The sequence below is a fragment of the Macrobrachium nipponense genome, chromosome 28 (assembly GCF_015104395.2).
Source record: "Macrobrachium nipponense isolate FS-2020 chromosome 28, ASM1510439v2, whole genome shotgun sequence".
NCBI lineage: Eukaryota > Metazoa > Arthropoda > Malacostraca > Decapoda > Palaemonidae > Macrobrachium > Macrobrachium nipponense.
In genome coordinates, this window is record NC_087217.1 from 18,523,928 (window position 1) to 18,596,016 (window position 72,089).

The following is a 72,089-nucleotide window of genomic DNA, read 5'->3' on the forward strand; positions in this document are numbered from 1 at the left end:
TTGCAAAACCACTGTAGCCATCTTGCTGTGTACAATCTCACTGTCCCTGGTGAGAAAGATGTCCGTGTCATGATAGCATTTGTGTGAAGACTGACAGAGAAACGAGTTGTGGGGACTGTCCCCCATGGTACCAAGGAATTTAGTGCAAGTTCTGTGATGAACCATAAAAGATGGCCAAAGAGGAACCTCCCGACGGTGGTCTACATCATAGTCACCGATTTGTTAGGGAAAAGTGATGACAACTTTTGGAACAATTTTATTGAGATATTAAAGCTCTTGGTATACAATTGACATCCATAAAGGCACTATTACAGCAATGGCAGAACAACATATTTGAGGTATGTGTGCTTAGTAAAACTGTGCACATTAATTTATGGTGGCCGGTAATAAAGTCACAAGGGAAAAAAATTTGCAATATTTCTTAGGGGTCATTATTTCAATGAAATTGACAGTCTTTAGTTTATGCTTGTACGGAAATCCCTAATGGGCTTGTAATAAACAGCTGCAAAAGTGGATACATACCGAGTTTGAAAAATAAATCCCTAACGGGCTGGTACTCAACAGCCGCAAAAGTGGATACATAGATACATACCGGGTTAAAACCCTCTGGGGTCACTATGTAGGAAAGATTATTGCGACTTTTTTTTTTCTGTGAAATTTTTTCCTGTAACATTTTAACCTGGATTCACACTAGATATGACCCATCTCATTTGCAATTACGCTTAGCCAACGGCCAATATACTAGATGAATAGATAACATGACGTTCATTTTGAAGATGTCTAGTAGATCACTCCATGATATGAAAAGCAGAATTATAAAGAGAACTAAGTTAACCCATTAGTATGACTGGAAGTATGATATATATATATATATATATATATATATATAATATATCCCCCCCCCCCTATATATATATATATATATATATATATATATATATATATATCTATATTATATTAAAAATTATTTTAAAAAAAAACGTATATATATCATCTATATCATATATATATATATATATCTATTTATATATATATGTATATATATATATATAAGATATATATATATATTATATGTTTATGCTAAGGCATAACAAGAGATCCGTGTGATTTAGTATAATCGAAAATCAATATGAAAATAACAATCAGAAGATCCGTAACTTTATATATATATATATATATATATATATATATATATATATATATATATATATATGTGTGTGTGTGTTTGTGTGTGGTGTGTTGTGTTGTGTGTGTTGTGTGGTGTGTTGTGTGGTGTGTGTGTGCAATTTGTGCTGGTTAAAACTTAGGCCGTAGACATTTATAGCGAAGTTACCTATTAAAATCCCATTTTCTGTATTCTCCCTTCATAAAGGAGAGAATGATAAGGTGCAACGCGGGAACTTTACAAAGTACAATTCCAGTCTCTGCAAGCTTCTAGAACGGACTGGACTGTGAATGAAATTTGGGGAGCCCTTAATCCTATGTATATTCAAGTGTGGATGCAACGAAAAAAGCAAAAAGTGTCAGTGATTGACTGATCTTTATATCTGTTTGAAAGTCCTAATTTTCCTCCCTACGACTCCATAACAGTGGCGTCATTGTAGAAGAAAAGCTTTGACCCCACAACAGAAAATAAACAAGGACTCAAACGTAGCTGATAATAATCAGTTCGATTACCTAAATGAGAAGAAAATGAAATGATTAGCTACTTACTGTGGCATATTACCTTTGGTACATTTTTTGAGATTTGTCGTAAAAGGCTACTTGCTATGCTTTTTGATAAACTTATTGTACTTATTGAAAGTTTGGTGAATGGAACTTTTTAATCGAAGTATCATGACATTTTCTATAGAGAAGTGTCTATTAAAATTTGTATATTCTACGTAAGAGCTAGTCTGCGGTGTAAGTCATGTCGAAAATGGAATTCTACAAAAACAAAAACTAGGCTTTTAAGATCGGTTACAATCTCAAGGCAAATCTCTTCTATGTCATTGCTCATTTTAAATCCCAGACAGCTTAATGTACGTCTTCGTAAATGCTGTTTACATTAACCATTAACCTGAAAACGAAAATTGCTTCAGGTTTTGGCCCGGAAAATGGACAATTTCTTGGTTGGTTTTTTAGACCATTTCTTTGGGTAATAAACTTACGCTGTTTCACATTATTATATCTCATTCTCGTGTTTTTAAGTGTTTTTTTTTTATTCACCTGCTCATAAAATTATCAAATTACCATATTAGTTGACTCACCATTTTAATTTATTTCATTTATTTTGGGGATGGTGATCTGAATATTTTCAGAATGGCATTCACGGAAGTTTCACTTCCATATATGAGTATCGACTGAAAACTTAGTCTAGACACATAGCCAATGGAAAAGCTGGTTTAAAAATCCTTTCAGCCAATAAAAGAAGCCAAGATAAATGTTTCATTACGTAAACATCGAGGTGGAAGGTTCTGATTGGCTAAGGGAATTTCAGAAGAGTTTTCGCTAAATTTTCAAGACCCAGAACGTCTCGAGACGCGGTTGTGTCTACACCTATGAGAAGGACGTGTTTAAATGTTGGAATTTCAAAGGTAATTTTTCATTTGTGTTTACCTGGTGGTTTGGTTAGTAAATGGCTCAGGTGTTATTCATCGTGCTTTGTTTTCGTAACTCTTGTGTGAATAACAGCAAGGTGTTTTTTGGATAGATCAGTTGACCCAAATTGTATAGACAATTGGTAGTGTAGTTTTACGGTGGATTTTAATGACCACGTTCAAGCTTTCTAAGCTGGTTGTCTAAGGAACACTTTTGCCTCAAATTAAAATCTTTCGTAAGCTAGTAAGAGTTATCTGCTATGTTTTAATTCACGATGCAATTTCTAGATGTGCAATGAAACTCGTTCAAATCCTGTGTATTTTCTTGAAATTAAGGTCATGGAATACCTTGCTTAAAAATCTCGTGGAATTTCTTTTTGGTATAAATCTGTCGTACCTCTCTGGATGTTGAAGCAAATTTCACAAGTTTCGGTTGATGCAGTTTTATTGGAAGGAACGAAATTTTATTTGAAAATGGTTAGCGAGGTCTTGTTAATGTTTTTCATTGCTGTATCAGGCTATCCTAGCACAGGTTTTATTTATAATATAGCTTCTTTGAAAGCCAGCCCGAGTTTCTCGGTACTACCGGTCGTACTGAAGTGAGCTTCAATTTGCTGAGGTGGAAGGCAAAGTTAGCATAGCTACCTAGTATTTCCTGGTAGCTTTGACCTAGAGTGAAAATTTTCATAAATGCAGATGAAATAATTTCAGTGATCATATATGCGTACCGTATCTTTGATAACCTTTTAGCGAAAAAGCGTAGTATTAACATGACGGGTTGACTTCCACCCCATCCCCCGCCATCCACAACCCCCACGACGTGATCTGCTAAGCTAAGTGATGGGTGCTTGATTTGCACATTTAGCTACCCTCCACCACCGCCATATTCCTGAGTGTAGCTGAAAGGCAGATTTTCCTAAATTTATTGGTTCTGAAAAGCTTTCCAATTTTTCTACATTTTTTGCCATTGAGTCTGGTTACAGCTGAGTAGTTTTTCCAATATATAGTTATAAAATGTTAAACATGAATATGAAAAAAATCGCTTAATTGTGTAAGGTGCAATTTTTTTTTTTTGGGGGGTGGGTTTCTCAACTCTTCCCATTATAGCTAGCTATTATTGTAGTTTATATTATTCAGTAGACTGTGAACACCTGATGTTTAAATTGAATCTGTATTTAGTGGCTTCCAATAAGCGGTTGCGTTAATGCGGGTCGTGTTGTCAGTCATCTTGCCCGCAGGTCTGTTTAAATTCCGAAGATAAAAATACTGAGAGTTATATTCTACTTTCAGTGCAGGTCCGTACTTTTTTTTATTGAACTTTGAGCACTGAGTCTGCATTTATCAGCGCCAGACACTTTTGAACAGAGGTTGTGTATTAAGCACTACCTTTAAGGGCAGAGGGGTGCATATAAGTCTGATAAGCTAAAAGGGCAAGGTATCTGTTTTCCACCCTTGATAGCAGAATGTGCATATGCTCCGGCCAACCTTTGACAGTTATTCAGGCCTACATGTGACAGTTATTCAGGCCGACCTTTGACGGGCAGGGTCAGTTTATTCCAACTATCTTTGAGGGTAAGGTAAGTTTTTCAGTAAGCTTTTGATGTTATGTGTTTATTACTTATACCCTTTGAGGGCCAAGGTCAATGTTTATTCAAGTCATCCATTGAAGACTTGGGTAGATCTATATCACTATTCCGCGGCGGCCTAGACTGTGGTAGTTGCTGTTTTTCTATGCAGGGACAAGAATTTTAAGTAATATTTATTCGGACGACAGTAATTAACCCCCAGGGGCCAGTACTAAACATGGTGAAATACATTGGACTCCCCAATCTAGTGGATGTTGTATTCGCGGATACGTTCCTTGCAGTCCGTGCGGAACTATTCTTTAGAATTACCAAGACTTATATTCCAGCCATCCTTTGAGGACTTGCTCTTGTTTTTATCCAAGCAACCTTTCTGGGCCAGGTTTATTCATTCCGTCCAGCCTTTTGAGGGCTTGTTCATGCATTACACCCAACCTTTCAAGGGCATGTTTGAGTGCTCTGTGTTTTAGGGGAAGGTGTGAAAGCTTTTAAAGGCCTGGTGTGTATTCTAACCAATCTTGGGGTAAAGATGGTATATCTGTTTAACAACCTACAGTTGTGGGCAGGGTATGCAATTACTCAAAACTAACCATTGAAAGACATGTTGCATTAATTCCAAGCAATCTTTGATGGTTGGGTCTACGTTAATTCCAGTTGTTATGGTTCAGGTCTTCAATAATTCAAGCAAACCTTTGAGGGTGGATCTGGATTTATTCCAGCTAACCTCTGAGGATGGATCTGCTTCAGTTCCAGCCAAATCTTAGATGATGGATTGCATTAATTCTAGCAAGTTTTGGAATGACTGGTCTTCATAAATTCCAGTTAAGTTTAGGTTAGGTCTGCATTAATGCCAGCCAACATCTGAGGAGGCAGACCTTTATCCATAACAGCTGACCTGAGATCAAGGTCTGGTTATATTCACCCACTGTTCAGGGGCTGGGTCGACATTTACAACCAACCAGCCAAAGTACTAACCTTTCAAGGGCAGGTCTGTTTTATTCCAGCCTGTCTTTTGAGAGTTGAGTTCGCATTAGTTCCTGGTAAGCTTTGTGGGATGGTCTCCAATTTTTCCAGCCTATTTTAGATGGCGAGCCGAGGTGAGTTTTTTCCAGACTACCTTTATTGATGGAAGGGTTTGTTCATCCATTTAGCTTTCCGCGTACATTTTTTTTTTTTTTTATCTTCAAGAGGTGAAATATTTTATGAGAATTTTAAAGATTCGTAATTTTACGATAACCACTTCTACCGTAGTTCTGACAAAAGGATATTTTGTTTTCCATCCTTGATCTGCAAGAGTTCTTTGCAAATGGTTATTTCTATTTAAGTGTTTAATTTTGTTAGTTCTACATAAAGTTAATAAAAGGTGACAATCATAATAGGGTATAAATTTCATGGAAATTCAGATTTATTCTTTAACGATAGTTCAGGGTACTTTATGACTGAGGAAGTATTCTGGCTTATGTTTTGGTTACAAGGAGAATTTAGTTTCGAATCGGACAGAACTGGCGCGCGAGATCGAGTAGAGAAAGCTTCAGCCTTGAACATTCAATAATAGGTCTTGGATTAGGAGTAATTTAGGTTGTAAACCTTTTACTGCTGAAAACATGCTGTTTATGTAGACTGATTAAAGCGTATTTAGAGATGACTACTGTCAAATTGGAATGCGGCCTTTCATGTGTAAATAGGTCCATTTGCAGCTTGTCTTAGAATAGAGTACTTATGAAGATTGATTTAGTACCTGATTTACATTTCTATATAAAATTGAGTGTTTAAAGTTGGAGAAGTTTAATACACAAGTAAAATGTGTGTTTTTTTTTTCTAATTATTAGATTATATAAGGACTGAGACAAAAGCAGCCTTTCTGTAAGTCTCTAAAAATATAAGGTTAACTGTCTTAAGATCAATGCAGTAGATTGACGGCATATGTTGAAAGCATTTTGAACAAAACAATGTTTCAATTACAATGACTATGATGAAGTAAACGATTTAGTATTCTTACCCCTCAGAACGGAAGTTTAAAATCCGTGTATTTTGTTTCAGATTCTCAAACTAGAATGAAACTATGGCTGTGAAAACGCCGTGGAAAAGGAGAGAAAGAATGTCATATGAATGAGCCATATGAGGATGCTACCGTTCACACCTACTGAGTATCTGTAGTTTTTTTTTTTTACTACACTTGCGTGGATTTTCATGAAAATTATAATCTGGTTTTAATAATTAGCTATGTTATTCATAATTCTTTCAAAGCTTAATACTCGTATGTAAAGTATTATTTAACTTATTATTCTACCCTAACTTTGAAATAATTTTACGTCTAAAAGCTTTCCTTATTTAATTAGTTTGCTAGCCAACTTTCGTTTTTATACCAGCTTACTTTTTTCATGCAAATAAGGTTAATTTATAATTAGCTTTTCATAGTTAATCATAATCTTAAACATCATATTCCAATAACTAACATCTTTAAATTCTTTCAGTTAAAGTATTGCATGCTGTAACTTATGGCCCATGCATTAATTAAGCAGCTCAGCCAATACCGCATGATTTTCAATTTCAAGAAAAGTTTGACAGGACTTCTTCTGACAGGAACTCTCAAACTCGACGAAGGTAAGCAATTATTTGACTGTAATTATTTCAGCTAGTTTGTAAACTTTTTAAGTAATCGTATTGCTGATAGCTCTGAAGTAAACTGATAAGGTTCAGTTACTCGTATGGCAAATATTGGAGTTTTAGTCGAAGATAATTCATTTAAACTTAGTGGTTCTAGTTTAATGACTTATCTTAATGCTCTCAGTCTTAACTGTCTCGTAGTTTTGACATTTGTCATATCCATGGCATTTTGTGTTGGCTGGTTTAATTTTGGTTAAGGTTAGTTTCTTACATTAATGGAGAAGCGAAGACATTTCAAATTATCAGCTTTTAATTTTCAAAGCAATCCTGTTTGCAGTGAATTTTTTTTCCTAACTGGCGCTTTTTTTTCTTTTCTTTTTTTAGGTGACAGGGGCACCACCTCTGCTCATTTATTTTACTGCATTTTTCACCTTAAATTCATATACATTGAGCAAAGTATTTTTATAATACGAAAATTTAGGCTTAGTTATGTGAAATATGATTTTGATTTTAAAAATTAATCATCCATTAGTAACTAAAGTACCAAAAAATGGGGTTTTTCATGCAAGTCTTCAAATAGTGCAACTGTCCCCAGTTCACAAGCTTTATAAACTCGACGTTACGCCGCGTTTGATGTTGAAATCCTTTGACTCAGTCACGTAATTCAGTTCGGAAATGCTAATTTTTTTATATTTCTAAATTTTATAAATCAGCCAAGAACTATCTTCCTCTTTAACCAAATTGACCTGCGTCAGATAGTAAATATTCCTGCAGAATTTCCCCCTCATGAGTTACTTACATGTTCATTATAGGATTTCGGTAATTTTATGAACATTCAGAATTACGTGAATGTTAGTTTTAACATCAGTATCCTGATTTTGTAGCCGAGTTGGTGTCAAATAAGTGGAAACTAATTTCTCGTGAAATGCCCCTCTTCTGTTTAGAGGTGGTTCTTCCTGCTTCTCTCGTCCAGAGGCAACTTTCCCGCTTTTGTTCGGGTCCAAACTTTCACGCTTCTCTCGTCCAGATGAAAACTTTCACGCTTCTTTGTTCAGGTGCAAACTTTCCTGCTTCTCTTGTTCAGGTGCAAACTTTCCCGCTTCTCTTGTTCAGGTGCAAACTTTACAAAAACCCGCTTCGCTGTTTCAGGTTGCAAACTTTCCCGCTTCTCTTGTTCAGGTGCAAACTTTCCCGCTTCTCTTGTTCAGGTGCAAACTTTCCCGCTTCTTTTGTTCAGGTGCAAACTTTCCCGCTTCTCTTGTTCAGGTGCAAACTTTCCCGCTTCTCTTGTTCAGGTGCAAACTTTCCCGCTTCTTTTGTCAGGCAAACTTTCCCGCTTCTTTGTTCAGGGTCAAACTTTCCCGCTTCTGTTCCAGGTGCAAACTCTCCGCTTCTTTTCGTTCAGGTGCAAACTTTCCGCTTCTTCTTGTTTCAGGTGCAAACTTTCCCGCTTCTTTTGTTCAGGTGCAAACTTTCCCGCTTCTTTTGTTCAGGTGCAAACTTTCCCGCTTCTCTTGTTCAGGTGCAAACTTTCCCGCTTCTCTTGTTCAGGTGCAAACTTTCCCGCTTCTCTTGTTCAGGTGCAAACTTTCCCGCTTCTTTTGGTCAGGTCAAACTTTCCCGCTGTTCTTGTTCAGGTGCAAACTTTCCCGCTTCTCTTGTTCAGGTGCAAACTTTCCCGCTTCTCTTTTTCAGGCAAACTTTCCGCTCTTTTGGTTCGTCAAACTTTCCCGCTGTTCTTGTTCAGGTGCAAACTTTCCCACTTCTTTTGGTCAGGTGCAAACTTTCCCGCTGTTCTTGTTCAGGTGCAAACTTTCCCATCTTCTTTTGTTCAGGTGCAAACTTTACCACTTCTGTTGTTCAGATGAAAACTTTTAACACTTTTGGTCAGGTGCAAACTTTACCACTTTTGTTCAGGTGAAAACTTTAACGCTTTTGTTCAGGTGCAAACTTTACCACTTCTTTTGTTCAGATGAAAACTGTTAACACTTTTGGTCAGGTGCAAACTTTACCACTTTTGTTCAGGTGAAAACTTTAACGCTTTTGTTCAGGTGCAAACTTTACCACTTCTTTTGTTCAGATGAAAACTGTTAACACTTTTGGTCAGGTGCAAACTTTATCACTTTTGTTCAGGTGAAACTTTCACGTTTCTTTTGTTCAGGAGAAACTTTCACGCTTCTGTCCAGACCCAGTCTTTTACGCTTCCCAGATGCAGTCTTCTATGCTTCTGTATTCAAAAGCATACTTGTCATTTTCAGAAGCAGATTTTTTTTCCACGCTGCTTAATTCTTGATGGGCTTTGCGCTGGCCTAAAACTGTAGGATAATTTGTGAACTTAAAGCAGTTATAAAAATAATCTAGAAATAAATACACGAAGCTCTTCATACCTCAACTATTCTCAACTGGTTATGCATGTTATTCTGTGTGTAATTTCATATTTTTGATGAAAACTCTCTCTCTCTCTCTCTCTCTCTCTCTCTCAATTTCGCTGGCACCCCATAACCTATTTGGTTATCAAAATATGAAATATGATTTTCGAGGCAACAGTTCAGTGTTTTTAGTTGCCGCTGACTTCATTAGCAAAACCTTATTGTTCCTGTTTAAGGACAGTGAATCTTGAAATTCATTTGAATAGTGCTTATAAATTTTTCATTTATTAGTCGTCTTTTAATCTGCTGCATTATCCTTGCTTGCGTCACCAATAGGCTTTTGTAATTCATAAATTTGAAAGCATTCAAATTACTATTTGCAGTAACACAACTGCATTAAAATAATTCAACACAAATGAGCTTAGTGCTTAAGAATACTAATTTAAGTCCAATAATCAACAGGAACTCTCTGGGTCAGCACTCCAGTATTAAATATAGCAAGTGATTCACTACCAAAGCAAAACAATCAGATGTTATCCTCGAAAAAAGATTTTCCACAGATGAAGGAGTAACTTAGAAATGTAAGCTGATTACTGGTTGTTTATATTGGGAGTGTCCCCAAACTTTGTGTTTTCTCGACTTTGATTTTATTTGCCATTGCAGAAGAATTAGCTCAATTTTAACGATTTTAAAGGAAGATTAGCTAACGTATTACTCGTGGTGTTTTTGTTACTATGATGCATTGTAGTGGCGAGAAACTGGTGCACCATTTTAATTTATTTTGGCTGTGGCTAATTTTGCGGAGAAACAGTGGATAAGGTTCAGACGTTTCCCGCTTCTGACGTCACATCGAACAAAGTTCGTCGGGCAAAGCTCTACCGTGTGGACGGGCCTTTTAAGGTTACATACCCTTGGAAGGTGGGACAGAAGGTGCTTATAGCCTAGATAGAAAAAAAATAAAATCAGCTTCCATGATTTGCTTCAGACAGTAGAAGTTAAGATAGGAAAGCTTATCTATGAGAAACTGCTACTTTCTAGGAATTTTCGCTTGAATGTGAAACCGGTCATTTATATAAGCGGATTTCAATCTAGTTAATATTTGAACTCCATTTTCACTCGAGGATATACTGATGCAAGTTAGGAATACAATTCTTATCAAACCCTTCCGAGGGTCAAAAATGTATATAGTAACTGATTGAATTGTCAACTTTTTAGCCTTGGAGGACAGTAACCCAGATTGTCGTTAATGATTCTATAGTTTAAAATCAGTTTGTACCAATTTAATGATCAGACATTTTGTCGGGATTTTCTTCGACTTTTATTATATGATTCGTGCCCGGATGTTCTGGGCCGATGACAAGGCCTTGAGGAGGCGCGCACTCTAAAACTCGTAGGGTGAGATACAATAAAATTTGGTCAACAAAACAGTTTTATTACGAAAAAATAAACATTTAAATACATTAACAGTACACCGAAACTAAAGTTCCTAGCAGAATTCCACAGTACACGCAGTTTCTTACTGCACTCACCAATTTAATTCAAGTAACTTGAAAATTCTCATGGACTTTTTATGTGGTAGCACATAGGGTCTTTGATGTCACGTGCTTGTAAAGCACTAATTCTACAACTGGACGAAAAATCTGCACAATACGAGACCCATTGACTCAGTATCACAAACAAATAACATTTCTTGCACCGGCAGCTTTCGTTTGCTACATAAATCGAGTCCCCTCATCGCCGGGATGGCACATATACACGTGGATAAAGTTAACTTACTGTTACGACGGAATTCGACTTAGCATGGCGATGGCTGGGAGTCGGAGAATTGAGACACACACAAATTTCACGGTACTTACACGGTTCAGGTTCTGGGCAGGAATGAAGCGTCGCTTCGCCCTTCTTCAAAAGAAACTTACGCTTTCCCGCGTGAACTACAGAATCCTTGTAATTCAGGCGGGAATCATCGTTTATTTCGACATTACGGATATCACTAAATCTATTTTACTCTTGAATGTGAAATATGACAGTTACGTTATCATTTAAGATCAAGGAATTGACTTAAAGTTCTGGCTGAAGGCCGTAATCTGCAAATTCTTGAATGGCTACGGAGTCCTTGGCTCCAAATCTCTACATAGATAATTTATCTCGTACTCGTGATTAGCAAATTATATTTATTAATGAAAATTCATAACGTCTTCTTTACTATAAGACGCGCTCCTTCCCCGCCATGCATTTAGGAATTGCGTCTTAAACTGTCGTGTATTGGACAGCTTTCTGTTCAATGAATCGCCCGCGAGATCCCTCAGTCTTGCCCCAATTTAACGCAACACTTGTGAAGTTAAATGGCGGGGATTTCGAATGATCAGTTCGAAATTCACGACATACTCCACACACGAAGTATGGGGTGTTGAAATGTTGGACATTCAGGAAAGCTGAGCTCGGGGGGGGAGTAACCACTCCTACACTACTCAGTCAGGCTCGCTGCGTAGCGCTCCACAGCGACTCTTACAGAGTACACAAAAAAACATGACATGTCAAAGAAATTATACATCAACATTACACCCGGGGTAATCAATGTCATATACAAATAAAACATCAATGGCAGAAGATACATAAATAAATACCCATACACAATGGCAGATATATACATAAATGTACCCATACACATAAGGTAGACATGAATCAGCACAGAAACTTAATAGGCAATGGGCCTGCAATAAGATGAAAAGCATAAATGTAAATTTACGATCAAGGAAACATGAATATACTCTCATAAGGTATTCTGCCTTCACTCAATCAATGGCATGAAAAAGGAAACAGTCATGTATGTACAACTTTGTATGCAACAAGCATAGACTTTAGGCACTCGCCTCAAAATGCAATACAGCATGCAAGAGAAACTTCTATATTAAGCTCTTCATCTTCAATAATCTTCATGCAACACGCATGTTATTCTAGGCTACTCGCCTTCGATAATCAACAAGCATTAATCGGATAGACAGGCCACTTGCCTTTAAGGAAACAGATTACCACTGATTTAGAATGTACTCTTTCACGGGACACATGCCCTCAAAACGCTTTCACTTCTCTACAACTACTCATATACATTTTTCGTAATTTACTTTGAGGGTGGGGGCTACCTCTGCACAATGCTCGACTTGTTTGCACAAGAGGGGGCTCCCACTTCCTTACGCTAACCCGACGCACTTCCATCCTCTGAGGATTCAACTCACCTACACTTACTTGGGTCCACCCTCCCTGCCTACCAGAATAAGGGACCTTCCTGTTTTCTTTCACTGTTTCTAGCTATAACTTATAAATATTCGCTTTCCATTAAGCGCTTCATCAACTCGCGCTGCTTAGCAGCAGCCTTTCTCAAAGGGAGTGCAGAACGTTTTGGTCTGCCTAACTGAACGTCAACGTCACTACCACTCGATACCTCAGTATCATTCACTTCAGCACTCTCACTTACCGTATTGGTATCGCTCGATTCGTTACCAATATCGTCAGCGTCTTTGTCACTCAAGATCTTGGTGGCTGGTTGTTCGGATGTTGCAGCCAGTGCCATCCCTTGGTCGTCCCCAGACGTCACAACATTTCCTGGAACACCTACTGCTGGGCTGTACGCTCCCTCGTCTCGGAACTCTTCATTGCTGTCATCGTCACACACCATCACGCCGTTCGTCTCCAACGCCATCATCGTCATCTGAGGGGGCAAGTTCCAGGGGAACCAAGGGGCTGACAGCACGCAGGGACTCAACATCTTCGAACAATACCTTGGCCGAGCGCACAACGCCATCGTCGTCCGGGTATGTCTCCATGATGCGTCCAAGGGGCCACGTTGCCCGCTTTTGATTTTCTTGCTTTACTAACACGATGTCTCCGGGGTGCAGCTTGGTGGGTTCCCCAGACTGACAATTGTGTCGGGCTCTTAGGGCACTCAGGTACTCCTTCCTCCACCTCTCTCGGAAGGCTTTCAAAGTGTTTGTTAGTTTACGATATCGATCTCGTAGCCTCCGGGAGGTGAAGGTAGCATTAAGGTCATCTGGCAAAACAGGTGCCATTAAGTTAATTAAGTGACCTCACACTAAATGAGAGGGGGTAAGGACCTCGTCCTCGCACTTGTCACCGCTATACATCAACGGCCTATTATTCACTACCGCCTCCGCCTCTTTCACTAGAGTTAATACGTGGGCCTCCGGGAGATACTTTCTCCCGAGGGCTATCTGAAGAGCACGTTTTGTGACACCAATCAGACGCTCGAAAAAACCGCCTTTCCACAGCACACGGGGTGTTTGAAATCGCCATTCTACGCCAGTCCTCCTCAGGAACTGCTGGACTTCATCCTCTTCATAAAGTCCCTGAAGGAGGTTGCTGGCCATCTTGAACGTTTGGTGGTTATCAGAAGTGATTATGGTCAGGGCTCCATGCGTAGCACTGAATCTTCGAAGAGCTAGAACAAATTCCTCCGCATCCAAGGAGGGGCTGAAATCTAAATACACGGCCCTGGTGGCCATGCATGTCACGAGGAGGATATAGCCTGGTCGCGTTTCGGTTTGTATGGCTGTGGTGTGGTCCACGCCGACTGCGGCAAATGGTTTCTGCAAGGTGATCCTTTCCTTCGGCAGGGGGGGTGGTGGTGGTTGTCTCATCAGCGGTTGGAATGCTAGCAAGCATTCTGGACACTTCCGTACAACTTGCTTAGCAATTGACCTCAGGCCCGGCGTCCAGCATTTCTGTCGAAAAATCGCCATTAGCGTATTGACATTACAATGGAGGTGCAAACAATGCAAATACTTTAAGTATGCTCTGACTAAGTGTCTCTTAGCAGGAAAAAGAATTAAATGATTCATCTCTTCAATTTGGGACACTCGTCCCCTAGTGCAAATCAATTTGTCTACTATTATTAGACTTAATTGCCTCACAAAATTCAATATCTCACGAGGGGGTCTGACCTCACCCTCCAAATATGCATACACAGTAGGTAAATAGAATTTTTGTTCTAATAAGACAAGAACTCGAAAAGGATCCCTTTTCACTTTTGCAAACTATAACACTAATCTGGTTACTCTAATCAAAATTCGGAACTCAACCTCCCTGAGTAGTAGTCCCCATATCCCTCCTGGGGAAATAGACCTTGTTTCTTCCCTCAGTTCCTGCACCGCCGCTACCTCGGTTCTGATATTTGTTAGATCTTCCTCTTTGAAGGGAACAGGCTCTCCTGGGATTCCCAAGAACTCTGGACCCTGGCGCCAAAGGGGATTCTGCTGCAATTGCTGGATTGTTGCGCCCCTAGACAAGACATCAGCAGGATTCTGTTTGCTGGGCACATACTTCAATCTGAAATCACAAATCTGGCGGAGAAAAACAACTTCCGCCACACGGTTAGATATAAAGATATTTTTGTTGTCCTTGGCATCCGGGGATGCCACCCATGCTAATGCAACTTTGCTATCTGACCAGATACTAATCTCTTGCGGCTCTATTAGCCCTTTAATCGTTTTCGCTAGCCTACAACCTAGCAGCAAAGCTAAAAGTTCTAATTTAGGGATGGTGATTTTGAGCATCCCTTTCGGAGTGATTCTCATTTTGCTGGTGAGTAATCTTACGTTACTTTCTTTATCTCTGACATACGCTACAGCACCGTATGCCCTACTACTGGCATCGGTGAATATGTGGAGTTCGGATCTTCTGACTCCTGCTGCTCTCGGAAATGTTAACTCACAGACTGATTTCAACTCTACTAGCAGTTCTCGCGCTTCTTTAGCCTTTTCCTTACATAACACGTCATCCCATCCAATCTCTTGTTCCCAAAGTTGTTGGAGAAACAGTTTTCCCCTAACAAATAAAGGACTGACTAGACCTAGCGGATCGTAAATTGATACTAGCAAAGATAGTACCCTACGCTTCGTAGGTACCCATCCCTCCCCCAATTCACGAATCCTCTCACTCTCTTTCACACACAGACGGTCGACGTCTCCAGCCCATCTCAGCCCGAGCACGCTCACATTCACAGGTTCTTTCCACTCTCTCTCGCTATCGAAGGCTATACTGTTTGTTGCCCACCCTTCTAACAGCATTCTGGCCCTATCCAAAATTGCGTGGACAGATTCTTGTTCCTTTTTCATCTCATCCAAACTTTCAAAGGTACTGACATAGTTATCAACATAAAAGGACTTGTTTAATTCAGGTCTCCCTTCTAACTTAAAATGATGACTCAACACTTGTTGTAACAAAAAGGGAGGGCTAGCGTGATGCCGCAACACCACGACTCTGAAAGCGAAGGTCAGCGCTCGACCTGCTACCTCTCGCCACAGGAATCTTTTATATTTGGCATCACGGGGATCTAATAGTACTCTATGAAATGCTTTGCTTATGTCTGCAAGCATGGCGTATTTACTCATTCGAAACTTTAGAAGCAAATTATAGGCCAACTCTACTAAATTAGGCCCAGGTAACAGGCATTCATTTAAGGATTTATTATTCTTAGCTTTGGATGAGGCATTGAATACGATTCTAAGGGGGGTCGTGCGGCTATCCTTTTTAATGCCGAAATGCGGCATGTAGTATCCTTCTATTTTTGGATCTTTTACTTCATATATAAATCCTGCCTCCAGGTATTTGTCGATCCCTCCCTGATATTGATTATAGTATTCCTTGTCTTTCTGAAATTTGGTTTGCAGCGAATCCAGCTGTGCTACAGCATTTCTAAAGTTTGTTTCTGGCCTACCTTCTGAACGGAACGGCAAGCTAACCTGATATCCTTCAGGCTTCTTCGTTACACTCTGCAAAACCTTTCGCATGGCTTCCGCTTTGCGGACAGTGTACTACTCGGATGGGGCGATGCCTAAGGTATCTAAACGCCACCATTCATCAACATCAAATGCAATTGGTTCGCTCGCGACCCTACATACCCTGAGTGTTCTCACATGATCTATCTTGTGACCTTCTAATAGCCACTGTGGCACTCTCCCATATGGCGACATGCCATTATGGGTCAGAAATAGACTTATCCCCTCTATGCATTATTTAAGGTTCTTTTGCAGTGTCCCTTCGGCCCCTAGCTGCGATCCATTTCGTTACTTTTACTGTTTATCTGTTCATTATCTTTCTTCCATCTTACTAACCACCCTTTCCTCATAATTGTTGCATGCACAACTGCGAGGGTTTCCTCCTTAGTGGCGTGATCGGTATGGTCTTGACCTGCCACCTCGGTGGCCGCGAGTTAGATTCTCGGGCAATCCATTGAGGGGTTAGAGATGGGCATTTCTGGTGATAGAAGTTCACTCTCGACATGGTTCGAAAGTCACGTAAAGCCGTTGGTCCCGTAACTGAATAACCACTGGTTCCATGGAACGTAAAAACACCTTACAAACAAACAAACAAAACCTACGCCTTTAAAACCTCATTTACTCTTAATTTCATTTTCAGCCCTTATTGTCCTCACAGGTCGCAGCGCGTGGCCTTTTGCCGAAATTCTATGGTTCAGTCCAATAAGGTTACCTTTCCTTCTTCCAATGATTCTACCGATTTTGAGTCTTGCATCACTCAGATCCATTTTGATATTAGAAAATCTTAAAAGTTGACAGAGCTCATTCTCGCTTAAAATTGAACTCCTAGAAAATTATTATTTTTTTTTTTACTTCAAACTGAATCTGTATCATAAGATAGCTGTGAAAAGTACATTTTTTTTTCCATCAAGCTTGAATTCTCCATTATAAGGCAACCGTTTAAGTTAAAGGTTATTTTTTTTTCTATTTTTACCTCAAGCCTAGAATTCCCATAAACTTCGCCTAAAAGTTAACGGTTTTAATTCTCAGTCAGAGCGAAGACGAACAGCATTACCTGACAGTTTTTCTACCAAGCAAAAGTTAGTTTGGATTATATTTCATAGATTTCCAGTGAGTTCCCTAATGCTATTCTCCTTGCATTTTGATACATTTTTATGTATATGTTAATTTGTTGTTATTTTCCTTTATGATAAGTGAGATCTCTTCTTTCTGTATTTTTCTTTACCTCCTCTTGCTTCCTAATGCGCGCTATATTCTTTGGAAGCTTGAATTTCGAGCCAGTGGCCCCTTTGGCGCCTTATTCCTTATGAATGAAGTTCATCTTATGAATAATAATAATAATAATAATAATAATAATAATAATAATAATAATAATAATAATATTTGTTATTGCTACTCAGAGCTGATAGGCGAATATACTACCTCCACCCCCACCCCTCGCTCTGTCTCTGCAAAATAATAATATACTATTTGTTATTGCTCGCAAAGCTGATAGGCGAATGTACATTTCTACTGCTTCAAACTTTTCCATTTTAGTAATCATACGTAGTATACACGGGTGACCAAAAATGTTTACACTTTAATTTTCCTACTTTACCAATAAATTCTTGGTTTATCAGTTGATTTGCTCTTAGCTTGTCAGTCTCAGGGTTAATTTCCCTTCCGCAATACACATTTGATGTTATCCAGTTACTTTGGTCGTAAAATTGGTCCAGCTGCTTTCTTTTGCCTCCTCGCCTTTTGTCATTACTCATTGTCTTAAGCCACATGGATCTTTAGTCCTTTACCTCTTGGCCAAGTTCACCACTTGTAACAACCTTTGCAGCCTTTTCTTTGATTCAGCTATCAGAAAAAGAAATAGACGGGCAGATATGAATAGCATGCAGAGAAAATAAAAGAAAAACTGTGAGGATCCATGCACTCAGAAGTGCGGTAGGAAAAGGGAAATAGTACATTTTATAGGTAATCAAAGCTGATGAATTGGCGCCATTGGAGGCTTCAAGTATGAGAGTATATAACATGGCTATTATAATACGAGTACAAGTAGCGAGAACTATCGTAGTGACACCGCAAAACCCAACAATGAGAAGAGAGTTATGGCCCTAAGATCATAAAAACAGTCAAGGCTCCTGAATGAGGAAATCAATGGGTGAGATGGTACGAGCCATTGGGAACTGGGCTGTCGAGTGGACCGTGCAATGGGATTACCAAAGAAAACGGGTGTTGTATACAGCCGAGAGGGGTTGAAAGAAGTCTACTTGCGGGGGGAGTAGTAGGCTATACTTTTTTTTTTTTTTTTTATCCTGTCCATCCGCCTATGGTGGTTGCGCATGGTAACACTGCATCCCGGGCTTTAAATAGGTACGCTATGTCTAAGTTTTGGGTAAATAAAAGGTTATCTGGGTCTACATTTGCAACTGAAAAGTGTTTTAATAATTTACTGTATGCGAATTACACCGTTAATATTCGAAACAGGATATTATTTAAAGCCAGGGACGCAGTGTTACCATGCGCATACACCACAGGCGGATGGATAGATGGAAAAAAACAGAGTATAGGTCCAAGGAAGGGAAGAGTATATCTATCATTTTAGTACTACTGGGAAGGCTGCCAGAGCAATTGAAGAGCTATGGCATCATGTAAAAATTGCATATGAAAGGGCTCTTATGAAAAGTAAAATACTAAGATCTAGAAAACGTGTTTATTAGGGGTAAATGAGATATTAGATAGGAAGCTTTTATTGAAATCCAAGGGCAACAATTAGGTAAAATGAATAAAATTGAAAAGGTTGCGTGTACAAGTTGGGCGAATGCTGTCGTGTCAAGATTAAATTCCATTGTATTACAGTAAGGGAAGCAGAAGATTGTGGTTTTAAGTATTGCTGGTTAGAAAATGACCGTTATGCCATTATTCTTTTTCTGATAGCTGAATCAAAGAAAAGGCTGCAAAGGTTGTTACAAGTGGTGAACTTGGCCAAGAGGTAAAGGACTAAAGATCCATGTGGCTTAAGACAATGAGTAATGACAAAAGGCGAGGAGGCAAAAGAAAGCAGCTGGACCAATTTTACGACCAAAGTAACTGGATAACATCAAATGTGTATTGCGGAAGGGAAATTAACCCTGAGACTGACAAGCTAAGAGCAAATCAACTGATAAACCAAGAATTTATTGGTAAAGTAGGAAAATTAAAGTGTAAACATTTTTGGTCACCCGTGTATACTACGTATGATTACTAAAATGGAAAAGTTTGAAGCAGTAGAAATGTACATTCGCCTATCAGCTTTGCGAGCAATAACAAATAGTATATTATTATTTTGCAGAGACAGAGCGAGGGGTGGGGGTGGAGGTAGTATATTCGCCTATCAGCTCTGAGTAGCAATAACAAATATTATTATTATTATTATTATTATTATTATTATTATTATTATTATTATTCATAAGATGAACTTCATTCATAAGGAATAAGGCGCCAAAGGGGCCACTGGCTCGAAATTCAAGCTTCCAAAGAATATAGCGCGCATTAGGAAGCAAGAGGAGGTAAAGAAAAATACAGAAAGAAGAGATCTCACTTATCATAAAGGAAAAATAAAACAACAAATTAACATATACATAAAAATGTATCAAAATGCAAGGAGAATAGCATTAGGGAACTCACTGGAAATCTATGAAATATAATCCAAACTAACTTTTGCTTGGTAGAAAAACTGTCAGGTAATGCTGTTCGTCTTCGCTCTGACTGAGAATTAAAACCGTTAACTTTTAGGCGAAGTTTATGGGAATTCTAGGCTTGAGGTAAAAATTGAAAAAAAAAATAACCTTTAACTTAAACGGTTGCCTTATAATGGAGAATTCAAGCTTGATGGAAAAAAAAATGTACTTTTCACAGCTATCTTATGATACAGATTCAGTTTGAAGTAAAAAAAAAAATAATAATTTTCTAGGAGTTCAATTTTAAGCGAGAATGAGCTCTGTCAACTTTTAAGATTTTCTAATATCAAAATGGATCTGAGTGATGCAAGACTCAAAATCGGTAGAATCATTGGAAGAAGGAAAGGTAACCTTATTGGACTGAACCATAGAATTTCGGCAAAAGGCCACGCGCTGCGACCTGTGAGGACAATAAGGGCTGAAAATGAAATTAAGAGTAAATGAGGTTTTAAAGGCGTAGGTTTTGTTTGTTTGTTTGTAAGGTGTTTTTACGTTCCATGGAACCAGTGGTTATTCAGTTACGGGAACCAACAACGGCTTTTACGTGACTTTCGAACCATGTCGAGAGAACTTCTATCACCAGAAATGCCCATCTCTAACCCTCAATGGATTGCCCGAGAATCTAACTCGCGGCCACCGAGGTGGCAGGTCGAGACCATACCGATCACGCCACTAAGGAGGAAACCCTCGCAGTTGTGCATGCAACAATTATGAGGAAAGGGTGGTTAGTAAGATGGAAGAAAGATAATGAACAGATAAACAGTAAAAGTAACGAAATGGATCGCAGCTAGGGGCCGAAGGGACACTGCAAAAGAACCTTAAATAATGCATAGAGGGGATAAGTCTATTTCTGACCCATAATGGCATGTCGCCATATGGGAGAGTGCCACAGTGGCTATTAGAAGGTCACAAGATAGATCATGTGAGAACACTCAGGGTATGTAGGGTCGCGAGCGAACCAATTGCATTTGATGTTGATGAATGGTGGCGTTTAGATACCTTAGGCATCGCCCCATCCGAGTAGTACACTGTCCGCAAAGCGGAAGCCATGCGAAAGGTTTTGCAGAGTGTAACGAAGAAGCCTGAAGGATATCAGGTTAGCTTGCCGTTCCGTTCAGAAGGTAGGCCAGAAACAAACTTTAGAAATGCTGTAGCACAGCTGGATTCGCTGCAAACCAAATTTCAGAAAGACAAGGAATACTATAATCAATATCAGGGAGGGATCGACAAATACCTGGAGGCAGGATTTATATATGAAGTAAAAGATCCAAAAATAGAAGGATACTACATGCCGCATTTCGGCATTAAAAAGGATAGCCGCACGACCCCCCCTTAGAATCGTATTCAACGCCTCATCCAAAGCTAAGAATAATAAATCCTTAAATGAATGCCTGTTACCTGGGCCTAATTTAGTAGAGTTGGCCTATAATTTGCTTCTAAAGTTTCGAATGAGTAAATACGCCATGCTTGCAGACATAAGCAAAGCATTTCATAGAGTACTATTAGATCCCCGTGATGCCAAATATAAAAGATTCCTGTGGCGAGAGGTAGCAGGTCGAGCGCTGACCTTCGCTTTCAGAGTCGTGGTGTTCGGCATCACGGCTAGTCCCTTTTTGTTACAACAAGTGTTGAGTCATCAATTTAAGTTAGAAGGAAGACCTGAATTAAGCAAGTCCTTTTATGTTGATAACTATGTCAGTACCTTTGAAAGTTTGGATGAGATGAAAAAGGAACAAGAATCTGTCCCACGCAATTTTGGATAGGGCCAGAATGCTGTTAGAAGGGTGGGCAACAAACAGTATAGCCTTCGATAGCGAGAGAGAGCTGGAAAGAACCTGTGAATGTGAGCGGGCTCGGGCTGAGATGGGCTGGAGACGTCGACCGTCTGTGTGTGAAAGAGAGTGAGAGGATTCGTGAATTGGGGGAGGGATGGGTACCTACGAAGCGTAGGGTACTATCTTTGCTAGTATCAATTTACGATCCGCTAGGTCTAGTCAGTCCTTTATTTGTTAGGGGAAAACTGTTTCTCCAACAACTTTGGGAACAAGAGATTGGATGGGATGACGTGTTATGTAAGGAAAAGGCTAAAGAAGCGCGAGAACTGCTAGTAGAGTTGAAATCAGTCTGTGAGTTAACATTTCCGAGAGCAGCAGGAGTCAGAAGATCCGAACTCCACATATTCACCGATGCCAGTAGTAGGGCATACGGTGCTGTAGCGTATGTCAGAGATAAAGAAAGTAACGTAAGATTACTCGCCAGCAAAATGAGAATCACTCTGAAAGGGATGCTCAAAATCACCATCCCTAAATTAGAACTTTTAGCTTTGCTGCTAGGTTTTAGGCTAGCGAAAACGATTAAAGGGCTAATAGAGCCGCAAGAGATTAGTATCTGGTCAGATAGCAAGTTGCATTAGCATGGGTGGCATCCCGGATGCCAAGGACAACAAAAATATCTTTATATCTAACCGTGTGGCAGAAGTTGTTTTTCTCCGCAAGATTTGTGATTTCAGATTGAAGTATGTGCCCAGCAAACAGAATCCTGCTGATGTCTTGTCTAGGGGCGCAACAATCCAGCAATTGCAGCAGAATCCCCTTTGGCGCCAGGGTCCAGAGTTCTTGGGAATCCCAGGAGAGCCTGTTCCCTTCAAAGAGGAAGATCTAACAAATATCAGAACCGTGGTGGTAGCGGCGGTGCAGGAACTGAGGGAAGAAACAAGGTCTATTTCCCAGGAGGGATATGGGGACTACTACTCAGGGAGGTTGAGTTCCGAATTTTGATTAGAGTAAACCAGAATTAGTGTTATAGTTTGCAAAAGTGAAAAGGGATCCTTTTCGAGTTCTTGTCTTATTAGAACAAAAATTCTATTTACCTACTGTGTATGCATATTTGGAGGGTGAGGTCAGACCCTCTCGTGAGATATTGAATTTTGTGAGGCAATTAAGTCTAATAATAGTAGACAAATTGATTTGCACTAGGGGACGAGTGTCCCAAATTGAAGAGATGAATCATTTAATTCTTTTTACCGCTAAGAGACACTTAGTCAGAGCATACTTAAAGTTATTTGCATTGTTTGCACCTCCATTGTAATGTCAATACGCTAATGGCGATTTTTCGACAGAAATGGGACGCCGGGCCTGAGGTCAATTGCTAAGCAAGTTGTACGGAAGTGTCCAGAATGCTTGCTAGCATTCCAACCGCTGATGAGACAACCACCACCACCCCCCCTGCCGAAGGAAAGGATCACCTTGCAGAAACCATTTGCCGCAGTCGGCGTGGCCACACCACAGCCATACAAACCGAAACGCGACCAGGCTATATCCTCCTCGTGACATGCATGGCCACCAGGGCCGTGTATTTAGATTTCAGCCCCTCCTTGGATGCGGAGGAATTTGTTCTGCTACTTCGAAGATTCAGTGCTACGCATGGAGCCCTGACCATAATCACTTCTGATAACCACCAAACGTTCAAGATGGCCAGCAACCTCCTTCAGGGACTTTATGAAGAGGATGAAGTCCAGCAGTTCCTGAGGAGGACTGGCGTAGAATGGCGATTTCAAACACCCCGTGCGCTGTGGAAAGGCGGTTTTTTCGAGCGTCTGATTGGTGTCACAAAACGTGCTCTTCAGATAGCCCTCGGGAGAAAAAAGTATCTCCCGGAGGCGGCCCACGTATTAACACTCTAGTGAAAGAGGCGGAGGCGGTAGTGAATAATAGGCCCGTTGATGTATAGCGGTGACAAGTGCGAGGACGAGGTCCTTACCCCCTCTCATTTAGTGTGAGGTCACTTAATTAACTTAATGGCACCTGTTTTGCCAGATGACCTTAATGCTACCTTCACCTCCCGGAGGCTACGAGATCGATATCGTAAACTAACAAACACTTTGAAAGCCTTCCGAGAGAGGTGGAGGAAGGAGTACCTGGAGTGCCCTAAGAGCCCGACACAATTGTCGTCTGGGGAACCCACCAAGCTGCACCCCGGAGACATCGTGTTTGTAAAGCAAAGAAAATCAAAAGCGGGCAACGTGGCCCCTTGGACGCATCATGGAGACATACCCGGACGACGATGCTTTGTTGCGCTCGGCCAAGGTATTGTTCGAAGATGTTGAGTCCCCTGCGTGCTGTCAGCCCCTTTGGTTCCTTCCCCTGGAACTTGCCCCCTCAGATGACGATGATGGCGTTGGAGACGAACGGCGTGATGGTGTGTGACGATGACAGCAATGAAGAGTTCCGAGACGAGGGAGCGTACAGCCCAGCAGTAGGTGTTCCAGGAAATGTTGTGACGTCTGGGGACGACCAAGGGATGGCACTGGCTGCAACATCCGAACAACCAGCCACCAAGATCTTGAGTGACAAAGACGCTGACGATATTGGTAACGAATCGAGCGATACCAATACGGTAAGTGAGAGTGCTGAAGTGAATGATACTGAGGTATTGAGTGGTAGTGACGTTGACGTTCAGTTAGGCAGACCAAGACGTTCTGCACGCCCTTTGAGAAAGGCTGCTGCTAAGCAGCGCGAGTTGATGAAGCGCTTAATGGAAAGCGAATATTTATAAGTTATAGCTAGAAACAGTGAAAGAAAACAGGAAGGTCCCTTATTCTGGTAGGCAGGGAGGGTGGACCCAAGTAAGTGTAGGTGAGTTGAATCCTCATAGGAATGGGAAAGGTGCGTCGGGTTAGCGTAAGGAAGTGGGAGCCCCCTCTTGTGCAAACAAGTCGAGCATTGTGCAGAGGTAGCCCCCACCCTCAAAGTAAATTACGAAAAATGTATATGAGTAGTTGTAGAGAAGTGAAAGCGTTTTGAGGGCATGTGTCCCGTGAAAGAGTACATTCTAAATCAGTGGTAATCTGTTTCCTTAAAGGCAAGTGGCCTGTCTATCCGATTAATGCTTGTTGATTATCGAAGGCGAGTAGCCTAGAATAACATGCGTGTTGCATGAAGATTATTGAAGATGAAGAGCTTAATATAGAAGTTTCTCTTGCATGCTGTATTGCATTTTGAGGCGAGTGCCTAAAGTCTATGCTTGTTGCATACAAAGTTGTACATACATGACTGTTTCCTTTTTCATGCCATTGATTGAGTGAAGGCAGAATACCTTATGAGAGTATATTCATGTTTCCTTGATCGTAAATTTACATTTATGCTTTTCATCTTATTGCAGGCCCATTGCCTATTAAGTTTCTGTGCTGATTCATGTCTACCTTATGTGTATGGGTACATTTATGTATATATCTGCCATTGATGTTTTATTTGTATATGACATTGATTACCCCGGGTGTAATGTTGATGTATAATTTCTTTGACATGTCATGTTTTTTTGTGTACTCTGTAAGAGTCGCTGTGGAGCGCTACGCAGCGAGCCTGACTGAGTAGTGTAGGAGTGGTTACTCCCCCCCCCGAGCTCAGTCTTTCCTGAATTGTCCAACATTTCAACACCCCATACTTCGGGTGTGGAGTATGTCGTGAATTTCGAACTGATCATTCGAAATCCCCGCCATTTAACTTCACAAGTGTTGCGTTAAATTGGGGCAAGACTGAGGGATCTCGCGGGCGATTCATTGAACAGAAAGCTGTCCAATACACGACAGTTTAAGACGCAATTCCTAAATGCATGGCGGGGAAGGAGCGCGTCTTATAGTAAAGAAGACGTTATGAATTTTTCAATTAATAAATATAATTTTGCTAATCACGAGTACGAGATAAATTATCTATGTAGAGATTTGGAGCCAAGGACTCCGTAGCCATTCAAGAATTTGCAGATTACGGCCTTCAGCCAGAACTTTAAGTCAATTCCTTGATCTTAAATGATAACGTAACTGTCATATTTCACATTCAAGAGTAAAATAGATTTAGTGATATCCGTAATGTCGAAATAAACGATGATTCCCGCCTGAATTACAAGGATTCTGTAGTTCACGCGGGAAAGCGTAAGTTTCTTTTGAAGAAGGGCGAAGCGACGCTTCATTCCTGCCCAGAACCTGAACCGTGTAAGTACCGTGAAATTTGTGTGTCTCTCAATTCTCCGACTCCCAGCCATCGCCATGCTAGGTCGAATTCCGTCGTAACAGTAAGTTAACTTTATCCACGTGTATATGTGCCATCCCGGCGATGAGGGACTCGATTTATGCAGCAAACGAAAGCTGCCAGTGCAAGAATGTTATTTGTTTGTGATACTGAGTCAATGGGTCTCGTATTGTGCAGATTTTTCGTCCAGTTGTAGAATTAGTGCTTTACAAGCACGTGACATCAAAGACCCTATGTGCTACCACATAAAAAGTCCATGAGAATTTTCAAGTTACTTGAATTAAATTGGTGAGTGCAGTAAGAAACTGCGTGTACTGTGGAATTCTGCTAGGAACTTTAGTTTCGGTGTACTGTAATGTATTTAAATGTTTATTTTTTCGTAATAAAACTGTTTTGTTGACCAAATTTTATTGTATCTCACCCTACGAGTTTTAGAGTGCGCGCCTCCTCAAGGCCTTGTCATCGGCCCAGAACATCCGGGCACGAATCATAAAAAAAAAAAAAAAAAAAAAAAATAATAATAAAAGTCGAAGAAAATCCCGACAAAATGTCTGATCATTAAATTGGTACAAACTGATTTTAAACTATAGAATCATTAACGACAATCTGGGTTACTGTCCTCCAAGGCTAAAAAGTTGACAATTCAATCAGTTACTATATACATTTTTGACCCTCGGAAGGGTTTGATAAGAATTGTATTCCTAACTTGCATCAGTATATCCTCGAGTGAAAATGGAGTTCAAATATTAACTAGATTGAAATCCGCTTATATAAATGACCGGTTTCACATTCAAGCGAAAATTCCTAGAAAGTAGCAGTTTCTCATAGATAAGCTTTCCTATCTTAACTTCTACTGTCTGAAGCAAATCATGGAAGCTGATTTTATTTTTTTTCTATCTAGGCTATAAGCACCTTCTGTCCCACCTTCCAAGGGTATGTAACCTTAAAAGGCCCGTCCACACGGTGAGCTTTGCCCGACGAACTTTGTTCGATGTGACGTCAGAAGCGGGAAACGTCTGAACCTTATCCACTGTTTCTCCGCAAAATTAGCCACAGCCAAAATAAATTAAAATGGTGCACCAGTTTCTCGCCACTACAATGCATCATAGTAACAAAAACACCACGAGTAATACGTTAGCTAATCTTCCTTTAAAATCGTTAAAATTGAGCTAATTCTTCTGCAATGGCAAATAAAATCAAAGTCGAGAAAACACAAAGTTTGGGGACACTCCCAATATAAACAACCAGTAATCAGCTTACATTTCTAAGTTACTCCTTCATCTGTGGAAAATCTTTTTTCGAGGATAACATCTGATTGTTTTTGCTTTGGTAGTGAATCACTTGCTATATTTAATACTGGAGTGCTGACCCAGAGAGTTCCTGTTGATTATTGGACTTAAATTAGTATTCTTAAGCACTAAGCTCATTTGTGTTGAATTATTTTAATGCAGTTGTGTTACTGCAAATAGTAATTTGAATGCTTTCAAATTTATGAATTACAAAAGCCTATTGGTGACGCAAGCAAGGATAATGCAGCAGATTAAAAGACGACTAATAATAAAATGAAAAATTTAGGCAAGCAACCTATTCAAATGAATTTCAAGATTCACTGTCCTTAAACAGGAACAATAAGGTTTTGCTAATGAAGTCAGCGGCAACTAAAAACACTGAACTGTTGCCTCGAAAATCATATTTCATATTTTGATAACCAAATAGGTTATGGGGTGCCAGCGAAATTGAGAGAGAGAGAGAGAGAGAGAGAGAGAGAGAGAGAGAGAGAGAGATGACGAGAGAGAGAGATAGAGAGAGAGAGAGAGAGAGAAGAGAGAGAGAGAGAGAGAGTTTTGACGAGGGTTTTCATCAAAAATATGAAATTACACACAGAATAACATGCATAACCAGTTGAGAATAGTTGAGGTATGAAGAGCTTCGTGTATTTATTTCTAGATTATTTTTATAACTGCTTTAAGTTCACAAATTATCCTACAGTTTTAGGCCAGCGCAAGCCCATCAAGAATTAAGCAGCGTGGAAAAAAAATCTGCTTCTGAAAATGACAAGTATGCTTTTGAATACAGAAGCATAGAAGACTGCATCTGGGAAGCGTAAAAGACTGGGTCTGGACAGAAGCGTGAAAGTTTCTCCTGAACAAAAGAAACGTGAAAGTTTCACCTGAACAAAAGTGATAAAGTTTGCACCTGACCAAAAGTGTTAACAGTTTTCATCTGAACAAAAGAAGTGGTAAAGTTTGCACCTGCAACAAAAGCGTTAAAGTTTTCACCTGACAAAAGTGGTAAAGTTTGCACCTGACCAAAAGTGTTAACAGTTTTCATCTGAACAAAAGAAGTGGTAAAGTTTGCACCTGAACAAAAGCGTTAAAGTTTTCACCTGAACAAAAGTGGTAAAGTTTGCACCTGACCAAAAGTGTTAAAAGTTTTCATCTGAACAACAGAAGTGGTAAAGTTTGCACCTGGCAACAAAAAGAAAGATGGTAAAGTTTGCACCTGGAACAAGAACAGCCGGGGAAAGTTTGCACCTGAAACAAAGAAACGCGGGAAAGCAAGTTTGCACCTGACCAAAAGAAGTGGGAAAGTTTGCACCTGAACAAGAACAGCGGGAAAGTTTGACCTGACCAAAAGAAGCGGGAAAGTTTGCACCTGAACAAGAGAAGCGGGAAAGTTTGCACCTGAACAAGAGAAGCGGGAAAGTTTGCACCTGAAACAAGAGAACGGGAAAGTTTTGACCTGACCAAAAGAAGCGGGAAAAGTTTCGCACTGAACAAGAGAAAGCGGAAAGTTTGCACCTGACAAGAGAAGCGGGAAAGTTTGCACCTGAACAAGAGAAGCGGGAAAGTTTGCACCTGAACAAGAACAGCGGGAAAGTTTGACCTGACCAAAAGAAGCGGGAAAGTTTGCACCTGAACAAGAGAAGCGGGAAAGTTTGCACCTGAACAAGAGAAGCGTGAAAAAGTTTGCACTGAACAAGAGAAAGCGGGAAAGTTTGCACCTGAACAAGAGAAGCGGGAAAGTTTGCACCTGAACAAGAGAAGCGGGAAAGTTTGCACCTGAACAAGAGAAGCGGGAAAGTTTGCACCTGAACAAGAGAAGCGGGAAAGTTTGCACCTGAACAAAGAAGCGTGAAAGTTTGCACCTGAACAAGAGAAGCGGGAAAGTTTTCACCTGAAACAAGAGAAGCGGGAAAAGTTTGCACCCTGAAAAACGAGAAGCGGGAAAAGTTTGAAAAAAAAAAAAAAAAAAAACCTGACCAAAAGGAAGCGGGAAAAGTTTGCACCTGGGAACAAGAGAAGCGGGAAAGTTTGCACCTGAACAAGAGAAGCGGGAAAGTTTGACCTGAAAAAACCGAAAAGAGCGGGCAAAAGAAATTTGCACTGAACAAGAGAAGGGGAAAAGAGTTGCACCTGAACAAGAGAACGGGAAAGTTTGCACCTGAACAAGAGAGCAAAGAGGGGAAACTGACAAAAGATTTCGTGAAAGTTTTCATCTGGACGAGAGAAGCGTGAAAGTTTGGACCCGAACAAAAGCGGGAAAGTTGCCTCTGGACGAGAGAAGCAGGAAGAACCACCTCTAAACAGAAGAGGGGCATTTCACGAGAAATTAGTTTCCACTTATTTGACACCAACTCGGCTACAAAATCAGGATACTGATGTTAAAACTAACATTCACGTAATTCTGAATGTTCATAAAATTACCGAAATCCTATAATGAACATGTAAGTAACTCATGAGGGGGAAATTCTGCAGGAATATTTACTATCTGACGCAGGTCAATTTGGTTAAAGAGGAAGATAGTTCTTGGCTGATTTATAAAATTTAGAAATATAAAAAAAATTAGCATTTCCGAACTGAATTACGTGACTGAGTCAAAGGATTTCAACATCAAACGCGGCGTAACGTCGAGTTTATAAAGCTTGTGAACTGGGGACAGTTGCACTATTTGAAGACTTGCATGAAAAACCCCATTTTTTGGTACTTTAGTTACTAATGGATGATTAATTTTTAAAATCAAAATCATATTTCACATAACTAAGCCTAAATTTTCGTATTATAAAAATACTTTGCTCAATGTATATGAATTTAAGGTGAAAAATGCAGTAAAATAAATGAGCAGAGGTGGTGCCCCTGTCACCTAAAAAAAGAAAAGAAAAAAAAAGCGCCAGTTAGGAAAAAAAATTCACTGCAAACAGGATTGCTTTGAAAATTAAAAGCTGATAATTTGAAATGTCTTCGCTTCTCCATTAATGTAAGAAACTAACCTTAACCAAAATTAAACCAGCTAACACAAAATGCCATGGATATGACAAACGTCATAGCAAACTAGATGTCTGAAGTATCGCGTGACATTCAGCTGCAACAATTGTATAGCAAACTCGAGGTCTGCTGTATCTTGAACATTCATCAGCTGCCACCAAAGCAATCTAGATACTTGAAGCATCTCGGGACATTCAGCTGCAACCACCATATAGCGAACTGGAGGTCTGAATTATCTCGAACATCCATCAGCAGCCACCATAGCAAACTAGAGTGTTTGAAGCATCTCGTGACATTGAGCTTAACTGGAGGTCTGAAGTATCTTGAACATTATCAGCAGCGACCATAGCAAGCTAAAATGTTTTAAGTATCTCTGGACATTCAGCTGCAACCACCATACCTCGAGCTGGATGTCTGAAATATCTTGAACGTTCATATTGGCAGCCACAGTAGCAAACTGGAGTGTTTGAAGTATCTCGTGACATTCAGCTGCAACATCCTTATCAAACTGGAGGTCTTTTAGTTTCTTTAACATTCCTGGAATGAGCAAGCAAATTTAAATTTAGTTAGAACATTCCCAAGAATTTATTTTACTACAAAGTGTTTTTGCAATAAAAACTGATTATTCGTTAATTTAATCTTTTCATACCTTCACGTGTTTAAAGAGAATGGCACACAGAAGTAGGAAGGTTAATTAATCTTCATGTAAAGGCAACCATTTTGTAAATTTACTTAGTGATGACACATGCTACATCAATGAAACCCTCTGACTTGCTGGTTGCAGTGGTGTGTACGTATAGTCGTGTCCATATGTTATAGGGACATGAATACAAAAAGCTTTGTTATATAAGGAATATACTATTGAAAAGTAAAAAAAAAATGCAGAAGTTTCTGATTCCAAATTACATGGGCATGGGCAGCAAAGCTCCTGCTGGAGGCGAAATGTGTGTATTCTTCTCGGCTCTCGAGCTAAGATTATTAGGGCTAATTCCAACGTAGAGGACTCGACAATCACCCCCAGGTGAGTTTGTACTGCACGCAAGAATGCGGTTCATCGGGCAATTTGTCTATGATTATAAGGTAAAATTTCTGAATGCTGTTTTTTTTTTTAACTGATCTTGACTACACTGCAATAAAAATTGCTGCATGTACCGTTTATGATTCCAAATAAATTTACCAGCCTTTACACATACAGGATTCGGACAATTCAAAGGTTCTTAAATCATACAAAATCCCCGGATAAACTGCGTTCTTCCGTCTGCTATATACCTCCAAGGCCCCTGAGGTGAATTAACTGCTCTGAAGACAAAGAAAACTTCAGCATTGGGGAACATCTTGAGTCCTGTACACAGACATGGTCAATTTTAAATTACTGGAGGACTTTAGGCACGTTGAAGCCATGTTACCTTCTGAATTATGCTGTTTGCAAAGGACTCGGGCTCTCGTTGGGAAGCAACTAGTACTACCCAAGTTTTTCAAGACAATAGGAAATTTAATTAATGTTGGGGTGTTTTGTTCTAGGATGAAGGGTAAGATTCTTCAGGAACTACAGTAATTAAAGTATTAATAAGAAACAGATTGTCAGTTTAGAACGTCAACTGCTATTTGTAACAAATTTTAAGACAGTAGCTTGCGAATTCATTGAGGACCTAAGAATACTAATATAGAATTTTGCCTTGGTATTTTCTAATAAGCTTTGCTAAACAGGAATATTCAATAATATATAATTACGGATGTTTCAAGACTTTGATATCACCCCTATGGGAATAATAGCTAAATAAATTTTGTAATGGTATTGGAGGTTTAGTCTTTTCCCAAATTGAAATACTCAAGTTACTTATAACACTTTTCAAGTTGGGCAAGAAATTTCCGTTAGTTGATTAAAGGGGTTTTCGGGGTCGTTATCTATGACTAATATTTCTTGGGGGGTCATTATTTTTTATATATATTTAGTCTTATTCGTGTTTTTACGTTAACCCCCACCGGGCTTTTTAACCTCGTTGGTCACTTATTTAGCTAAACTCCGAAAATACTGTACTAGGCTTTTCAGTTCTGTATTACAGGCTAACAAGCAGAGATTTTAAAAAAATATTTTAGTAATTTTTTACTCATATCAAGGAAAGCTTGACTGTGATTCCAGTAAAAAATAAGTATACAATAAGCCTTATTTGAAGGCGATTGTGATCTGACATGAATGAGAATGGAATAAATTCCATTAAGTTTCATAATGATTACATCCAACAATTGAACGAACACTATTCCAAACGAAGTTTACAATATTGACAGTACAGGATTTGGTACTAGACAAGTTATCATTTATCAGAATCTAAAATAGACTGATGGGTGGCCGGTAATAAAGTCACGGGGAAGAAAAGTAACAGAAAAGGTCATAGTAAAAGTCACAACTTTGGCTAGGAAAAAAGTCACATTAATCTACCGTCTTTTTGTTTGTTTTTACCGTAGTAATTCCCAACGCGCTTGCACTAAGCATGCCGCAAAGGTGGCTATATACCGTAATCAGACCCCGGGGGGGAGAGGGGTTACTATCTGGGAAAGATTAATTTGACCTTTTTTTCACCCTCTCTTTTTCTGTGACTTTACCTGGATTCGTCTGATGGTTCGTTTACAGCTAAAAGGTTGAATTTGGTCAGATTTTATTTTTATGGGGAAAGAACCTAAGTAATAATAGTTGAGATATTAGTTGTATATTTCTAACGCATTATACTAGTTATCAGGTTAGTGGGGTTTGGCAAGTCGTGATAACACTTGTGCTTTGGAAATCTAGTCTCTCTTCATATGGGATTTTTCCCCTCTACTGGTCACGCAAGTAGGGCTTACAGGATTTTAAATTTTAAGTCAATCAAAGTTGAGTCAGCTAGTTTATCCAAGAATTCCATGTAAGGTTCCAAGACATTTGAGAACAATAATTTCTAGGATGAAAAATACCTGCACAGACTTGGTGAAAATATAGATATTACTTCATAAACTCAGATGCTGGGCTTTTATAAATAAAAGGATACTTTTAATATTTTATTGGACATAGAATAACTAGTGCTAGTTACGTAGTTAGTCTGTCACAAATCAATGGCGTTTAGCTAAAGGGCAATAAACTTTGCTAGGCAGTTTGCATATAGATAGTGAAACTTAGCTGGCAAGTTTGCATGTAGGTGGTAGAAATTGCTAGAAAGTTTGCATAAAGCAGTTAACGTACTGAAGCATTCACAGCCTAGTACCAGGCTTTTAAAAGGCCTTTTATTAAACTAATAGGCCTGCATAGAATAGACTACAATGCAAAAAAAAAAAAAATCCCCACATATGTACTAATGCTATACCAAATCAGCATCAGAACAGTATACAATTATACCACAGGAGAAGTATGGATAGAGGATTAGAATACTCGGAAATTTTTTGACTGTAGTCGTAATATTTTTTATGAACCACTGACAAACGTTTGGTATTCGTTCAGTAACACTTGGATGGATTTTTTTTCTTTTCATTTTGGTCTTTCTTCTACATTATTGTGGTTGCATTAAGTTACACCTAGCATATAAATCAATTTGTAAATAAGTCACATTGAAAAAGATTCTTATGGAAAAAAAATTACCCAAAGCGTGGCTAGACTAGGTAAGTTATGTCAATTAAGATAAATTAACGATCAACTTTTTTATTCCATGTGTGAAGCTTTGATTATCTCGTATAAAACTGAATGATTAGAATTCTGAAATTTCCATGTACACAAGTTTAATCAAGAGGTTTGATTATCCACAAACACACTTTAGCACTTTATCAATTAAGAGACTCGAGCACTTCGGAGTCATGTGGCTTACACAATTTTCTTTTTAGATATAGTACTAGGTTAGTTTTCTGTGAAAAGTTTGTTGGTTATTTGGTCAAAACACACACATATAGTTTTTGAACTTTGCAGTGGGGAAATAATTTGGGGTCTGGCGTTCAATGTTCTGTTGATTAAGAATGGTACGGTGTTTTGGATGAAAATCTTCAAATATAGTATGCTAATTCGCGTGTACATTGCCACAGCCATAGCAAGTTGAAAATGCAGTGTTCTATTTTCAAGGATAACCTCAGCATAATTTTTGGCCTTACAAAATATGCAACTAACATTTTTCCCTTGATGTTAGGCTAGTGAAATAATGCCATAAACAAGTGAACAACTTGATTTTTACCACAAACTCTTTCAGGCATCACGGCTCTTCACGGAGTTGACAAAACCATCCTAGATGCAGCCAAGTCGGACTGTTTTGCTACCATGTCCATCCAACACAGCGGTAAGAAATTCGCCACCTTTTTTGTCCATTAGCCACACCTTGCTACATCAATGAAACCTTCAGACTCCTGGTTGCAGTGGTGTATAGCCTTGCCCATATGTGAAGGGGCACGAATCTCCAAAGGTTTGTTATATAAGGAATATCTTCAATATGTCTGAAAAGTTCAAATGATTTCTTCTTTGATAGGAATAATAGTCGGATACTAATCCGTTACGAATCTGACAGACCATGTTTGTTTAGAATAGAAATTTGCTGCTGTATTAACTTGTAATAGATCAAGGAGGCAACCTTGTGGGAACTCGAATAGTGCAATAATTGTTAGGATACAGGAAAAAAAACTTGGTCTTATGTTTTATAGAATCGTTTCGACTTAATAAAAATCATGATTATTTAAGACTTGAAATTAAAGTTAACACATTCTTATTACAATTAGGAGATAATGCAATTAGGAGCTAATAACCTAGGTAAAGTTGGCTAAAATGACATAAGATTGATAAAACTTTGAGTAACTTTTACTTTATCGAACAAATGTAGTACAGAAATGGTATCAAAATTTAATGAGGACCAAGTATCTTAATTCCTACAGATTCAGAAGGTAACATGGCTTCAACGTGCCTAAAGTCCTCCAGTAATTTAAAATTGACCATGTCCTGATATACAGGACTCAAGATGTTCCCCAATGCTGAAGTTTTCTTTGTCTTCAGAGCAGTTAATTCACCTCAGGGGCCTTGGAGGTATATAGCAGACGGAAGAACGCAGTTTATCCGGGGATTTTGTATGATTTAAGAACCTTTGAATTGTCCGAATCCTGTATGTGTAAAGGCTGGTAAATTTATTTGGAATCATAAACGGTACATGCAGCAATTTTTATTGCAGTGTAGTCAAGATCAGTTAAAAAAAAAAACAGCATTCAGAAATTTTACCTTATAATCATAGACAAATTGCCCGATGAACCGCATTCTTGCGTGCAGTACAAACTCACCTGGGGGTGATTGTCGAGTCCTCTACGTTGGAATTAGCCCTAATAATCTTAGCTCGAGAGCCGAGAAGAATACACACATTTCGCCTCCAGCAGGAGCTTTGCTGCCCATGCCCATGTAATTTGGAATCAGAAACTTCTGCATTTTTTTTTTACTTTTCAATAGTATATTCCTTATATAACAAAGCTTTTTGTATTCATGTCCCTATAACATATGGACACGACTATACGTACACACCACTGCAACCAGCAAGTCAGAGGGTTTCATTGATGTAGCATGTGTCATCACTAAGTAAATTTACAAAATGGTTGCCTTTACATGAAGATTAATTAACCTTCCTACTTCTGTGTGCCATTCTCTTTAAACACGTGAAGGTATGAAAAGATTAAATTAACGAATAATCAGTTTTTATTGCAAAAACACTTTGTAGTAAAATAAATTCTTGGGAATGTTCTAACTAAATTTAAATTTGCTTGCTCATTCCAGGAATGTTAAAGAAACTAAAAGACCTCCAGTTTGATAAGGATGTTGCAGCTGAATGTCACGAGATACTTCAAACACTCCAGTTTGCTACTGTGGCTGCCAATATGAACGTTCAAGATATTTCAGACATCCAGCTCGAGGTATGGTGGTTGCAGCTGAATGTCCAGAGATACTTAAAACATTTTAGCTTGCTATGGTCGCTGCTGATAATGTTCAAGATACTTCAGACCTCCAGTTAAGCTCAATGTCACGAGATGCTTCAAACACTCTAGTTTGCTATGGTGGCTGCTGATGGATGTTCGAGATAATTCAGACCTCCAGTTCGCTATATGGTGGTTGCAGCTGAATGTCCCGAGATGCTTCAAGTATCTAGATTGCTTTGGTGGCAGCTGATGAATGTTCAAGATACAGCAGACCTCGAGTTTGCTATACAATTGTTGCAGCTGAATGTCACGCGATACTTCAGACATCTAGTTTGCTATGGTGATTGCAAGTTCAAGATACAGCAGTACTATGTAGTTATTGCAGCTAACATTGCAGCTGAATGTCCCGAGATGCTTCTAACACTCCAGTTTGCTATGGTGACAGCTGATGAACGTTGAAGATACTTCAGACCTCCACTCGTTATGTAGATTTTGCAGCTGAATGTTACGAGATACTTCAGACACTCCAGTTTACTGTATGGTTGGTGCTGAATGTTGCGAGAAGCTTCAGTTCGATATGGCTGCTGAAGATTAATGTATTAAGAAACTACAGACATAACTAGTTTTCCTGCTGAATATCAAGAGTTGCTTCAAACACCCTATGATGGTTTGTTGCCGACACTGCTGCTTTAGACGCTTTACTTCATACGGTTGCTGGGACTCAATGTCCAAGGAACTTTAAACCATTTAGTTGTCTAGGGTTATTCCCACTGCTAAGCATAACTTCAGACACTCCAGTTCGTTGTTGCTGAATGTTTCTAAAAGAGACGTGACATTCAACACGAGCAACAGTAGTGAACTAGCATAAGATTTTAATAACAATCCAGTTTGCTTTGTTGATTGCTGCCAACACAGTTGCTTCTAACTCAAACTTGCTAAATTTCATACTGTTACTATTCCATTCCCCTGCCACTGTGTTTCACTACTTGTGTTGTCCTTCACACATGATTTTCCCTTGTTCTATATCCAATATTAATTTATTCTAATATCCCTAACATGACACTTTAGAATAAATTCTATCGCTGTTTCTTTGGTCTTCATCACTGGTTTTCCCCATTGCTGCTCTTCAAATATTCACAAGACTTGTTTCAAGTTATTCAAGCTTATTATTCTCTCTCTCTCTCTTTTTTTGGCATTCATGCTGTGTCCCCCATTCCGAACGAGACACGAGGCCTGTTAATGCTAGTCTCATTCTCTCTCGTTGTTATTGCTGGCCTATCAGTAATCTGCTTGATGTTGCTCCTTTTTCTATTCAAATCCACATTCTTCTTCTGTTGATGACTGACACAATCTCCCATGACTTTTTCTCCGTTGATGACTGACTCGATCTCCCATGACTTTTTCTCAAGTCATAGCTACATCAACATTTTTAGTTGACAGTATAATGGTGGTGCTGCTAGTGTTAATCATAACCCACTTGTTCTGCCTGAACATTCCAATTTTTCACGTAATACTGTCTTCATGTCACTACTGCTGGGTCTACCTTCAATCTGGTCATCTCTTGCATGCTGCTACATTCCCATTCACCTGTGACAAAGTAAAATATAAAAAAATATTAATCTTTTTGTTATAAGCTGTTTCAGCTATATTTGGAAGAATGCTGTTTATATAAATACAATGATCATGAACAAAAATATGGATTTTTTTTTATCACTGATAAATAGCAGATAACTGCCCTGTATGATCCAACAATCTTATCAACCCTGCATGGGGTAGCAAAAGAGCTTTGGTGCAAAAGCAATAATTGTAAATGTACACTGATTAGTACGTATTTAACATTTTCAAATGGCTAATATAATTTTCTGAGTTTTTTAGAACCTAATAAAAGCAGTTACAGCATAAGCTCTTACATTAAATGAAGAAAAAATATAAATCAAGGAAAAGTGCCATTCAATATAAAATTCGAATAAAAATTTGAGAGGAACTAAATACTATGGAAATGTAAGCGACATTTATTCATTTTTTCAATACTAAGAGTACACAGCCTTTTGTGCATCTGAACAAATTCCTCTTCCTACCAGATTTGTTAAAAGAATATCGGCCATTGATAAGTAGGTGGTACACAGGTAAGTCTCCATGCTCAGATTTATATAAAAAAAAATTCCATACAAAACAAGAACTTTTATTTAGCCTGAATAACGACTTGGGTGGGAGGGAAGAGTGAGCTGCATTCTCCCCGTAGAGAGGAAACCTCAAGAGATGAAGATCATTGGTATTATGCAAGTTAACCAGACAACAGTCAAATTAATGCAAGTTCTTTGATTAGCGATAGGCACAGAGTTCAAGGTGCTCTGATAACTTAAAGGGTTCACGAGGGGGTAGGTTCTCTGACGCTTGAAAGTATATTTAGTAAATAAATTTTGGTAATTATTTGTGAAAGATATTACAAATGCAATTGACCCTTGAAATCTTTCACTTGATACCTGAGCTCCAGAAATTAATTTGAAGGTTCATGATCAGCTGCTTGACCTCAAAAACTTCCCAAAATCAAGGCAACTCCCGGCTGACAGGACAACAGATTCCAAGGAAAATAAATCCAGAAGTTTGTAAAACTACTTCTCTTGAATAAAAATTGGTGAAGGTAGGATATTTCCCAGTTCCTCAAAACTGAGGCTAAGCTTATATTTCCCTTGGAAAAAGTGCCATAGAGAGCCCCCACCTCATGACCCTTACGCTGAAGAGAGATCTTCCTAACCCCCATCTTTTGAGAAAAAGATTGAGACACTGGGAGAAGAAACAATGAGACATACCTGTTAATCCTTAGTTTTACAATATAAACACTTACGGTTCTATAATGCAATGTTTTTTTATTATTCAAGGCATGGACTTATGAACATCCTTGCCTAATAATATCTGAAACAACTCATCCACTGTAGAAGCAAATTGCATTCTTCAAAATAAGGCCTACAGATACGTAACTGAACCAAAGGGTCATACGAAATTGCTGTTAAGCCTTCAAGTATCATTAAGAGCTACCAGCTAATAATGGATTTTTTTCTTTTGCTTCCTTTACACAGTGCTGCAGCATCCTCTCAAGCTTTAGGTAATCCTGTTTAATTCAGCTCTCTGGAATTTATTACTTGTACGACAACACAGGTTTCCACCTTTGATGGCTAGAAGCAATAGCAGATACAGTAGCTGGCCGAGAGAAACGTTGGCCTAGTCAGAATGAGTCTCTTGCAACACACCAAGCAGCAGATTTCTTCCAATTTAACTGATAAAGGTAGGAGGTAGATGTTCTGCTGGAGGTAACAATGACTGGCAGCTTCTGACAACCTCTCGATTGAGGTTATGCCTACTAGCCTTCATATGTGAAGATCAAACATATGCAAGTCCTGTGAAACCACCCCTGCTGAGGAAAGAAAGGTGGCACCAGGGTGATGGTAATGTGTAATCATAGAGCCATCTTAGTTGTCCCTACTGTGTAGCAGTGTGTCTGTCAAGCTACTCGGTCAACTAGAACAAAGCAATAGATCCTAGAAGTTAAGATGGGTTGCAAACAGTGGGTCACTCTAAAGATGCCACAGAGCCTTGCACATGTGCAGATGAGGCAACTACTTTGCAGGGAAAACCTGATGCTTTCTGCATTCCATCACCACCACACTGTAGCTACTTGGGGTGTACCTTGACAACTAGATATTCTCCTCTTCTGTCCAAACAAGGACCCCTACAATATGATGGCACATGACTTATTGCTTTGTACATCCCTAATTTCTAGGGTACACTACTGGAGATAAGACTTTGCCTGAAGAATTATCAATGCAACTTCTGAATATACAAAAGAGCTGTGGGGGTACAAACATCCATGATTAGGCAAGTGACCATCACCTCCCATTACATTTGTTCAGAAGTTTGGAGACTGCCAGAGTTAGTAAACTTTTGAAGAGTCAGAAATTCTGAAGCTAAGGTGGTCACCACTAGCACTAGCCAGGTGTCAAATACCTTCACAGACTGTGGTCCCAAGTTATTACTGTTCAAAGATTCTTTTAACTTTAAAGCAGCAGTTGCATGGTGGAAACAGAGGGCACAAAATTTTAATAACTCCCATGAAAAGCAGTATCTCTAGCAGTCAGAAGCCTCCTCTATAAGTTCCTACTACACATGATCCAATGTTTGCCTGAAATCAATGCCAATGGGGAATAAGAACCACCCGCAATATATTTGAATGTAGGAAGGTGCTTGTCTCACCTAAGGCACCAAGATTCTGCGGGCAGCTTACATCTTCCAGCCATAAATGGGGAGATCTTTTTTCACAGGTGCGTTTAATGTTATTAGATATTAACAGGATCTGGTATGAAGAGATGGAACTAACAACTGAAACTTCACCTCCTAATTTCCTCTGGGGAGTAATAATGGCAACAGGATAAAGGGCAAATAAGCCCAGGATCCTCAGTGCTGCTCTTGTGGTAGCAGAGTCCTACTTCTCATTGGGCGGTCTGAAAAGTCTACTGACAACAGCTCCAGGAAGTAAAGATAATAACAAGGGGTTGGATAGGCCTCACTGCCTATGAACCACATTGGCCAAAATGTAGGTGGTCAAGGAAATGGGATGGGATGGAATGGGAAGAGACAACAACTAACGTTGAAAAAGTCCTCACCTATTGCCAAGGGAGGTATTGGAAAACAAAACCCATTCCTGTCAGCTGTCCATGACAAGTATTCAAGCAGGAACCTTCCCAACACACATCAATTTCTCCAGATGTAGATTCTTCTGAAGTAAAAAAAAAATGCAGAAAGCAGAGATGCAACAATGACTTTGGAGATATCCTTTATCCAGAAGGATGTTAGGTACAGTCTGTTTTGAATCACCAATCACTTCTGAAAATTTGAGCACCAGGAAGTGGGAAAATTTGAGGAGAAACCACTGGTTTGCTGCATCCTTCGGAAGAGCCTTTGTCAGCTGTTTTAATAAAGTCCACAAGTCGCTCCAAAGTGACATTACCAGCTGGGAGGACAAACCCCAATGGAACATCAGCTGTCTTGTGATACTCTTGGATCTGCAGTACAGGGCAGTTTGTTGAGGAAGCACCAATAATCAAGAAGGGCCACTGGTGGATGGACTACCGAAGAAAACTTGAGAGGGTAATGAGCATGAGAAACAGCAGGAGGAGGAAGAGTAGGAGAGATTGTAACAGGTATGCAGGAACTTGTGCAAGATGAAGGTGAACAGCAAGTATTACACAGGAAGTAGAAGAATATTTTGAAGTAAGGTGGGCAGCAGGCATGCACACCTGACCATAATAGCTCCAAACATAGGTAATTGATTTGATTTGTTATGAAATTTAGGTCTTGAACACCAAGTGCCGGAACCCATCAGGATTATTCAGCACCCTAATGAAGATGAACAAATATAGGCACTGACAGCTTTTAATAACACTGGAAATAGCAGTTACAAAGCATACCTGGCTGTCCAAGACACCAAAATTTCAGCAGGGTGAAATACTGAAAAGGGATGTAAAACAAACAGTATGAAAAACTGTCCAGAGAAACCATTACTAGCAAAACACAAAACACAACAGTTGTACTTGTATCTGGGGAAATTCCAAAAAAGCACTTCAACACTATATAAAAACTATTTATATGCAATCAGCCATCCCATTATACTTCGACATCCAGATAAATTACTAGTACTTCAACATCTACACACAAAACTATGCCCATCATAACACAGCAGTGCTTGGCAGCTTCAGGCACTTTTGAGCATGAAGCTGCCATGGGCTAGTCCAAATGGAGCACTTTGGTGTTTGAAGATTTGCAATGGAAGCACCTCCAGACTTAGGGTACTCCCATAATGTGTCTGTGGTGGAAGAATATCCAGACAGAAGCCCACTAACATGTCTGATGAATGAAAGGTAATTCTAAAGAATAGTTCCGCATGGACTGCAAGGCACGTAACCGCGAATACGACATACACTAGGGATTGGGGTGTCCAATGTATTTTGCCGTGTTTAGTACTGGCCACTGGGGGTTAATTACAATCGTCCGAATAAATATTACTTAAAATTCTTGTTCAGGAGGTGAAACTGCATAGACCTTACAGGCCAAAAGATACAGTTATCCTAAAGCAATTCTTTGTACATAAAATTAATCTGGACATGGCAGCTTGAGAGAAGGGATAATTTACACACATTTTAATTCAATTCTAAAAAAACTACAACTCTTAAACTGGTCGATAGTAAATCCAGCAGATAAATTTCTACTTTTACTTTGGAAACTTAACATTTTCAAGCTTATAAGAAATTTAAAGGAATTAAGACAGAAAATACTTACAAAATCTCTTTGCAAATAAATATCCAGTAATTGAGTTTTCGATCATCCAGGGAGGTCAGCAACTAAACCCTTGATTGGAAGACGACACAAGGACAGCTGAGGTCTGCAACCAAAAGCAAGACAGTTAAAGTAGTTTTGTAAAGTACAGTACTATATATAGCACACAAATCTTAAGAAAAAATTTCCGATATTAATAAAAAATAATTTTTCAATTGCAAACTCTTACTGGCTACATAGAGGATAAGAGTGGTTCTAAGCTCTGATATAGTACATAACATTTAGCAACAGGTGAGGGATACCTAGGACTATGACCTAACCTATTCAACAGACCTCTCTCTTCTCTTGCATGTCCAAGCATCAGCTGAATTCTGTAATGAGTTGGATGAAAAAGCTAAGAATTGTCAGCTTGATAAGAATTGTCAGCTTGCTAAGAATTGTCAGCTTGCTACGAATTGTAAGCTATTTTTCCTTAAAAGATGTCTCATAGACTAGTGGAAATACTGTGTTAAGGAAGTGTCTGGCACTGTATCAAAAACCTTGAAGAACATGTGAGGATGTAAACCCCTACCAAGTCACTACCTATATCAAAAGACTGGAAGTGCAGTCAAACACCCACCCAGAATGATCAGATTCCGTCATGATATGGACATGGGGCTGTTGCTCCTGTATTGTATATATAGCCTATAGGATAGGTCTGGGGAACAAAGGGGGAGGGGGAGCACGGAGGTAGCATTACATAGAGTAATGAATGATCGCATATTCTGATAAACTGAAATGGCATCAGCTGTCAAATGATAAATGAAAATTTTTTCCTCATACTGTTAGTCAAAAGGAATATCATGCAAGAGTACACACACACTTCTCTGTTGCTCCCTCTCCCCAATTAAGGATTTTGTGTCCTAAAATATTTGGCCCCTGTGAACTAACAAGCCTCTTATTTTTAGGTCTTCACATGTCATGGCTCCTCCCACTTTAGCAATGGTTACATTAAACCCCACAACCCAATCACATTTTATCAATGAGTAGTTTAATATATTCTAATAAGTTTTCTTTTATGACAAAGCTATCAACCAATCAAGTGTTTTTCAAACATTTTGAAGACTGAACCAATTATATATATTCTTTACGTTTTAGCAGAAACGTCTACGAAGTTAGTTTTGTTGAAAATTAGCTACTTTCACAAGGGCACTCATTATTTATCATATTTCAGCACTACAAAATTATATTTTAAGTTGGGATACAATGTGATGAATGCCGAAGACGGTACCACAATGAAGTAGCTTGCTCAAATTTAGAAGATGTCACAAGTGTGATTTTTGAAAGCAGGAACATCGTTTATAAATGTTCAAGATGTGTTGATATTGCAAATCCTAATGGTTCATGGGTCCGGCAATCATGGGAAAACATGACGAAACTAAGCATCAGTATGGAAGAGATGAAGGTAAATATACAACGACAGATGTCAGATTTTATGGATGTGACAACTGCTCAATACACCAATATGTGTCATGAAATTGTTGAGCTGAGAGAGAAACTTACGGAATACAAACAAGAGAATGTGACCAAGACCACATATGCAAGTAAGCTGAAGTCGAAGAATACTTTGGTCATAAAATCTACGGAGGAAAATAGGAAGGCTTCAGATATCAAGAAAACAATCATGAAGAAGATAACCACGGATGTTGAACAGGTCAAAACCTCTAAACAAGGCCACTTGGTAGTTAATTTTGCGGATAAAGTTGGGCTAGAAAAGGCTAAAAATGACTTAGAAGAGGTCAAGAAAGACATTAAGGTAGAAGTGGATAAAAAAGATCTACTTAAACCGAAGATCAAGGGCTGCAATATCGATGAAAATGAAGATGATATAATTGCTAGTATAAATGAGAAGAATGAATGGTTGAATGATATATGTGAAAATGAAGAGGACTTTAAATTGATCAGGAAGTTTAAATCAAGACATAGCAGTAAATCACACGTCATTAAGTGTAGTCCAACTATCAGGAAAGCTTTCCGTAAAAAGGACGATAGAGTATATACCACGTATGGAGGATGCTGTAAAATTTATGATTCCTACAATGTATCTCAGTGTTATAAATGCCAGGAATTTGGTCATACTGCCGATAGTTGTAGCAAGACTCAGATATGTGCCAAGTGTAGCCATGAACACCGAACCAGGGATTGTAGTGTTAATACGTTAAAGTGTCATAACTGCTCAATGAGGAATTACAGTGATACGAATCATAGGACTTATGATGAAAACTGTAAAGTATACAAGGAGGAGCTTACCAGGATAAAAAATATAACCGATCATGGAGTCTAGCCCATTGGTTAAGTGTGGTCTGATAAATATTCAATCGGTGGGGAATAAAACCATAAAGATTAGAAATCTTATTAATGAAATGGAATTAGATTTATGCTTATTAACTGAGACTTGGTTGCCGGGAAATATTAGTGATAACTTAAAGATTCAGGAGATGACGCCGTGTACTCATGATTTCTACCATATACCAAGAAAGGATAAAACTGGAGGAGGAGTAGGTGTCTTCGTGTCGAAAACCGTCTCTAGGGTTTCTCTCATGAATGAAATAGTATTTGAAACGTTAGAATATATCTATTTAAAACTGACAAGAAACAGTAAGGTATTGAATATAATATCATTGTATAGACAACCAGGGAGTAATATGAAGAAATTCATTGAAGAATTTAGTGTTCTTGTGGGTGTGGTAGACGATATTAAAGATACATTAATTGGTGGAGACTTTAATTGTTGGGTAGATGATGAAAATGTTAAGGCTAAAGAACTCAAGGAAGTATTTGAGATGTTTAATTTAATAAACAGTGTTTTGGTATCAACGTCAGTAGGTGGTCATACACTCGACTTGGTCATATGTGGGAAAGATTCTGACCTAATAAGAAACCTTGAAGTTGAACCAGACTTTGAGATCTCAAAAACACAAACTCATCACTTTTGATGTTAATATAAATTGCATCAGAGTATTGAAGAAATGGATCACATATAGGGAACGGGAAAATTTCGATGCTGAGAATTTTATTGAAGTTAGTGTAGCGCAAATGTCTTGTGAGAACATACAATGTGAACATATGGTAGATAGAGAATGTGTTGGGTGTTATACCAAAAAATATAATGACAATTCTGGAAAAATGTATGATACCAAGTGTCCTATAAAGAGCAAACAAATAATTGTACACGAAAATGTTAGATGGTATAATAGTGAGCTATTAAAGGCAAAAAGACATAGACGTAAGATGGAAGGTAGATGGAAAAGAGCCAAATCCTCACAAGCCAGAAATCTATATAATAAGGCCAGAAATTACTATAACATCCTGTTAGAAAAAACAAAAAGAAAATTCTACAACGACGAAAGTAAAAAAAACTAATAACACCTAGATGATTTGATGGGATTAAAGAAAAAATATGTCTGTGCAGAAAATTTTGCTATATTCTTTAATGAAAAAATTGATAAAATTTATAGAGGTTTCACCATAAATCAGCTAGAAGGACAGTCAGTTATGCCAGTGAAGGAGGGTAAGAAGTTTAAAAAATTTACGGAAATAAATATGCGTGACTTGTTAAAGGTTATGAGAGAAATGAAGAATACATATTGTGGAAACGACCCTTTCCCAAATAGCTTAATAAGTGAAGCTCCAAACAAGCAAGTTTTATATAATATTTACCTAAATATAATTAACCTAAGTATATCACAATTCAGTTTTCCTAGCTGTGAAAAAACTGCGTTGATCAAACCAATATACAAAGGAAAAGGTGATATAAACGAACTAAATTCATATAGGCCCATTTCAAATTTATCTTACATGTCGAAGCTTATTGAAAAAATCTTAAGTGAGCAATTACGGGCGCATATTGATGAGTTAGAGGTATTCCCGGAAAATCAGTCGGCCTACAGAGCTAATCACTCTACAGAAACTACCTTATGCTCAATAATGAATGATATGATAGGTCTTCTTGATGAAGGAAAGTGTGGAATTTTGATTATGTTAGATCTTAGTGCTGCCTTCGATACTGTTGTGCACGAGTACTTACTTGACGACTTAAAAGTCCATTGGAGTGACTGAAGAAGCACTGGAATTTTTGCAAAGCTACTTAACGAACAGGAAGACTATTGTAGAAGTTTCTGGAAACCGATCTAGTGAGAGAATTCTTATGGAAGGTGTACCACAGGGTAGTGTTCTGGGTCCTATCTTGTTCAACATATATACTATCGAGCTATCATATATCTTGAAAAAATAAAAAGTGGGCTTTAAACTATATGCAGATGATACTCAATTTTACCTTTCAATTTCAACAACACAAGATACAATTAAGAAAATTGATGAGATAATGACTGAAATAAAAACATGGATGCAGAGGAAAAAGCTTAAATTAAATTATGATAAAACAGAATGTATGTTTTTTGGCACAAAGGTGGCTTTGAAGAATTACCAGTTATTTCAAAGTATAAAAATTGGTGACGCTGATGTTAGAATTGTGCCTGTTGTGAAAAATTTGGGTGTACTGATGGATTGTAATTTGTCAATGAGGGATCAAATAGTGAATACAGTGAATGTGTGTAACTATCACCTGAGAAACATAGCATTTATTAGAAAATATTTAACAGAGGGCAGTACAAACATTTTAGTGATGGGTCACGTAATATCAAGGCTTGATTATTGCAATTCTCTGTAATATAAATTGCCCAATACACTACTAAGAAAGCTTCAAAATGTGCAAAACCGGGCGGCTATATTGATAAAAGGCACTAAATTTCGGGAGAGAATAACTCCTGCACTGATCGATCTACATTGGTTACTGTTAAGGCTAGAATTGAATTTAAGATTTGTTTGTTGACTTACAAGGCACTTACAAGTGATAAGCCTAAATATCTTCGTGATTGCTTGGTCCCCTACTCTCAAGTTACTAGCGCTGCTGTAAGAGTTAGACATGCTGAAGACCCATACAGACTATTCGAAATTAGTGTGAATCGTGCAATACGAGGAAGAACCTTTTGTTATGCTGCACCGAGACTCTTCAACGACCTTCCACTTGATGTCAAGAATAGCAAAAATGTGGCAGCTTTCAAGAAAAACCTGAAGACTTATCTTTTTGGAAAGTGTTATAATAGTGATCAGAAAACTATTAAGCCTGAATACAAATGCTAGCGAATACTGAAAAGATACAGAGCAAAATATAAACTGGAAAGCAATTATTTTCACACATCAAGGCCCGCCTGAACAGACTCTTAGTGTCTGATGGAGGGCGAGGAATAAACCCCTAAAAGTAAAAGTAAAGTAAGATAAATATGTAAATAAGTGTTTTCTCATTGAAGTTGTGGGTATCTATGGATTCGGTAATCTACAATAGGCTAGAGTTGAAAACACTACGTATATACTAATTTAAGAGCAAAACCGTCATAGAAACAGGCCTAGCAGACTTGAGCAAGGCATTACTACTGATGACATCTGCAGTCATTTAAAACTATTTTATGGTAGATGTGTTTAAAAATTAGCCTGTTATTGATGCTATCCAATAATTTAGGCCGTGGCCCTAGTTTGCGTGCGTTACCCACTTCTGGCATTTAGCCTAGGTACTATAGAAGGACCTCAAGGAAATCCACGATTTTTGGGTGGCCCTACCGCTCAGGATAATACGGCCAGTAACCAACAATAAGTTTGTTGTTTGGCTGACTCTTCCCTTCACGTTCACCCAAATGCTAAGCAATCCCATACCTGGCAATTTACGGTGTACTTATTAACATACTAGCCGACCACTAAGATTTTCACTATTCAATTTCGATTTTTTTCTACTTGCAATTTTAAATGCTTAACCCAACACATCACCAATGTAAATACATCTCCGAACTGGATATTGGTACGGCAGCCGTATCCCTGATTGAGATAGATATTGGTACGGCTGTGAATTGCGCATGCGCGAACCCTTGTTTACCGCCTCGCCTCTGGCATATCAGTGACAGGATGTTTTCAGGTTTCAACAAGCTGAAAATGGCAATAGACGTCTACGAAGAGTCAAACTTCCAGAAATTGTATATCCGTAGGTCACGAACGATCGAATCAACCCTGAAAAGAGCTCCGAAGAGGAGATTCAAAGAATATTGAAGCTTAGCTAGTAAGGTTGCAGCAGTCAGTAGTGCGTCCAATATGGGAAACATGCTGTTAATATAGACCTGATTTGGATGATTACTTACGATTAATTAGGCCGTTTACCAGAGGATCGACTTTGGTAGTTTTCTTTACTACCATGAATACAGCAGAGCTCGATTTCTGTGTACTTCGAGTCTTCTTTGAATCTCCTCTAGGAGCTCTTTTTCAGGACTGATTCGATCGTTCGTGACCTGGTTATACAATTTCTGGAAGTTTGACTCTTCGTATACGTCTATAGCATTTTTTCAGCTCGCTGAAACATGAAAACATCTGTTTTTCGGCGGAAACTGATAACTCGGTTCAGAGGAGATTTAAAGATTTTAAGTACGCAGATAGATTTGTTTAGTTTTCTTTTTCATCTATATAGTCAAAATTTAAGTATGTTTTAAGTATTAATGTGATTTTTTATATTTTCATTTACTGTCAAAATGTTTTGGTGGTTTGCTGATGACAGTATGGTGCTTCACTTTGACATTTTGAATTGAACATGTTCAGCGAAACAATTAAGTTCGACTACTATTACTACTGTCGCTGATCTTCTAGTGCCGTACCTATAGCTCTTAGCAACAGTGTACGGCAACTGCTGCATGATTAGCATACTGCAGTACCTACAGCAAGTCAATAGCGCAATACGGCACCATGACAGAATCTGACGTAACCCCTCTACACTATGTTATTTGTACGGCAGGAAGTCTGAAATTGACGCATGCGCAATTCACTGCCGTACCGTACCAATATCCTGTGCCATATATCTCTTCAGTCAACTGACTCCACACACTCCTAGGCGGCCACCCTTACTTACGTATTGATAACCTATGCGAATATCCATAGTAGATACCTAGCCTAGAGCCTAAGAAGGAGTTCACAAACAAACCTATCTAAGGTAGGCATAAATGCTTTTAATTTTTTTTATTATCTTATCAACTCAAAGGTAACCTAACAATCCATGTTTCCCTCTGGTAGCATACTTCAGCAATAGGCTACCAGTAGGAAAACCTTTGATTGTTACTTAAAATCTTCAAATAATGCAAGAATGGGTTAACAATATTCATGTAATACCTACAATGCTGATTAATTATGAAGATATAGAGGCAAAGATTTCCGTCCTTCCAACCAAATTCTTAATAAATAAGACGGCCAACCAATTACATGGTCACTAACAAAATGGCGGAAGTTCGGAACGGAAGTGCAGTTCGTCGACCACCTTTTGAGGGATGACGTAGTTCGAGTTCCAGCATTGTATGAGAAACAATATTACAACACAGATTTAAGCAATCGTCTTTCAAATTTTATATTGAAACATTTGTTTTCATGAACTAAAGACCTTAAGGGAACACCTAATTTTAAATATAATTCATTCATTTTTTTCTGATGGTTTTGTTTGCATTCAGCTCTGTAATACTGTACTCGAATTTGGTCACTGAAACTGCCATATTTTCTCTTTATAGTAAGAATTTTGTTTATTAAATCTAATATTTTCCTTGTAGTTGTGATATTTCACTGGCTATTCAAAAGCGTAAGAACCCAGAACAAATTTGTTGTCAACATTGAGACTTCATCAATTATATACTACAAAATTCAAGATAGACGCACAAATTTACTAATAGGTGTCGTGTCTGTGTATTTCACAGTTTCCAGTAGCTTTTACAAATCGGTTTTTTTTTATACCAGGAACATATTTCAAAACTTGTTACACTAAATTATTATTAAGGCTTTTATAAAAATTAGTACACACAATACTTCTAGTAACGGGGATGGTCGAAAGAGTTTGTCCAGTGTCTATACACCTTTATGCAGTCAGACGAGTGCTATGAGAAAATCATTAGCTTCTTCGTGCATTGTTGGTACGTAAACATTTCAGATTTTGACGGTAAACTTATATTAAGTTCATTCTAATCAGACGGCGCGTATCGGCCAGTGATTCTTACCTTAAAACGTAGTGTTGAGTTATTCAACTATACAAAACTGGAATGCAGTCATTCCTGTTAAATTAGAGATTCTTACGGGAGTATTTTTTTTAACCTATATCTATTGTATATCTCTCATTTAAAAGTCTAAATGTCTTAATATTCTTAACAATAAACTTCAATATTCTTTAGTTGGTGCCTGATATCAAGAGGTTTTCTATTGTGCATTTGCGGAACAATATAAACGATTTATTTACGAGTGATTTTATGGTGTCACTGACTTTTTACTAAACAAGAGGTAGTAATTAGGAGTATCAGTATACTTCAATCTTCGATAAATTACCAAATGGCTAAAGTGGAAGAGATAATTGTCATGTGATCCTGTTTGAATTTTATAGCCTGATGAACAATATTGGGGTTTATAGCCAGTCTTCTGAAAAGCATGACTGAAGTGCCATTATAAATATCCATAATACTCTGATTTTCAATTTAGGCAGCCTTGTGTTGAAAGATATTCTTAGGCCCTGTCCACACGGTCGAGCTTTGCTCGCAAACTTTGCTCAGTGTGACGTTAGAAACGAAGAAACGGCGAGCAAAGCTTCGTATAGGGCTTTCCTAATGTTTATCGAATTATCGAGACTTTGCCTGCAGCAGGGCTGTTCACTGACGGAATTATTTTTGCTAAACAGATAAAGACGTCACCTACAGAGAAGTTCCCGTAAACCTCAATCTTATGTAGAACCTTCACAAATAAATAAATAAAGGAAAATAAACAAGAGTTTCCCGTTATTTTACCCTTTATAATAAATACGTCAGGTAAATATGACTTATGGGAACTTTTAAAACAAAATATATTTACATCCTTTATTGTAATGCTGCGGAAATCTGTCAGTCTAGTCTATTATGGAGAAAACTTACTAACATCTGACCAATCAGGTGACAAAAAGACTCCTTAAGGTTCTTTACAACTTATCAGTAAAATTTCATACTATTTTTGTTATAAGTAATAAGTATACTCATAGTTGTTTTGTCTAAAAACCATCCATAAGTTCAATAAATAACTGGACTAAGATTATATATATATATATATATATATATATATATATATATATATATATATATATATAATATATATATGTGTGTATGTATGTATATACATTGCATATAAATAATTACTTGTAATTAAGGGTAATCTTATAAACTGACCGATTAAATAAAAGTTTTAAATTAAAATTGTCCAGTGTAGAAATATAATTTATATCTTTATGGACCACAATCTCAAAGGATTCAGGAGAGAGGGTTCTCTAATTACCAAGATGAATCTTGGCTTGCATAAAGCCTTAATGTCTTGTAAATGATTATCTTTGTCAGTTTGTTTTTCTTGTAAATACCTTTTTACAAACATGTTTTTTGTATGTTTCATATTCATTTAGTGCATTTCCTTAAAATATTTGTGTTGCTTACTACTTCGTTTACGTTACTCATGATATTCATATAAACTTCGTTGAAGATTAATGTCTTTAGGTTATTTGTTGCTTAGTTTCTTTTGATTAAACTGTATAGATCCTACTAAACCGGATTTGTTCTACTTTTTTTATCTAATACATATTTTAACGGTCCTTCTCCGCCGTTACTAAAAATTAAATTCCTTTCTTACCTAACTCTGTTCACAACCACAAGCTAAGTCCACAATCAGTGGAATAGCTCTCAAATAGTATAAAGTGGGCAAAAATTAATTCATGGGGTAAAACGAAACACCACAAAAACACTTAAATTTCATACAAAATATCAAAACAGAATTTATTCCTGAGCCTCGGAATATATATATTAATGAAAACTAATCAACCTGAAATATTTATAAAACAACACACTTACCCAATTAAGATAGCAAAGCAAAGATACATCCAAAAGGAGAAGAGGGTTCAGATAGGAGAAGGTATTCGGAAAGTAAGAACAACCTATCAATTACAAACTAAATGAACCTAACGGTGGTTTCCCTACTCCGAAACACTGGAGCTGTGGCCGTGATCTCCTTAATTATATATATATTTCTGTCCTCCGTAACACGGGAGTTGTACCGTGATCTTTATAAATACATAATTATATGCCTCTACGTCCAGGGATAAAAGTGAGGTGGCAAAGTGATATATGTACGTATATAAATATTTATGACACTCCACAGGATCCACACATCAGCGATCCTACGTCCTCGAGGATGATCCTCCAGAAAACTCGGGACGTCCAAATCAAATCAGAGCCAAAGATCGCCTGAATATTCCAATAAGATTAGTCACTTATACCTAGGCTAAGCGAGAGCCCCTCGACATTTACTGAACCGAGGGTAATCCTTCAAGAATAACAGTATATCCAAGCAGTCGTTACGTAGCAAATCCAGCAGTCACCAGGAGTAATAATGCTCAAGAGATCAACTGTCGAAAAAATCTGCGACACAACCACGGTGACAGCACCACTCACTCACAAATATATGAAAAGACAGAATGGTCATTAGTGGCAATTACCAAACAGACAAACCACCGGGGAGGAGGAAAACAAACTAAATGGATAATGCAGTTTTTATACATCACAAAAACTAGAATAATAAAATAACCAAGAATAAAATATCACAACAAAGTGACAATATCTTTATACACAGATATGTGTACGCCTCGGTATAATGTAATTAACTAAAATACAACCATTTTCACTTAACGTGAATAGCAGTAAATAGTAAAAAAAATGACGTCAGAGGACAGCGTAGTCACTACCAGGCTCTAACTATCCAACTAGCGTCGTTCGGACAGCAGCATAAATGCATACGACAGGCTTAGCCTGCAAAGAGGCAAAGTTTACCAAGCAGAGCTCGACCGTGTTTATACCTTACAATAGGCATCAGTGTCTTAAAAATAACAGAATCTCAGTGATCTAAATAATTTATAAGAGACCTATATTTCAAATTCTTCTAAAAAAGAGTTTGTATTCAATGCTGATGTTCTTAGAGTTAGGTATAACTAATAATTTTTGTATAATTTAGAATTTGATCTCCAATACACTCTACTTGGTTAGTCTGCGAATTGAGCAGAGTCGCCATCATCATCTAACATCTTGATCTTGCAACGAAATGGATGATAACAGCGCCTTGCATTAAAGTAATCGATGACCGACATAGGAAAATGGGTTTATAACTATGTCTCGCATCAGAACAATTCAAGCGCTACGCAGCAAAAAATGGATTATATCCTGGTCTTGCAACCAGAGTAACTAACAACTTCATGTAAAATAGGTTGTGATTACGAATTGCACTTACATAACAAGATGGATTAAAACATCAGATTGCAAAAGAGTAAATAGACATTCAAGTGTCCAAGATGAAATTGCTACAAACTGACAAGCCGAAATAACAATAACTTGTACTTAACATGTGCCACTTACTGTGAGACAAACTTCAAATCAAATGTCATAATAATAAGTCCATCTTAAAGATAGATAGTAACAATGTATTAAAACCGCATTGGAAAACGATAAATATAAACGACAGAAAAGGACACATGAAAATAAAGAAAAGAGACGAGAGAAACGAAAAAACAAAAAAATCTTGACCATGCAATTTCCTATCCTTTTCGGGTGTGTATGTGTGCTTTATACATTTTACTTTTCTAATACAGAAAGTTAAGGAATCTATTTTACGCTCTACGCAATACGCGACGAAACGTTCGTGAAAAACGCAACAAAGTAAACGCTACGACAGGCACGTCTCATAACTCCATAAATAAAACACGGTAGATAATGAGGGTCTCCTGTGGCTGGGGTACACTTGTTATTAAATAGCGAGCTCTGTCTGAAGGTTACGCTGGAACCTCCCCAAAATGGCCTTGAGCGTAGCACAACCTTCAGTTCACAGGGTGCAACGTAACCCTGAACTACAGTACACCCCCCGTACGGAACTTGAGCACGATCTAAGATCGGCGCGCGGATCCTGCGTGAAGAGAGTACGTACTCATCATACGCTTAGAGATTGACACGTGTCGAAAAAATAAGGACGAGAATCATAAGCGTTCACTAACAAAATAAACAGGATATTACCTGATGGATTGTAAGATAGGAATACTGGAATAAATGGCAGGATGACAATTAAAAGCGTTCAACATTTATGAAGCAATTACGTAAGCTATTATCTGAAACGTCAGTGAATGAAACATGCAAATAGAGAATGGCTCTTAATACGTCTTGAACCTCTAAACAAACATCCGCTTCTTCGGAATGCGCTGCAATTAGAGCTTTGAACAAAAAAGAGTAAACAAGCAGTTCTTGTCCAAGGTCACAAAAGAAAAAAAAGTGTCCACCAAGAAACGGCAGATAAAAATAGATTTGCTAGGTATTTCGGACAATTTAATTAGTTGTTTTTGCGACGTAGTGATTGACTGTTAACGTTCGCGAATACCTGTGGTTGAAATGTTAGGCCACAGAAATGCTGCCTCTTTAAAATTGCCAGAATGTTTTCGGTAGACAAAAATTTCAATCTATGAGAGTTTTACCTTAATAAGAATAAAATAATTTAGAAGATTAGGAATGAAATAGTTTTGGGGGTTAAAGTCATTCTAAGGATATCAGAATCTCAAAGCAATGCCCTGTTAGTAATAACGATAAAATATGAAAAAAAATCTCGCATGCTGAATTTGGCATCAGCAGGTTTCAAGGTTCTCCAAATATTTGCGCTGGACAAGCGAGCCCGCGATCCTTCGAAGTAAAAGAAAAAAAATAAAACGTTCCTTAGCCCGGCAAGTTCACCCATGCAGAAGAAGAAGAGGAGGAAGAGGAGGAGGAGGGGGAGGAGGAGGAGGAGGAAGACGAACAAGAACATTAAGAGGGAGAAGAAGCAGAAGAAAACGTTTTTTTTTCTCTAAGACCGAATTGGGTTATGACGCACTTTACCTTACGCCAGAATCTGGAACACTTCAAATTCTTCATGAAGATAATAGTTTTTGTTTCGCGGCAAAGGATTAGAAAGGAGTGAAAAAATCTTATCGAAACGTTGAACTTTACGTTACAAGATCAGTATTATTAGAAGAATGTGGTCACAGCTGCAATTATTCATTTTGCGATAATCTAATGAAGACATAACGAACTTGGGAGTCAGAATGTTGATAATCACTGATATAAAATAAGTATTCGTATAAGAACAATTATAGCTGAAAGCCATATATATATATATATATAATATATATATATATATATATATATATATATATATATATATATATATATATATACATACACACACACACACATATATATATATAAATATATATATATATATATTATACGGTGTCCATGAAGTCCCAGTACCATTTTGGGTAATAAATACTCTTAATGGGTACTGGGACTTTATGGACTACATGTATAAATATACATATATATATATATATATATATATATATATAGATATAGATATATATATATATATATATATATATATATATCCTAATATATAAATATATATATATATAAATTATATATATATATATATTATTATATATATCATATTAAGAGGAATCGAGAAACATCATGATATCAAACCTGTAAATAAACAAGCGCTATCGAAATCTATTGAAAGACCTCGTGGCGTGTGGGGCAACGATTTACAACGAAGCTCGAGAAACCACTAGAGAAATGAGCGAAATAAAAACGAGAAATACGTAGACTTCACGAGTAATTTACTCGGCGGCCATAATTGCGCCTCCTTGACCCGAAACATTTACGTACGCAGTTTTAGAGTAAGCGAAATATCGCCCGCCATTAAACTCTGCCGACGCAGGTATACTGTCCCAGAGGGAAATCCATTACGCACTTTCTGTTTTTTCTTTTTTTTTTCTCTTTTTTTTAAACCTTAATTTACGCAAATTGCGAGCTTTCCAGTCTCCTAAATAATCGTTTCAGGGCCGACGCTGTCATTTCGCGAAGTGAAATGCATGATTAGCGCGAGGAAATAAAAGTTGATTTCGAAAGTACTATATACCCCGACTACTTCCATCCATCGAAGTCGTAAAAAGCAGTAATCGTCGTAAATGACAAACCTTGCTGTCAGCAATATCCAGTGCACCCGTTGCATTTAACTGCTTTCGCATTGAAGGCTTACGGCATTTTATTTTTTCTCCCTTCTGTTAGACTTTGCCATTCTTTGTTTATCATACCGGCTTCTTTCTTTGTTATTGTTTCAAGGGAGGTAATGGTGGAGGCCTTGGGACGGCCTCGCTAATAACCAATGGCGCGATTTCATCTGGCGGTTTTGTGCTTAATAACATTATGTCGCAATTAAACCTCTGTTGTCACTTTGCAAGACGCTGGTTAAACCTATGTTGATACAGTGCAAAACACTGGTTAAACCTCTGTTGATATTTTTCAAGACGCTAGCTGAACGTTGGTCTTGAAAAAGGTAAAGTTGAATAACTGTCGACAGATGAAATTAAGCAATAATGGATTTAGTCAGTACTTGGACTGGTTACCGCTGAAGAAATCCATCTTCGTTCGGGTACAGGCATAAGTCTTGCAATCTCAGGCCAAAAATTGGCTCTTACACAAACTAGCAACAGAACTTAGGCTCATGGAGAAAACAAAAATGGGTCCCAATAAGGTATGAGAGGCCAAAGCAGTGAGAGAATGGGTCGATTAACCCACAAGAAATTCGCAGAGCTCTAATTCATAATGACATCTAAACTGGACCAGAATCGGAAAACAAATTGATTCCTTCTGATGATAAACTAAATATACTGAACAGTGATGAGTCTCGTACTTTGGTGGACTGTATTCATTGATCATTTAGTGTATTCTGTGGTCTCTTAGTTAGTTACAGTGGCACCAATAAATTCCCAAAACCTACTGCGGAAAATGGGGTGTATTTGCAGTTAACTTCGAAAATCCTTTTCCAAGCTCAGGATATGACAAACTTGCAGCTCTCAAGAAGCTAAAATTAAATATATCCGTTGATGTAACGAACTTCACTAAGATTATCAGACATTTGCTTTTCGAGGCAAGTGGTTTAGACTAATATATGAGCGCTACTTAGTCAATATTGAAAGGAAATTATTAGAAAATGATGAGTACGCAGAATCGACAAAGGTGCTGTAAATGATAACGTTATTACACAAGGTACAGATGTTGTTGATACAGTATATTTTTTCAAATATTTAGTGTGAAAAAAACTGGAGTGCAATCACCCTAGAGTTATTCGTAGTCTACCCTCGCAATGTTTAAACCAATCGAGGTCTATAGACCTTGATACCAACAGACTGAACGAATATTTCATTTGCAACGATTTCTATAATAAAATATAAATTTCAGACGGCTCTGGATAAAAGAGGAAAGTGACTTATGTCATTCACAACAGGTATTCCGAAAGTGCTGCTGAGGCGGAATAGTTATCTTACGTCCAGAGGCGCTATTATTATTATTAGGTAGCTTAACCAGAGCACCGAGTCACAACAATGCGTTTGTCGGACGCGAACGGCCCTGATGACAGCTATTTTTTGTGCAAAGGTCACGCCCAAGGTCACAAAGTCACTGACCACGCTGTCGTCTGGGGAGGTCTCGTCAGTGGAGTATGCATACTCTTAATAAAAAGTCCTGCCTCTTGCGGTTCAGCAGTGATGGCTAAAGTTAAAGGTGCGTGAAGCATCTGTGGAATTTGTACCCATGATTTCACTTTGTGAGGGAGTGGAATTCGTACCCATTATTTCACTTTGTGAGGAAGTCTTTACTTAATAATGATACAGAAAGGTATGTGCGCACTGACGGATTGACAAGTAGAACGAAAGGATGATATTTTTTCGTGCAAATGCATGAGTGATTGTCTTCTTTTTTTTATGAGGTTCAACTAAAATATCTTGAACCGTGAAAGACTAGTCGTGGTGACAAAGTTTGCGTAGCGGACACAGTGACAGACAAGACAGTTGGAAAGACGAAAAGAAGGAGAGATGGACGTACAAACAGGGGAACAGTAGGGTCGTAGTCTTTAAATGATCTCGTTCCGAAAGATGGCGCACATGGTTAACGAGGCATGACGTCATTAAGGGGGTTAATACGCCGAAATGCCTCCCTTAGAAACTGACTTTGATGTCATACTACGCAGTTTGTCCAGCTTGTGCGTAACTCAAGAAGAGCAGTCTCTCTTGTGTGAATTTTACAAGTGCTATGCTTTTAGTTACATTTGCGTATAGTTAAATTTAATTCCTAACATCTACAACCCTTTTACAGGCGCTTCTAATTCAGTCTCTGTAAACATTGTGTATTAAACATTCCCTTGATAAAAAAAATAAATAAAAAAGACTTTGGATGAGGGAAGATGTTATTATTATTATTATTATTATGAGCAAAAACTACTACGGAAACTACTGCGTTGCTGTTGCTACCTGGAACATCGATACCTCCCATTATCGTAATTACTGAAATTGCGCAGGCATTCTACAAATCACGTCTAAAAAACATCGTAGTGTATAAGCTTCTTACATGGAGCGACAATCAAGTATGGAGTCACAGAGACTTTTGAGTGTGATGCCGCATGTTCTAGATTGTCATGGACACAAAGCAAGATACTCAAGGACCTTATTTTCGATGACTATATCATTTTTGTTCTTTCCAAGAGTGCATTCTGGTCATCATTCTAGTCCCTTTTAACATATAAAGCTTCCGTAGTCAAAGATTTTGATAATTCATTGCAATCTCAGGTAAAGATGCCAATAATAATAATAATAATAATAATAATAATAATAATAATAATAATAAAGGCTGCAGAAGGAAGTGTAGGGGCACAAAAGACCAGCTCCTGATAGACAAAATGGTAATGAAGAACAGTAGGAGAAGGAAAACCAACCTAAGCATGGCATGGATAGACTATAAGAAAGCCTTCGACATGATACCACACACATGGCTAATAGAATGCCTGAAAACACCATCAGCTTCCTCAAAAATACAATGCGCAACTGGAATACAATACTTACAAGCTCTGGAATAAGACTAGCAGAGGTTAATATCAGGAGGGGGATCTTCCAGGGCGACTCACTGTCCCCACTACTCTTCGTAGTAGCCATGATTCCCATGACAAAAGTACTACAGAAGATGGATGCCGGGTACCAACTCAAGAAAAGAGGCAACAGAATCAACCATCTGATGTTCATGGACGACATCAAGCTGTATGGTAAGAGCATCAAGGAAATAGATACCCTAATCCAGACTGTAAGGATTGTATCTGGGGACATCAGGATGGAGTTTGGAATAGAAAAATGCGCCTTAGTCAACATACAAAAAAGGCGAAGTAACGAGAACTGAAGGGATAAAAGCTACAGGTGGAGCAACATCAAACACATAGATGAGACAGGATACAAATACCTGGGAATAATGGAAGGAGGGGATATAAAACACCAAGAGATGAACGACACGATCAGGAAAGAATATATGCAGAGACTCAAGGCGATACTCAAGAGTCAAAACTCAACGCCGGAAATATGATAAAAGCCATAAACACATGGGCAGTGCCAGTAATCAGATACAGCGCAGGAATAGTGGAATGGACGAAGGCAGAACTCCGCAGCATAGATCAGAAAACCAGGAAACATATGACAATACACAAAGCACTACACCCAAGAGCAAATACGGACAGACTATACATAACACGAAAGGAAGGAGGGAGAGGACTACTAAGTATAGAGGACTGCGTCAACATCGAGAACAGAGCACTGGGCCAATATCTGAAAACCAGTGAAGACGAGTGGCTAAAGAGTGCATGGGAAGAAGGACTAATAAAAGTAGACGAAGACCCAGAAATATACAGAGACAGGAGAATGACAGACAGAACAGAGGACTGGCACAACAAACCAATGCACGGACAATACATGAGACAGACTAAAGAACTAGCCAGCGATGACACATGGCAATGGCTACAGAGGGGAGAGCTAAAGAAGGAAACTGAAGGAATGATAACAGCGGTACAAGATCAGGCCCTAAGTACCAGATATGTTCAAAGAACGATAGACGGAAATAACATCTCTCCCATATGTAGGAAGTGCAATACGAAAAATGAAACCATAAACCACATAGCAAGCGAATGCCCGGCACTTGCACAGAACCAGTACAAAAAGAGGCATGATTCAGTGGCAAAAAGCCCTCCACTGGAGCCTGTGCAAGAAACATCAGCTACCTTGCAGTAATAAGTGGTACGAGCACCAACCTGAGGGAGTGATAGAAAACGATCAGGCAAAGATCCTCTGGGACTATGGTATCAGAACGGATAGGGTGATACAAGGAAACAGACCAGACGTGACGTTGATTGACAAAGTCAAGAAGAAAGTATCACTCATTGATGTCGCAATACCATGGGACACCAGAGTTGAAGAGAAAGAGAGGGAAAAAATGGATAAGTATCAAGATCTGAAAATAGAAATAAGGATATGGGATATGCCAGTGGAAATCGTACCCATAATCATAGGAGCACTAGGCACGATCCCAAGATCCCTGAAAAGGAATCTAGAAAAACTAGACGCTGAAGTAGCTCCAGGACTCATGCAGAAGAGTGTGATCCTAGAAACGGCGCACATAGTAAAAAAAGTGATGGACTCCTAAGGAGGCAGGATGCAACCCGGAACCCCACACTATAAATACCTCCCAGTCGAATTGGAGGACTGTGATAGAGCAAAAAAATAAAAAATAAAAAAAAATAAAAATAATAATAATAATAATAATCCCAACTTTGGTGACACATACAATAACCACAATAACGGCAAGAAAATAATGATAAAAACCACTTCCGTGGCAATGATAAAAATAACAAAGGATGATGAAGTTGAAATAAATAATGGTCATAATTTCAAAGTAACGAAAATAACATTAGCCGTGACACTTAACATAAGGTAAGTGGCTTCCAGTTTAGTTAACGACGTCATGCTGCGGAAATACGCTCTCTCTCTCTCTCTCTCTCTCTCTCTCTCTCTCTCTCTCTCTCTCTCTCTCTCTCTCTCTCTGGGATTAAATTATATTGAGCAACATAACTTCTGAAATTTGGAAATTTATAGACATGAAATACTAGTATATATACGTAATAACAATGATAATACAAAGCAATAGACTAATAATATTCATTACGTTTATGGTATCTATATTAGCTCCTGTGACAGCAAGCTCTCGTAAACTTGATTCGTCAATAATAATAATAATAATAATAATAATAATAATAATAATAATAATAATAATAATAATAACAGTTGAAAATCAGAATTAACATTTTAATTCAAACAAATCCTTTAAATCTACAAATGTGATGCATTTTTAGGTAAAATTATGAGAGAATGAAAAAAACACCGATCAAAGCTTACTAGCACATGAGCATTGTTATGTATTGCAAACGTAAAAGATTTTGTTTTGAGTTTTTCATTCTGAGTTAGTTACTTAAAGAATTCTGTATGTGGAAGTATGTGTGCGCGCGTGTGTGTGTGTGTCTGTGTGTGCGCACGCGCGTGTGTTTTACAGTTTCTTGCCTGTTTACTAAAGCCACTTAATAATGCCCTTTTTGCATTTAATGACTCTCTCTCTCTCTCTCTCTCTCTCTCTCGAATCTCTCAAACTCTTCCTCTCTCCTCTTCTCTTCCTCCTCCAAAGCGCGTGCTCATTGCTGTGCCTGAGCATGCAGTATGACCTCACACTACTTTCCAAAGTTACCACGTACGGTACCAAAATATCGCCTGTGTGAAAGTTACCTAATGGAAACGAATTTTGTCCAAGCACTGGACTAACAATTCAGCCAAAACCAGTTTCTTATTTTTATTTATTTATTTTTTTACGGGTTTGTGGCAGACGGTGTGATTCACTGTGGAATGCCAAGGTAGAGTTTCAATAAAACTGCAGTTGCTGATATCTATTATTCGAAAGGTTTCATGCGAATATGTTCCTAATCAGATATAATTATAAGGCGTAGGAATAAATTTCCAAGGGAGCTCCTTTAAAAAGATGAATTATTTATGAAAATATGTTTATATATATATAATATATATATATATATATATATATATATATATATATATATAATGACTGGTAAAAATGTTCTATAACAACAGAATTCCATCTAATAAAAGGAGCCCATAAAAACACCAAAATGTAGAGAGAAAAGTACTATATTTCAGAGACTGCTGTCTCTCTCTTCAGGTATATGAATGAGAAAAGTTTACAGAAAAGGTGGTATTTATACCAAGAGATCCGTCCACAAGTAAGCCAATTTAGGTCACCCCCGCTGATAAAGGTATAACTATTCAACATTGTTTTAAAAGTGCGTAAGGTTTGAACTTTTCAGGTAGGAAAAACTTAAATCATAAATCTATAGGAGAACCAGGTCCACCTTGACAGTAGCTAATCTCCGCCTCAGACTTCAAACGGAATCAATTCCGAAACCATCTTAAACAAGAATCAGTTTTCCAATCATTCTTAAACAAGAATTAGTTTCATGCTCAATCTTAAACAAGAATCAATTCCCAGATCAATCCTAAACAGGGATCAATTCCCAGATCAATCCTAAACAGGAATCAGTTTCCAGATCAATCCTAAACAAGAATCAAATCCCAGATCAATCCTAAACAGGAATAAATTTCTAGATCAATCATAAACAGGAATCAGTTTCTAGATCAATCCTAAACAAGAATCAGTTCCCAGATAAATCGTAAACAAGAATCAATTCCTAGATCAATCGTAAACTGGAATCAGTTTCTATATCAATCCTAAGCAAGAATCAATTCCAGATCAATCCTAAACAGGAATCAATTACCAGGTCAGTCCTAAATAGGAATAACTTTCTAGATCAATCCTAAACAAGAATCCATTCCCGGATCAATCCTAAACAGGAATCAATTTCCAGAGCAACCCTAAGCAAGAATCAATTCCCAGGTCAGTCCTGAATAAGAATAAATTTCCAAATCAGTTTTATGCGATCATTATCCATACCTATCTTAGTTACTAATAATTCTAATGAGCTCTTTTTAAAACCTATCATTTCGTTAATTGCACTTAAGCCATCCATAAAAAGATCAAATCATCCAGATCTGTCCACTCTTTCTAGATCTCTTGTAGAAAAAAGGGTGAGGGTATAAGCTTCTCATTTCGTTGAAGGTAACAACGAGAAAAGCATTCTCAAGTTAAGCCTTCGGCGTCAAGGAAAATTGTCATTTTAATAGCCACTTTTTTTTCAAGGGTTTTTATGAGTTAAAACTACTTAAAAGCTTGAAACAGTTTCACTTAAACAATTACGGATTATAAAAGCTTAGACCACAACCAGTATGATCTCTCTCTCTCTCTCTCTCTCTCTCTCTCTCTTCTCTCTCTCTCTCTCTCTCTATTCATAAGTGCTACTGACGAATTTCTCTTGTGAAAACATTTCAGTGTCATGACAGCATATTAAAAAATTTTAAGTACTCAATTTTTCATAGTTTTATGTTTCTTTTCCTTCTACTGTAATAAACCAAGTGCCTAAGGTAGTTCCTATTTCCTCATCTATTTGGGTCATGCTAAAGCGCTGATTTTATAGCAACACAAATGCATACACATGTGCGCATGACTGCATACGTGCAAATTCATTCATTCTATCCACTATTCGAAAGATACTCCGGATAAGATACTCATAAAGTACTGGTCGACTGATTAAAGACAAACGTATTCAATCCGAGAGACTGGAAAAGACAACGAATGGAACCAGCGTCGTTTTTTTTACGAATACCCAACCACAACTATAGTCATGGAACTTTTATGGAAATAAAAATCTTAATCACGCTACTGTTCTGGGTGAAGGTGAACCAGATATTGAAATATATGACGCACCTGGAAACAAATTGTTACCTCTACTATGAAGAGGAAGTGTTTTTTTCTTTTTCCTCTTTTTTACAAGGAGAACTTCATTCCATTTTGGTGCTCTTCGGCACATAATTTCTTAGCAAATTTCCTTACATATTTCTGAGAGAGAGAGAGAGAGAGAGAGAGAGAGAGAGAGAGAGAGAGAGAGAGAGAGAAGTGGGATAGGAGGCAAGGGAAAAGGGAAGCGAATTAAATTGAAGAAAATTCAGTAGAGAGAGAGAGAGAGAGAGGGTTACAAGGATTAGGGTGCCTCAAAGACTTGTTAGTCTATCCGAGGCGACATCGTGCGCTCACTTATCTCTAGGAGCAGGTTTTACTATTCATTCACAGTGTCCTAATGATTTTGTCTAGCTTACTTTTAAACTCCTCCACACTGTTGCTGTTTACAACTTCTGTTGGCAGTTTATTCCATGTGTCACATATCTTGTATATAAAGAAGCTCCCGCAGTGGGATGTGTTGTATCTCTTCAGTTCTAGTTTCCGTCCTTTATTTCTTGCCTGGTTTTCGTTTAACGTAAATAGGTTACTGTCTACTTTTGTTATGCCTTTCAGTATTTTGAATGGTTCTGTTAGTTAGTTGGCTCTTACTTGTACCCCTTCTAATCTATTTATGTCCTTCTTAGTGATGGTGATCAAAACTGTACTGCCTATTCAAGATGCGGTCTGACTGTTATGCACTGTTTTGTGGATTTTAAGTCCTTGGTAATAATAACTCCAAGGTCCTTTTCTTGTTCTACACTATTTATGTCATTCCCAAGGAGCATGTACGTAGTTTGCATGAGGGTTGTTTGTCCCTATTTGTAACACTTTACACTTATCCACATTAAAAGGCATTTGCTATATCTTTGACCACTCCTATTTTCTTTAGATCATTTCTTCAACTTTTTACTGTCTGCTGCATTTACACCTAGTTTGGTGTCGTCTGCATACTTGGCTATCCTACTAGTTAATCCTACAGCAATGTCATTAATATAAATTAAAAAAACAAGATGGGGCCAAGGACAGAACCCTGAGGAACTCCTCTTGTCACATCTGCCCATTCGGAGTCTTCACCATTTATTACGACTCATGGTTTTCTATTAGCTAGCCAGTCTTCGATCCAGTATGCTGTTTCTCCTACAATTCCTAAAGCTTTAACTTTTGTCATTAGTTTCTTGTGTGGAAGTTTGTCAAAGGTCTTTTGGAAATCTGAGTAGTGTATATCTATTGCTCTACTACTGTCGTCGATACCTAGCATGTTATGGAAAAACTCTAAGAGGTTTGATAGTCAGGATCTGTTTTGTCTGAAGCCGTGTTGACTGTTTAACAACAGGTTGTTTCTGTCAATGTGATCCACAATTTGATCTGCTATTATGGACTCAAAGATCTTAAAAGGGACCGACTTTAGACAGATTGGTCTATAATTTCCTGGCTCTTCTCATGGACCTTTTTTGTAAAGTGGGGCCACATTATCTAGTTTCCATCCTTTGGGTGCCTTACGTGGTTTTGTAGTTTTTCTGGAGAGAGAGAGAGAGAGAGAGAGAGAGAGAGAGAGAGAGAGAGAGAGAGAGAGAGAGAGACTTTGAAAAGTCACAACATGCAGATTCAGATAATTCAGTAGAGAGAGAGAGAGAGAGAGAGAGAGAGAGAGAGAGAGAGAGAGAGAGAGAGAGAGAGAGAGAGTCACTTGTTCCCAGTGATTAACTATGTGGTCAATGAAACGTAACGACGCTAATATCACTTTTTTGGTGGGGTTGGGGCGGGGCTGCAAAATTTACTTCAGGCTAGAAAATGACCCTGTTCCCACGAATGCTGTAATTTTACCATCCTCTTAAAATGCATTTTAGTCATTAATCCATAATGACTTTGTGGTTAATCCTGAGTACTGCTTAACATAAAGTAATATTCCTGACACTGATAAATAGCAATAAAAAAAAAAACACAGTCAGAATGGGAATCTGTCATTTCTGTGTGTGTGTGTGTGTGTGAGGGAGAGAGAGAGAGAGAGAGAACTCTGTAAAAACATGCTAAATCGTAAGAGGCAAACTTGAAAATGACTTACGTTAAAGAAACGGAACTTAAATCTTACACGAAAGCCCTTGGAGCCAACATGTCAGAGCATAACTTTTACAGCAATCGAAGTTTCTAAAACCACATTTTCCTAACGATCAGCAAAATCTAATTATTCTTTTGTTTTTAAAGAACGGAAAACTAAAACCAAAGATCGGGAACTCAAGGCAAGTTGCCAGTACAGATGGGAGGGTTCGAATTTCAAATGATGGGTGATAAAGAAACCTCGAATAAATAAATATATTTCCCTCAGTGAATAATCAGTTTTTTTTTTAAGTTTGTCAAATGGTGATTCTGTTTACATTAAAACTGGGATTCCCGTGATCCTGTCAAAATGCAATTTAGTTTTTAATCTAGAGTAACTTTATAAGTAATGCTTAGTGCGCAAGCGCTTCCTCATAACATGTGTTTGTTCGAAACCTTCCTTGGAAGGTGAAAGGTATAAACTTATTTCCCTCTCGGATGTAAGCAATCTCCCCCATCCGGCCCCCCACCCCCCCACAAAAAAAAAAAAAGTTAGTAAATTGAGGAGTTAAGAACTCGTCTGGCTATTGCAAAGAGACGTTCATGGGAGGGATGGGTTACCATTGACAGCCGCTGGACAAACTAAAACAAATAAATAACTTGCATAAGATCATTATAAGTCAGCATTAATTCGTTAATAAAAGGCACCTGCGTATGATATGAATAAGAACAGTGAAAAATTGAAAAAAAAATATATTCTTAATTTGAAAATATCATGCAAGCAGAAGTCGCGATACCCTAAAGGAAGCAGAAACTTGATTATTTCTCTTTTCCAGTGAAGAGAAACCAGACAGTAAGATAAATTACTTACAACAAAAAGTTGACATATTATTTCCTACGACGGGAAGTGTTTTTACCTGGAGAAATTCGCTCTTTTGACAACATTTGCATCATAATCATTTCCTGGCAAACTTTCTCCGTTAATATATGTCTGAGAGAGAGAGAGAGAGAGAGAGAGAGAGAGAGAGAGAGAGAGAGAGAGAGAGAGAGTTGTTGTTGTTTTTGATTAAGCTGACCTTGTGTCAGCACGGGCTCTTGCTCACAGAGCAGCCCGTAATGGAGGGAGAGAGCACCTGAAGTGACACAGAAATGAAAATTTCAAATGTCTATTTGGCGAACATACGGAAGAACCAGTTTCCTCTTCGATACAAGAGTCCGAAATGAACATTTACCATAAGTAAAGAAATAAAACTTGAGTCCAACATGAAACTAATTAGAAAGGAAATTTAAGACTTTTAATGTGCTTTTGCGTAGCCATGTGTGTCGCAATTTTGTGCATTGTGTGTATGTATCTAAGTGCGCTTTAGTGGGTATAATTCTTAACTGCCTATGTAGATTTCTAATGATTAATATTTTAACATAATTCAGTTTTAACCGTTCAGTACTTTTAGTTTATTATATTTTCCATAGAATTCCCTAATGATGTGATTATGAATCACGAAACGTAGGAGGCAATAAAAGGAGTGTGAGTCCCTGGAGTATTCCTGCCCTTGACTGCAATTTGCATATATATATATATATATATATATATATATATATATATATATATATATATATATATTATATATATGTGTGTTTGTGTTTTATTCATATAATTTCAAATCCTACTAATGATATTTAGGTTGCTTAGCCACTACAGGTTCGTTCGAACTCTCGGGAAAGTAAATCCAGTGGGCTAATTTTCTGGAGATCTCAGAGAAAATTGGTGAAACTACTCGCCTGGGGTATTCCGTACAAAAATAAAGCTCCGGTATTACCGTGACGATTTCCTTACATTAAAAATATGAAAGAGGGTCCTCTAGGGCAAAAGAAAAAGTCTCCCTCCCACTTTTTGGGTTGGCATGCTAATCACTCCTACACCAGTCATTATTCATTGTGGTCATCACTGCATTCCGAACTCCCGATCTTTCCTAAATAGTGGCCCCTTAAGCTTTTAATCCGGTATGTATCCATCTTTGGGCGTGTTTAGTGCAAGCCCGTTGGGGATGACCTTAAAAAACATAAATAAAAGACTGTAAACATCATAGAGATAATTAACCAAAAAGAACTATTAGTCCTAGATAACTTTGCTGGGGGTAACGATCTAGGAAAGCTCTCCGTCTGGGGGGGAATTAAACGCCTTTCTCCAAGGAATGTTAAGCGTAGTCTCCTTCCAATTACTCCTGATGTCAAGAGTATAATGGCTTCGTTTTGAACATTATATCCCTTTCATTATGACTTCGCTCTCTTTTCTTTCGCAGGGTTGAAAAACGGCGTGAATTTCACTCATTTATTCTTACGGTCGAAGTCTAAGGGGCCCTCGAAGATTAAAAAGACTCTCAAAGAATTACTGAATTGAAGGTTGCTTGCAATAGACAGTTCCGTCCTTGTCACTGGCTGATTCATATAATTGTTATTTCTAGAGACCAAATGGACAATTTTAGAAAGGCCAGTCAACATATCATGAAACCTAAGTTGGCAAACAAGTTACATCTAAATCTAGTTAAAATTATTCATTATCAGGGTACTTTGTCGTAATCGATATGACATTTTGTATGAAGTAAATAAAGCATTTGTTCATAAATTGCTTTGACTTGTTATCATAATTAATATTAATAAGTTTGCTATCTCAGTTATTGTCTTTCCCAATGCTATAATCATTTTCATGCTAATGAAAAGAGGTCGTGTTGCCATAACCGAGTTCCTTTACATAGTAATGATTACATATTCTAATATGCAAAATAAGTAACCGTAAGCCGTCCCTCACCTAACTACTACCATGCCAAGAGAGAGAGAGAGAGAGAGAGAGAGAGAGAGAGAGAGAGCACGTGGCTATTGATGAGCCTATATAAGTGCCTGTAACAGCTAATGCAGCTCAGTGCCAGTCAGACCGCTGTCTTAGCAACACGCACCACTACGCCGCGTCTCCTAAGCGCCCAGCAGCACCAAGCGAGGATCTTCAGCAACGTTCTTCGTGATAATCAAGGACAGAAGTCTATGAGGCGCAACTTAGTGTCTTTGATTGTGTAACAAGACTATTTTCCTCATTTAAAGGTAATAATCGCGTAGGCTCAAAGTGTATCTTTGGTTTTCAGTGCGCTTGTTAATTGAGCAAGTTGAGTTTTTAATTTTCAAAAAATGTGAAGCATGGCTAGACTTTAGTGTTCCCCGCTACGTAGCAATTCGTAAATGATTTTTATGTTAATTCTTACACTTCTTTTTACGTTTAATCTTTCTATTGTTTTGTTTAATTAAAAATGTAAATTTCATAGTTAAACCAAATTTACATTGAATAAAGTTTCACGTTGGCGTAACTGATGTATTAGCAGACACACAATTACAATGGAGGTGTCAATTTCCTCAATTCAAGGGTGATTCTGCTCAGTGAATCACTGAAGTGCACCAGAAACTCAAAAATATATGATTTCAGCATGCTCTATTTCTTCCTTCATAATCTTGATCGCTCTGCAGAACTAATTAGCATCATTTACTTCTCCAAGTTGTGTCAATTAATATTGTTTACTTCAAATATTTATCTCGTAAAAATAGCTTTATTCTTATCCAGCAACATCAGTCGGGCTAAACTGAACATACATCGAGCTAACGTGGGAAAAATCATGTATTGCTGGACTCTTCTTCTTTGTCTTCTTCTTCCCGAAACTACTCATAGTAAATAAACTTAACCTTGGCAGTGAATGGTCAATGTTGCGTTGATGATGCATGACGGGACCTGTCGAACATTGTTTGGGTGAGCTTTTATACACACACACACACACACACACACATACACATACATATATATATATATATATATATATATATATATATATATATATATGTGTGTGTGTGTGTGTGTGTGTGTGTGTGTGTGTGTGTGTGTGTGTGTGTCTTGCGTTGCTGGTAGGTAACAATTTATGGAAAACTCTCTTAGGTCAGCGTTATAATATCGCAATATATCAAATTATATTTTTCATTATCAATATATACTATATTATTCATTAACAACGTTTCTATCGAACAGTATCGGGTGCGCTTGCATAAACTTAAAATGTATCAGATGGTACTCCACTTTCTCTGGTTAAGTCATTAACATGTATTCATTTTTTTTTATCCAAACTAGGTAGAAGTACAAAAGTTGGAACAAAGATTCATGCGGCACCTTGCACCTTAACATGTACAGACAGGAAGGCGGAAAAAAGTTACGTTACCATTCCATTGATGTCAAAGTCAAGGAAATGGAAACTTGTTACTACAAAATTTTGAATAAAGAATAACATTAATAGTATTTATTGCATGAGTAGCACGTGAGATGATAACTCGTTATCTAGGTTAGAAAGATACACGAATTTATAAGCAAAAATATATGGAACGATGCGTACAGAAATCGATTGCACTGAAGGAACAAAATTAAACTGCGCGAATCTTTTGTCAGGAGAGTTAGCAAATGCTCAGAATTCCAATTACATTTTAACAAGAGATAGGACTGGACTATATTGCCTGACTAGCATTAGAATTATTTTTGCAAAAAAAGAAAGTTAGCTAGAGGGGTAAAAATTATGGCAGTTACTTAATTCTCCAATTCTCTATTACTTTTTCTCTCAATTCTTGCTCATGATGCCCAATAGCTTTCTCTTCTAAGAGAAAGCAAACCTTTCTGTCTCTAAGCTATCCACTAATTCGTCTCCTCACATCCAGTACTTCAGCGTTTCTTTGCCCCTCCCCAAGCCTGCGCCATCATTCATTTCACTAATTGCAGGAGCCACATCGTTCTGGCCCCCTTGAATGCCGACGAGGAATTTAATCTATGCAGCATTCTTGTAAGATCCCTTCCGGGATTTACAGACGTGGCTCTAGTGTTTTGTATTCATTTTGCTTCATCTATCATAACTGCATTTAATCATTCACTCGTTTAGACATTTGCTAGTTCAGTCTATTACAAAGCCCATACCCTTCAACTACCGTCCTAATCGACGGTGTAGAGAATATCGAATAATGTACTTGGCTACCATTTGGATGGCAATACTGGTGCCAGTGTTGCAAGGCCAGCCTAGCGAGGACGACTGGGGATTAAGCTGAAAGCAAGAGGATCATTTGCTCAAACAGCGAATGTGACGCCAATTTTTCATACCTGCAACATAGCTGTTTTAAACGAGCTACATTTTTTTTATTGCCATACTGATCTTCATTTACTATGGGCCATCAATAAATGCCGTCATCTTTCTTGACATAACAGACAGTTACTGTAAACTAAATTGCCTGCTGGGGGTATAATCCAATTTTTTTTTTTTTATAAAGTACGCTCCAGCTTCTTATCCAACTAATTTTTAGTTTTCTGTAAAACCATACTATTGAAATGACTATTTGTCTGTCCGTCCGCACTTTTTTTTGTCTAAACCATAAACTGCGCCAGCCGCTGACGCATCTCCACTTGACTGCATCTGGGGTGCAACTGAGTGCTGCCCCGTCGTGGTTGAGAGTTTTATATCTGCAGCACATCGAGAGTTTCATGCAGCATTATACGTTTCACAGAAAACTTTTATTACCTTGTCTTGGTGATAAAAAGAATGTACTTAGCATCTCATTGTAGCACTCTTACTTTTGACTGTAACTTTGTTCGTAGACTCATCACGTTTTTACCTTTTCATAACTTAAAATCAAATCAAACACACACACTCACACACATACACACACACACATCACACATATATATACACATACACACACACACACACACACACTATATATATATATATATATATATATATATATATATATATATATATATATATATATTAGTGTGTGTCACCGTGCGCCTTTTCCTTTGATGAGGTGGCTCCAGAAGGGTATAGTCTTTTGGTTCCTCAGCAAGTCTTTATGGATGAAATTGTTAGCCTTACCCTATTCTCTCGATCCTAACAGACGCCGGTACCCA

At 38.2% G+C, this 72,089-nt stretch overlaps 1 protein-coding gene and 1 long non-coding RNA gene across 2 annotated transcripts in view; both read left to right on the forward strand.

Annotated features, from left to right (window-relative positions):
- Window positions 1-4,150: 4,150 nt before the first annotated feature.
- Window positions 4,151-36,275, forward strand: LOC135201918 (uncharacterized). Its single transcript, XM_064231215.1, has 5 exons — window positions 4,151-6,309; window positions 6,637-6,766; window positions 34,124-34,210; window positions 35,677-35,813; window positions 36,117-36,275. Exons 2-5 carry the CDS (start codon window positions 6,661-6,663, stop codon window positions 36,273-36,275), a joined length of 489 nt encoding a protein of 162 aa, XP_064087285.1. The 5' UTR covers window positions 4,151-6,309; window positions 6,637-6,660.
- A 32,711-nt stretch (window positions 36,276-68,986) lies between these two features.
- LOC135201550 (uncharacterized) overlaps window positions 68,987-72,089 on the forward strand; it is a 31,374-nt gene continuing 28,271 nt past the window's right edge. The window contains exon 1 of the long non-coding RNA XR_010311549.1: window positions 68,987-69,211. This is a non-coding gene — a long non-coding RNA (uncharacterized LOC135201550). The remainder of the gene's footprint in view (window positions 69,212-72,089) is intronic.

Bases quoted from the DNA above. Each gene is read 5' to 3' on its own strand.
- LOC135201918 (XM_064231215.1), top strand. From the start codon at position 6,661: ATGGCCCATGCATTAATTAAGCAGCTCAGCCAATACCGCATGATTTTC. The intron at 34,211-35,676 runs GTAAGAAATTCG...TGCTCATTCCAG, and splicing joins CATGTCCATCCAACACAGCG to GAATGTTAAAGAAACTAAAA. The intron at 35,814-36,116 runs GTATGGTGGTTG...CAATTGTTGCAG, and splicing joins TTTCAGACATCCAGCTCGAG to CTGAATGTCACGCGATACTT.